Source organism: Nicotiana tabacum, chromosome 9 (assembly GCF_000715075.1).
Source record: "Nicotiana tabacum cultivar K326 chromosome 9, ASM71507v2, whole genome shotgun sequence".
Taxonomy (NCBI): Eukaryota; Viridiplantae; Streptophyta; class Magnoliopsida; order Solanales; family Solanaceae; genus Nicotiana; species Nicotiana tabacum.
Genome location: NC_134088.1, coordinates 4,751,368 through 4,823,147, shown reverse-complemented (window position 1 = coordinate 4,823,147; position 71,780 = coordinate 4,751,368). Strand labels below are relative to the sequence as shown.

Sequence of the window (71,780 nt, the reverse complement as noted above, 5' to 3'; positions counted from 1 at the left end):
AAAAGAATACTGTGATAATTGGAAGAAAGGGAAACAAGACTGTCTTATATTCCATTATTGAAGAAGGAAGACTAAATATGATAGCAGACCATCTATTTATGGTCACTTTGAGCCCATCATAGGTGGATGAAATAGCTGCCGCTATACAGAAGGCACTAAGTGACTATGAAGAAATTTTTGCAAAGCACAAAACCTTGCCCCCTGCCAGGTTATTGGACCATCAATTCCAATAAAACCTGGGCAACTCTTGTAAGTTTGAGGCCTTACAGATACAACTATAATAAGAAGGAAGAGCTAAAGAGGCAAGTAACAGAGATGTTGTTGAGCGGGATCATTCAGCCCAGCCAATCACCATTCTCATATCAAGTCCTACTAGTGAAGAAAAATGATAGAAAATGGAGATTTTGCGTGGATTATAGAGGGTTGAATGACATTACAGTCAAAGAAAAATACCATATACCCATTGTGGATGACTTGTTGGATGAATTACATGGGTTTGTGATTTTCTCTAAGATGATCTGAGGGTTGAGTACCACCAAATCAGAATGAGGGCAAAAGATGTTTTTAAGACTGCATTCATGACTCACATAGGTCACTATGAGTTTAGAATAATGCCCTTTGGGCTTACCAATGCTTCTACAAATTTTCAAGCCTTACTGAACCAGGTTTTTCAGCCTTTTCTTAGAAAATTATGTTAGTGATCTTTGATGACATATTAATCTATAGCAAATCCTTGTCTGATCATGTGAGTCATTTATCCTTGGTTTTTGATATTCTGAAAAAGAACACTCTCTATGCTAAGAGGTCTAAGTGTTCATTTGTCCAACCTCAATTTGAATACCTTGGTCATATCATCAATGCTCAAAGAGTAGCAACTGACCTTATCAAGGTGGAAGCCATGGTTAATTGGAATAGACCTGCCACCCTTAAAGCTCTTAAGAGATTCCTATGCCTAACGGGTTATTACAGATAATATGTAGCTCACTATGGTACAATTTATAGACCAATAACAGATCTCTTAAAAAAAGATGTATTCAAGTGGAATGAAGAGACAAAACAAGCTTTCATAACACTTAAGAAGTCAATAACAACTACCCAGTACTTGCCTTTCAATATTACACTCAGGAGTTTATAATGGAGACATATGCTAGCCACTCAGGAATTGGTGATGTCCTAATACAAAAGGGAAGGCCAATATCTTTTTGCAACAAGGTGTTGGAACCTAGGCACAGGGACAAATCCATTTATGAAAAGGAGTATATGGTATTTCTCAATGCCATAGAAAAATGAAGACACTATCTCCAATATAGGCCTTTTGTTATGAGGATTGATCACCATAGTCTGAAGTACCTACTTGAACAGAAAGTCACTTCAGCTATCCAATAAAAAGGATTGACCAAGTTATCGGGACTGTACTATGAGGTCCAGTACAAGAGAGTGGCTGAGAATAGAGTGGTTGATGCCCTTTCAAGACGATATGAAGGCTTGCAGGTTCCAGATGACAACTATCATCAAGCTTCACTTCATGCTATAAGCGTGACAGCCCCTAGTTGGATGCAGAAAATCGGTGATAGCTACATTGGTAATACTTTGGCTTCTGACTTGACGGCACAACTATCAGTAAATGTACAAGGACCACAAATCTAGAAATTCACTTCTTGAGTGCTGAGAAAAAAGGGAAGATATACATTGGGACAACTAGTAACTTGAGGCACCAGTTGGTCCAAGTTTTTCATGATTCTTCAATAGGTGGGTGCTCAAGGCAGTTAGGTACACTTAAAAGATTAGCTCACCTATTCTATTGGCCCTTAATGAAACAAATGGTTATAAGTTATGTGTGTGAGTGTGATGTTTGCTAGAGAAGTAAGCATGAATCTGTAGCTTACCCTGGGTTATTACAACCCCTCCCTATACCTGATCAAGATTGCAGACACATCTCGATGGATTTTGTTGAAGGATTGCCTAAATCCAAAGGTAAAGATGTCAATTTTGTGGTGGTATATAGAATGTCTAAATCAACTCATTTCATGTCACTATCTCACCCTTTCATACATTGCATGGCACTCTTGAGTCGATAGCCTCTGATAGAGATATATTCTTTCTTAGTAACTTTTGACAGGCTCTTTTCAAGTTAAAAGGTACTCAATTGATGTATAGTTCATCCTATCACCCTCAAACTGACGGTCAAACAGAGAGGGTGAATAGATGCATTGAAAACTATCTGAGATACATGACTAGCCACAGACCGACACAATGGAAGAACTGGTTATACGTTACAGAATGGTGGTATAATACAAACTTCCATACCAGTGTAGCCCATTTGAAGCATTATATGGTTATTCTCCTCCTTAAATCTCAATGGGGCCACTCTTAGACACTACTGTGCCAGCAACTGAAGATGTGGTTATGTAGAGGCAACAAATGCAGCAACTACTGAATGACAATCTCCTCAAGAAAGGATAAAATTGTTTGTTGATCAGAAAAGGACAGAAAGAGTAACCTAGTGATATGGTGTACTTAAAGCTTAACCTTATAGATAAACCTCATTGGCTATCAAGAAGAAGCTGAAGCTCAAATCCAATTACTATGGGCCATATCAGGTGCTTGACAAGATTGGCCAAGTTGCTTATAAGTTGATACTCCCTCCTAGCTCCAAGTTTCATCCGATGTTCCAAGGTTCATTGTTGAAGAAAAATATAGGCACCAAGCATGTGGTGTAAACTACCTTACCTAAAACTAGTGATGAAGGTCAATTCTTAGTCAAACCAGTCGCAATTTTACAGAGACAACTCACCAAAAAGGGCAATGTGGCTGTTGTGAAGGTGCTTATTCAGTGGTCTAATCTTCCACCTGAGGATGCAACTTGGGAGGATTATGATTTCATTAAGGCTAAGCTTCCTGATTTTGTTTCTAACCCTTGAGGACAAGGATTATTTTAAGGGGAAGGCTATGTTCTGACCCAGAAGTTATTAACTAAATAAATTTAGCTAACGGAGTTCGATCTTGAATCAGCAGGCGAGGTTTAACTAAATACATAATCGAGGGCACAGAACATTAGATACTTATTGAAGCTCAAGGGACTAGATTCTGCCAGGTGGCGAGGATATTAATCTAAATGTAATAGAATAATAGGATATCAGATCATATGTAATTAGTTAGTCTAAAGAATTAATCTAAATAGTTGTCCACTTAATTGTTTAAATTAAATATAATCGTTCATATATTATATTTATATAATCTTGTATAATCACTGTATAATTAATTTAAGCGACTATAAAAAGTAAAAGTGAACCAGTGAACCGTCCGGCTGTTTGTGTAAAAATTCAAATAAGTTTTTTGGTAGTTTTTGATAAGTTGAACTCCTTGTTAGATGAAAAAGTACATGTGGTTTATTCGTCTTATTCTTTTATGTTTCAGATGAAAAAAAAAACTGTAATACTCGAAGATTGACTCCTCAATTAGTAGAAAGTTCTATTTTCTAAAGGCAGTGATCTCAAAAAATGCCTAATTATTTCGTAGCTATTGTGTCAATTGTTCTGATGCATGGTTTATTATGACGTAATTATAAAAACTATGCGTTAGGGTTATTATCAACTTCCGGTAGAATAGTTAGGATTCCTCCATACTGTATTTAAAGTCTCGAGTTTGAATTTAGGTGACGAAAAAATTCTTAGTAGAGAGTGTCTCATCTCCTAAACTGGCTTAAGCTTCCGGATTTGTCGGGCTAGTGAGCTTCGGATTAAATATTTCTACATTAACTACGATTGCATATCTTTCCTCCCTAGGATAAGATTAGGAATGAAGATATTCAAGAGAAGGTGGGTGTGGCCCCCATGGAGGACAAAATGCGGGAAGCAAGACTTAGATGGTTCAGGCACATTCAGAGGAGAAGCACTAATGCACCGGTGAGGAGGTGTGAACGACTGACTGTGGTGGGCACAAGGAGAGGTAGAGGGAGACGTAAGAAGTATTGGGGAGAGGTGATTAGGCAGGACATGGCGCGACTTAGGATTACTGAGGACATGTCCCTTGACAGGGAATTGTGGAGGTCGAGCATTAAGGTTGTAGGTTAGGGGAAGTTGTGAATATTTCTGCAGCGCACTAGAGTGAGACTAGCCAGTTAGGAGTTAGTCTTAGGATGTTACTGGTCAGCTACTGATGCAGGGCTTTATCGGCCGGATGTTATTATACCTTCCACCTTCCATCTTTTTCGTATTTCTATATTTCCTACATTTCTTATATTAATGTTATTTTGTAGTTTATGTTATTTTATTATGAGTCAATTGATCGTACTAATATATCGTCTCTTGTCTCTTGTTGCTTTCTTGAGCCGAGGGTCTCCTGGAAACAGCTTCTCTGGCCCTCGGGGTAGGGGTAAGATCTGCATACATATTACACTCCTCGGACCCCACTTGTAGAATTATACTGGGCCGCTGTTGTTGTTGTTGCATCTCTTTCCTTCCCTAAAGTTTATTAATCGTGCGCAAGAATTGCATGGTCTACAAACTTACAAAATTAGGAACTTCCATCTTACTAAATGCGACAGGTGGTTGATCTTTATGTGTAAGTTGTACTCCTTCCGTTTACTTTTACTTGACATGTATACTAAAAATAAATCTTCATTTTTACTTGTTCCTCTACACATACTAAGAGAAGACAATTTTTTTTCCCGTTATACCCACAGTATTTATTACTCATTTCAAATTATTTCTCAAATCCAATAAATATGCATCAATTAATATGTATATCATGATAAATTATGCACTTCATTTATTACTTCTTAAGGGAAGTGAAAAAGTTAAAATATGTCAAGTAAAAGTGAACGGAAGGAATAATACCCAAATTTGCCTCGTTCCCTCTAGATGTAGCGACTATTGGTTGCACTTGCGTTATCAAGATTAGGCTCGTCTGATCTTCGTTAGGGGCATTCGAGAAGGGTAAAATAAAGGTCAAACATATTTGATAGTGAACCATACATGATGAGTGGGAGCAATAGAAAGCTTCTCTTTATAGACTTTTTGAATAAAATAATAAAATGCTTCTCTTTTTATACTTTTAATTAATGAAACATTACAATTTAAGAAAACAAATAAGGGTATTTTAATCCATCTATATCTATACTATATTAAAAACACGAAGGCCTTTAGCAAAATATCGTTTATCTTTTTTACCCTTTAAAAATAAAGTTCGCTTTAGACAAAATAATTATTTAATTATTATCTCATATTTAGTACTTTAAAATCGTCTAAAATTTCGGTTATCAATTTTTTTCCTATTTGAATTAGTAGGAGTTCCTAAATTTAGGAATTTAAAGTCAATTAAATTCTACTTTACAAAATATTTTCCTTATTTGAACTATATATATAACTTAATTATAATTCTTACATGTTACTTTTCCTGGATGTATATACTATGGAATGAATGAATAAATGAAATTAAAGTAACTAACTGATTTTATAATTTTTGTGCTAATATTTAAAGGGGGCGTAAAAAAAGTGCATGAAAAATATAATTTTGACAAAAAAAGTGGTGGAAGAATTAACAATAATTCATATTTAAGGTAAGAGGTAGGCATGAGTTTAGACTTTAAAGAGTAATTAGGACGTTCTTTTTCCTTTGAACATACTCAATTTTTTTGTCCACTTCTATTGTCTAAATATTACAAAATAATCAAACAAAAATCTTTTTTAAATGTGAAATCTATTTTAAACGGTAAAAAGATTGGTTAACATGTTGTACAAAGGAAAATGAATAGGAAAATGATGTATATATCTAATTGGTAATATAAGATAATGATCGAGCTAAAACTTTATAAGAACTGTTAATATTGATTGAGTTTGGATGTTTGTGTGATTAAAAAGGTATCAATAGAATAGCCTAGATCAAACTCTTAAATATGATAATATCTATCATTTTGAAACTTGCAATTTTTTTAAAAAAAATTTATATTAGAAGGAAAATATGTTGAATATTTTTATATTATTTTTCAAAATTTATTTTCGTTAACACGAAGGACACACGCAACGTGCGTATGCTAAGACTAGTATATAGAATAGAAGAAGAAAATGTGATGTTGAAAGTGTCACATCAAAAATTCAACAAATGTAAAATTTTAGAACAAAGTTCCAACAGATCTGATCTGGAGATTTAAAATTATTTAAAGTAGAAATAATTTTAAAAATGAAATATTATTAAAGTGGAGATTTAAAATTATTCTTACATTACCATTTAATAAAAAAAATTTAGGGTATTTTAATTATAAGTAAAATATTAAGTGGAAAAACTAATCAAATATAGCAGTAGGAAAAAAGTACGAAAAGAGGAAATAAGTATAATGCTAGGATATTTATAATTTGAATTGATTAAAAAATAATTTAAATAAATATCACTCAAAAATATTATCAATAAATTTAGAGAATTAAAAATTTGAATTGTAGACAACTATTTGATACTATTTTGATGAATTCAGTACCAAATGCCATCACTATAACATGTCCAATTTGAGTTTTTAAGACAAAACTCCAATAAAAAATTTAAAATTATTTCATAGATACACACAATGCTAGTAGGATATAAAATAAATGGTGACAATATTGGAGCAAACCATTAATATCAACTAAAATATCTCAAAATCCTGTATCACAAATGCATGAGCGTCTACTAAAGAGAGCCATAATAGTAACACAACAACTTTCTGGAATACAAGTAGTAAGATGGAGACTCTGTGGACTGCGATACATAGCATGAAATGCAGCTCACCACCAAGAAGTCCCCTCAGTAGATGCGCCTACACGCCAGGATGACTATCAAATGAACCTGTCAAATCTTGCATATATATTGCAGAAGAGTAGCATGAGTACGTAAATCAACGCGTACCCAATAAGTATCTAGCTATCACTCCCCAAACCTGGGGAGGCGTGGTTGGCACTCGGTGCAGTACTAGCCCGAGCGAACCACTCTGCAACTCATTTATTTTTCTTCTATAACTATCATGTGCCAACATAGCCACAACTCATAATGTATAACTATAAGTAGGAAAATATTGTATCAGTGAACCATCGTTCTTGAAACATGAGTACATACGGGCCATCAAGGCCTCTAACATACTTTAGAAACTGAATATTTGAAGAACCACTGTATATGCATACTTATATACTTACATATATAATGCTTCTCTTTGAGACCATTTTCCATATGTATGATGCGTGACTGCCTAACTGATCAGCGGTAACTGCCCGACCGGCCGTCGCACAGAGGTAAATGTATGACTGCCCGACCGGTGGTAAATAATGATACATAACTACACAATCAGTGGTAACTGCGCCCGACCTGCCATAGCCCGATGGTAAATGCATGTCTGCCCAACCGGCCATAGTACGGTGGTAAATGAATATGCATGACTGTTCAGCCGACTGTAGCACGGTGGTAAATGCATATGCATGAAGATGCATGTATTACTATATTATGAACATTAACATCTTTATCAAATACCTCAATAGATACTTAGGAACATACTTAGACATGCTTGAATATCACTTTACGGGAATGAATAACATAGACATCCTTAATTACTAAGAGTAGAACCACTTATGGAATAGCATACGTTTACGTATCATCACTTGGATCATGCCAAAAGAAGAAAGGGATAACATTAACATACTTGAGTCGATTCTCTTGACAATTCTGTAACACACGTTAATTGTGACAAATCACGAAACAAGTTGTATAAAAAGCTCGTTGCTTGTACAAAGACTATCTTGGTCGAAACCTCTCCTTAATTAACTATGAAATGAGAGGCTTGAACGCTTTAGAAAATGACGTTAAAAAGGTATGGAAAGTTTTGTTGAATTGTTTGAAAATTATGATTGTCATAGGAAACTCTAAGAAAAAATAATGTCAAAAAGGCAGGGATTGTTATTCTTAAGTGGCCTCACCTAATTAAGATTGGTGTCACACTTCTTTCCACATCTTTCAATCTTTAATGACTAGTCAATTAGATGGAAGGGATGATTGCCACGTTGGGGGTAGGAGTTAAATCTTATCTCACTCTTTAATTAATTATTTAATAATTAATCAATTACCCATATAATTAAGAATTATCTCAAATTATTTAATATACTATTCATTTTTAATACACTTTATATACCTTACTATCATGGTCATGTTACTATCATGGTCATGTGGTACCATATAAAATAAATACCTACACTATTATTTTTATCAAAACATCCATGTAAAATACATATATTTTCTCAACTTATAATTTTTCTAATCTCATATAAAGAGTAAAAATTCTCGTACGCTTAATTCTTAAAATGGTAAAAAGATAACCTTCTTTTCTTGTGAGAAAATAACTTCTATTTTTACAATAAAGAAAATTTCGTAAACTTACTCATATTATGTGTATAATTTAAAGCATATTCAAAAGTAGTAATATTAATAAAAATATAAAATCATATTTTTCAAACCTTTTTTTTTTTGCTCTACTCAAAATACCATATCAAATATATATATAACGGTATCAAAGTTGTTAAACTTATGTGGTCTTAATCCCTTCAAGATCATATGGATTACTACGACTTATACCAATATTAAGGTACGGGATGTAACACTAGCCTAATCTCGAAAAAGTAGTGATGAGTGGTCGACAACGACACTTGCTAATGGTCCAATAAATAAAATGCACATGAATATTAAAGTTTGGATTTTGTGATTTAAACTTTAGAATGTCGTGCCCTGAAATTTGAGCAAAATTGGCTAATCTTTAAATACATTATAAACTATGGATATATTTTAAACAACATGCTTAAAAGTAACCACCTTACGTCATTTCCACATAATAAGTAACCAAATACAATTAAAATCAATAAATAGATATTTTACTACTGCTACTACTATGAAAGCATTGCTACTAAATAAATATTTTACCACTGCTACTACTATGAAATCACTGCTGCTATTTAAAAAGTTTTTACCGCTTCTTCTAGAAGTGTTACTCTTCAATCAAACACCAAAAAACGTATTCTCTTTTAGAAGATTGTCCAAATTTTTGTTTTTAACTTTTTTACAATAGATAACTAGGGTGAGCTACCATGAATAGTGTGAAATTAGTTCATATTCCGCACTTCCTCATATTATATTTTTTGAAATGTCATAGTAGTTGTTATTGATGTCAATGTATTAATGAATTAGAATAGTGTTAGGATGTTTTTCAGATGTCATGCGGAAGCTAGCAAAGTAAACTTTGAACGGCGATAAATCATTCAACAAAGAGAAATCTACCAAAAGAGACACAAACATATAACGTGATTCGGTCAACTGACCTATATCCACGACGGAAATGAGCAATTCACTATATAAAAGAAAGTACAAAATATCGAGAAAATAATCCCACGAAGAGGCAAACACAAGTGACACACTAACACTTGTCCCGTAAAATCCCCCCCCCCCCCCCCCAAACACTACTCTCAAACCTCATATGGCTACATTGTGGATGCTACTGAATGAGAATGACGGATTTCCAATTTATTGAACTCCAAACCTTTTCCTATAAAGAAAAGGGACTAGCCAAATATGAAAGAATTATATATTCCTTCTAGGAAAAGAAAAATTTAATTATGGTAAATATATTATCATTTCTTTCATAAGATATGAAAACCTATTGTGATTAAAAAATATGGACAAACATCTAATAAATAGCACTATAACTGGGTCAAATTTTGTTGATGTTACAAGATGTAGAATCAGGTACATGAACAAAGAGGATAGACACGCTAATGTGGAATGCCGGGCCAATATCACACATGATCATTAAACTTTACCTTGGCATTGTAAAATTACAAAATTATTTTCTGTTTCGCTAATGTCATTGTAGCGACCAAAAATACTCACGCAAGTGCACTTGATCGTCAAGTAATAGAGTAGTGAGTAGAGTATCGTTCCCACGAATACATATGATTAACTGTTGACTAATTCAAACTCAATTAATTTGTCTATCCAAGAGGTCTTTTACAAAATAGAGATGTAATTGTTTTACTACCTAAACTACCAAGCAATAATCTAACTAGAGAAATTAACCAAACAAATAACAATTTCGCGTAACAAACAGTAGGAGGATATTCCAGGGTCACGGGCTATTTAACAATCGTGTTATGTTCTTGGCTTAAAATGACTAATCGATTTATCTAGATTGTTGATTGACATGTTAATGTTACTCATAAGAATCTGTCGAGTTCTTACTTGCCTATTCAAGTTAACTCAATGCCTATATGTCTATGGAATTAAGATTAACAAGAATGCATTTACAATTCATGTATTTCAACCAAGCAAGGCAATTGGGTATATGTCTATCCCAATTGCTAATCCGTTCCTCGAGGCTCGGGTTCAAGAACTTGCCTTATTTAATTCTATATGCAATCTAAGGTACCCACTTTCGAGTTCAACTAAAGATTCGTAGATAGTATTTCACTGTTAGCTACTCAGCAAAATAATTAAAAGCAGAATTAAATAAACAACCAAATATGATAAACCAACTTTGTCAAATTAAACTTCAAACAACAACATTCATGTTTCACCCATGACCCTAGAACAATGGGTAGTAGCAACTCATACTAGTGTTCATCACAAATAGGTTCAATTTCATCACAATTAGCAAAAACCAAGAGAAGAAAAGAAGAACTTGATGGTCAAATCTCCTCCTTGCCTCTCTATTTCTCTATTTCTTGCACTAGACTCTGAAAACCTCCCCTTTTCTTCCTTGGGCGAGCTTGACTTTATATAGGTTAAGTGAGTTTTCCTCCAGATTTCCAATTCTGCCCCTAAATAACTCTTCCCGGATTTTGGACTAGCGCGACCGCGCATCTGGCCGCGCTAGTTGGATGAGATTCTGTCATGGACGCGCTAAAAGGAGCGTGGTCGCGCACCTGGGCGCGCATGTCCAGTTCTGTGTTTCATCACTTCTTTTCCTCGTCTTCAAACGTACTCAGCTCTGAGGGGTCTTTCTTGCTCCAAAATGGTTCCAATCACAACTTTTTAAGGCATCACATAGGCTCCTCATCCTGCAATGTATACAATTCACAATTAGAGCCTATTTTTCATCAATTAACTATATTATGATATTGGAATATAATCAAGTGGGAGCATAAACAATCGCCAAATTACCTAGATTAACCTATTATCAACACCCCACACTTACTTCATTGCTAGTCCCCGAGCAATCAAACTATACACTCTAAAGGTTCCTTCACTCAACCATTTCCCTTAACGCCCTACACCAGAATAATTTACATGCATTACGCCTAGCAGTGAACAATCCTAGCCTCAAAAGTTGACTCTTCAAGTGCCATGCAATATTCATACTTCCTCAACGTACTCTACACAAAAGTCAAGACTTGCTTTTCCGTCACGAATCATATGCCCTCACAATCACATCAACGAAAATTGAATTCAATCCACACATTCGCATCATATGCTCACATATATAAAAGAAATCACTTACCCTCACAAAAGAAGTCACATGCATGCAATTGGTACCATAAGCTTGCCCTTAATGTAAATCTCTACTAATGTAGGCTTGCTCGACCCAAAATCAATTAGGACTTTTTCATGGTTGCAATGTGGGCTAAGGGACGGGTAGGATATACTTAGAAATATTGACTAACTCTCCTAAGCACTTTAACACATCACATGAGCAACTTTAGCGCAAATTCTTCAACCCGATTCACTTCCACTAACAATATCACCCTACAAATACTTCCTTCTTCTTTAAGCACTATATTAATTCATACTCACTAGCTGCAACAAGACACAATGTATTCCTCTCTTTTTTTCATTTTATTCTTCTTTTCACTCAATTTCCGCTAGTGGTGTATTAGTTTACAAAACAAGTGCACCTTTCTTTCTTTTATTGGTTCCACTCAAAAGTCACCCCACACTTAGTTCCTTCTTACTCCTTTTAGCGCTCATCTCACAGTTAAAGTGCTTTAAGAGGTAAAAGGATCAAAACAATGTCAATTAAGAATAAAAAGGGTATAAGCTCGTAATGCGGGTGCCAAACAAAAGTCCATAGGCTCAAAAGGGTTAACTAGGGACAAATTTTATTTGTGACAAGCAATTAAGCTCAAAAAGATCAAAGAAATCCTAAAATCATTTTTCAAACCGAGCATCACCTAAAATTTCGCTTCAACTTACCTACCGGGCAAGTTCTAGACACAAGTACAATACATGGACTACACAAAAACCTTACCACACATGGCCTAAGACTCATTCCAGATCAGCTCATCAAGACGCTCAGTTACGAGCATTCAATTCAGCAAGAAACATACAGATTAAGGCACTTTAGTGAGATTCAACAAATAAGACTAAGCGTTAGACTCTAGGGTCTATTGTGTTCAGGTGTGTCAACGCTATGGGTTCTCTTTTGATTCTCTAGCTCGTAGCACATTAACCTGATCTACAAATCGAAAAGAAAACAAAATAAAAAGAAAACTACCTATACCCGATTCAAGTTTAACCCTTGGAAAAGAACCGTGGCCTAAAAAAACCAAGGGGGAGTTGCTACACTATCTAAGAAAAGAAAAAAAATCTTTTTGGTGTTTTCTCTAGACTAACTTCCCTCAAGAAAATTGTCTACAGGATCCGTCATCAGGAAGAGTCTACGTATTTGCCTCTTTTGGTTTTCTCGACTCAGTCCCTCAAGAACCCCGTCGACAGGGATCCATCATCGGGACGAGCCATATATCTATTTTAAACTAACAATTCCTACTTAACAGCATCAAAATTATCAAAGCAAAATGAAACAAAACAAAACCAACAGTCAATTGATACAATCACATACATACAATGAAGGAATCCCCACCCCACACTTAAAAATGAAGACATGTGCCCATGGCTTAAAAATTGAAAGAGCAGTGAGGTAAAGGAACTTCCCCGAAGGCTCACTCCTGGTCGGAGACGGTGTCTAGGTTGACGTGGCACGCATGACCTAGAGCTCGCAGCCAGCCCGTGAATTTCTTTTCCGACTTCACTTGTCGGTCAGCTATCGCATCTACTCGAGTGCTCAAATCAGTTATGGAGGTTCGCAAACCATCCATCTGCGCCTCCATCGCAGTAAAACGGGACACCCAGGCAGCTCTTGAAGATGTTGTCGTACCAGATGGTCCTGCTGCTGCCACATTTTGCTCCTGAGCCTGCGGTGTTGTCCCCATGTTCTCCTCAGCATCCTCTCCGTCATGATAATCATCAGATCTACTACTCGCAAACTGTCCACCTCTCGCCTCCTCCTCTACTACTTCCGGCTCCTTGCCCGTGGTCACCTTATCATAACGGAATTGGCCTTCCTTTTTCACCAACCCATCCACAGCTAGATTTTCGGGCACCTGAGCATCCCTGCATAGTTGAGTAACTAAATAAGGGAAAAAGAACTCATACCTTTTGACTTGGTTGCGGACGAATATCTCTTCATGCATCACTTTGGGCACGTCGAAGTCGTGACTATTTACAAAGCACCAAATCAACGCAGCGCGGGGCCCATTGACCTCTGTAGTATTGTGAGACGGAATCAAAGCGGGCTTGAGCATTGGCCGAAACGAATTTGGATCTATCAAAGAAGCGTGCAGGTACAGCCCCTCGTGACCTAGATGAACCAGCCTGGCTGCTCGATGAGGCCCTTGTGGCGCATCGTTTCCTAGATGGAGTCATGATGCCTGCAAAATGGAGACACATTAGCACAGCCTAATAGAAATGTTGTGACTCAATGCGGTTACTCAGACTTCACATGCATAAGGGGTCACAAACTATGTAATCACGATCATTGGGACCTTTCCACAAACACCTTGTGGGCATTGGGCCTTCACAACCATTTTTTACACTTCTTAGAACAAGAATCACCCACTTACACTCACCAACATCACATATCAAGTGGGATTCCACCCCACACTTATCATCCACCAACACTACAAAATCTTGCACCAATTTCTCTACAAAATCTAAGTACAACTACTACAACATAGGCATAAGAATACAACCAAAGAAAATCTGAAAAATAGAGAGAGAATAAAAAAGGAGAAGAAAGAAACTAGGGCTCAAACCTGTGGTGAAGGGGAATGAGGAAGATACTAGTGAACTCGGGGGGGGGGTCGTGAGATGGGGGACGGGATGGTGTGGGATTTGGGAGTGTTGGGAGGAAGGTTTTGTTTTTGTTTGAGTTGGAATGGGGGAGACGAAGGGTAGGGGTTTTCTTTTGTTGAATTGGGGGTTCAGGTACGGGGGGCGTTTATTAGATGGGGGCAAGGGGTAATTTTAGTCTAAAGAATAAACAAAATAAAAAAACAAAAAACTTAAAATACACTTGAAAAACGCCGATTTTTTTTCTTTTTTATGAAACTAGCGCGCCCAGATGTGCGAGCGCGCTAGATTTAGCGTGTCCAATACAGAACCCAAGAGCTACTAGCACGCCCAGATATGCTAGTGCAGTTGCCGCAAGTAGCGCGTTCAACAGCACGACCAGGTGCGTGGCCAAGGCAAAAACTTTGCAGTTTAGCACGCCCAGTAGAGCGGGCACGCACCTAGGCGATTGTTTTCTTCAACTTTTCACCTGTTCTTACCCCGTTCGATGGCCTTAGCACCTGCCCTCTGTCACCTGCATTGGTTAGCCCTTCCTAAAACACAAAATTAACATTACTACTATCGTTATGTTGCCTCCCAACCAGCGCCTTATTTAACGTCGTGGCACGATGGTTACAACAATTCAATAGGTTGCCTTTCATCTAGCTCCTGATTTAACGTCGCGGCATGACTCAACACGTTCTCAAGCATCCGTCAAGTCCACCGAGGTCTTGTGACGTGCAAAGTCACCACCCCAGTAATGTTTTATCCTTTGACCATTCACCAAGAAAGTATCGGTTGAACTCATATCCAGCAACTCCACATCTCTATGAGGATTCACACTTACCACAACAAAAGGGCCTGACCAACGAGATTTAAGCTTTCTTGGAAAATGCATCAACCTCGAATTGAACAAAAGAACTTCTTGCCCTGGCTCAAACTCTCAATGTTGGATGTGCTTGTTATGCCACCTCTTAGTCTTCTTTTTATACAATTTGGCATTTTCATATGCGTGCAAACGAAACTCATCAAGTTCGTTAAGTTGCAGCAACCTCATCTCGCCAGCCATGTCCCCATCCATATTCAGCTTTTTAATTGCCCAATAGGCCTTGTGTTCAAGTTCGACGGGCAAGTGACATGCCTTCCCATAAACTAACTTATACGGAGAAGCGCCTATGGGAGTTTTGTATGCAGTTCGATATGCCCACAATGCGTCGTCTAACTTCCCTGCCCAGTCTTTTCTATTTGCACTCACTGTTTTCTCAAGAATCCGTTTTACCTCTATGTTTGACACTTCCACTTGACCACTCGTCTGGGGGTGATAGGCAGTGGAAACTTTGTGCTTGACTCTGTACTTTGCAAGAACATTATTCAGCAGTTTGTTGTAGAAATGTGTTCCTCCATCACTGATCAACACTCTGGGAGTTACAAAGCGTGTGAAGATGTGCTTCTTAACAAAGTTTACCACAACCTTTGCATCATTAGTGGGAAGAGCAATGGCCTCCACCTACTTAGAGACATAATCGACTGCCACCAAGATGTACCTATGACCATTGGAGTATGGAAACGGTCCCATGAAGTCAATTCCCAAACATCAAAAAGCTCCACTACCAGAATGTTTTGCAGCGGCATCCCATGCTTCTTTGTGATCGTTCCGGTTCTTTGGCACCTGTAACACATTTTAACAAAGGCATGTGCATCCCTAAACAATTTTGGCCAATAGACACCTAATTGTAGCACTTTCTGGGCGGTCCTGTCTCCACCATAATGACTTCCGTATGGCGAGGCGTGACAGCTATGAAGTATGGCATTCATCTCCTCCTCAGGAACACATCTCTGCACCAACTGATCTGCACAGAGCATGTATAAGAATGACTCATCCCATATGTAAAGCCTCACATCATGCAGGAACCTTCTTCTATTATCGGGTGTCAATTCGAGTGGTGTCACCCCGCTTGCAATAAAGTTCACATAATCTGCATACCACGGGGTTGTGCTTGAGGTGATTGCCAATAGTTGCTCATCAGGGAATGTTTCTTTGATTGAACCCCCTTCAGCTACATGGTTCCGATTTTCTAATCTTGACAAGTGATCAACCACTTGATTCTTTGTTCCTTTGCAATCTCAGATCTCTAAGTCAAACTCTTGCAAGAGGAGGACCAACCGAATCAGTCTCGGCTTGGCGTCTTTCTTCTCAAATAGGTATCTGATAGTTAAATGATCTGTATAGACGATGACTTTAGTCCCCACTAGATATGACCTGAACTTATCAAACGCCCACACCACGGTACGCAACTCTTTTTCAGTGATTGTGTAGTTCATCTGAGCTGGATTCAGAGTTTTGCTCGCATAGGAGATGGAGTGGAAGATTTTATTTCTCCTTTGCCCCAAAACATCTCCAATAGACAAGTCACTCGCATTGCACATCAACTCAAATGGTTGCTCCCAATTCGGAGCAATTATGATTGGTGCAGTCACCAACCTTCCCTTCAGCTCCTCGAATGCCTTCAGACAGGCAACATCAAATTTGAAGGTGACATCCTTCTCAAGCAACCTGCACAAGAGAGAGGAAATTTTCGAGAAATCTTTAATGAAACGACGATAAAAACCTGCATGGCCCAAGAAACTACGAATGCCTTTGACAGATATCGGTGGGGGCAATTTTCAATCGCTTCCACCTTTGCCTTGTCCACCTGCAAACCATCTTTGGACACATTGTGACCCAAAACTATACCTTCACGTACCATAAAATGGCACTTTTCCCAGTTTAGCACCAAGTTAGTTTCTTCACACCTAGCAAGTACTTTGTCAAGGTTCATCAAGCAGTTATCAAAAGAACATCCAAAGACAGAAAAATCATCCATGAACACTTCCACAAACCTCTCAACCATGTCAGTAAAAATGGCCATCATACACCTTTGAAAAGTCGCAGGTGCATTACAAAGACCGAAGGGCATTCTCTTGAACGCATACGTGCCATAAGGACACGTAAATGTGGTCTTATCTTGGTCCTCTGGGGCTATAGCAATCTGATTATACCCCGAGTAACCATCTAAGAAGTAGCAATACTCTTGGCCAGCTAATCTATCAAGCATTTGATCAATAAAGGGGAGGTAAAAGTGCTCCTTTCGGGTGGCATTGTTCAATTTTCTATAATCAATGCAGATTTTCCACCCGGTGACAGTTCTTGTAGGGATTAAATCATTATTCTTATTAACTACTACAGTCATCCCCCCTTTCTTGGGTACACATTGAACGAGGCTTACCCATTTGCTGTCTGAGATAGGAAATACAATACCTGCATCAAGCCACTTAATCACTTCTTTTCTTACCACCTCTTTAATGATTGGATTGAATCGGCGTTGTTGCTCTACACTAGGCTTGTGTCCTTCCTCCATGATGATTTTGTGTATGCAAAAGGCTGGACTAATGCCCTTAATGTCAGACATTGTCCACCCAAGTGCTCGCTTATGCTCACGTAGCACTCTCAACATCTTTTCTTCCTGCAATTTAGACAAGTCAGAAGAAATAATAACGGGTAAAGTGTCAGAGTCACCCAAATAAGCATATTGTAGGTGAGGTAGAAGAGGTTTAAGCTCTAATTCTGGGGCTTCCTCAATTGACGGCTTTGGAGGAGGTCCCTCTGGCATATTTAAAGGCTCAAAGGGGTTCATCCCTTGCATGTACGCACAAGATGTATCAAGGATGTGCATCATCTCCTCAACCTCCTCATCAGTCCCTAGGCTATCAAGCAACATAAGTGCTTTCTCTGGAGAATCGTCTAGATAAACACACGGATCATGAATCTGCTCATCAGCCTCAACAACAGATATCATTGAGAGCTCCTTATAGTGGCGGGGAAGTTGGATTGCTTTGTAGACATTAAAAACTGCTTCCTCATCATCTACCCTCAAAATCATTTTTCCCTCTCTCACTTTGATAATTGCAGCACCAGTAGCTAAGGGAGGTCGCCCTAATATGATTGGAACCAGTTCATCAGCCTCATAATCGAGGATAATGAAATCAGCAGGGAAGATGAATTTCCCAATCTGCAGTAACACATCTTCAATCACCCCTTCAGGGTGTGCTATCGATCTATCAGCCAGCTGCAACATCACAGTAGTGGGCCTTGGAGCTCCCAGGCCCAATTGCTTGAACAAAGATAGGGGCATCAGATTTATGCTCGCCTCCAAATCGCAAAGAGCACGACCCACATCAATATTACCAATGTGCACAGGAATCGTGAAGCTACCAGGATCCTTAAGCTTTTGAGGGAGCTTATTTTGGACCCTTGAAGTGCACTCCTCAGTAAGTGCCACTATCTCAAATTAAGTTAATCTTCTCTTGTGAGCCACTATATCTTTTACATACTTAGCATACTTTGGAATTTCACGAAGCACATCAACAAGTGGGATATTCAATTGAACCTGGCCCAACATAGAGAGAAATTTTCTAAACATGCGATCATCATTCTTTTTCTGCAATCTCTGGGGGAAAGGTGGTGGTAGCCTTGGGGCCTCCACTGGCTCTAGAATTTCAGCAGCATTCTTTGGCTCGTGAATCACTTTAGGGATCAACTCTCCCTCCGGTATGGGCTTGTCTTTCTTTTTCTTTGGCACTTCCTCTAGCTCCCTCTCGTTTCTAAGTGTAACTGCATTCACTTGAGGGTTTTTTTCTGTATCACTGGGGAGAGCACCTGCAGGTCTAGTATTTTGATTTGTTGCTAACTGCCCCATTTGCCTTTCAAGATTTCTGAAGTCGGTCCTGAGTTGTTGATTGTCAATCAACAACTTCTTTAGCAAATCATTGGTACTTTCTTCCATTTGTTAGGGTGGTCTCTGAGGCTGATTGAAACTCCCTTGGGGTCTATGCTGATTCTGATTCTGCTGATTTCCACCCCATGAGAAGTTGGGATGATTCCTCTAATTTGGATTGTAAGAATTCCCGTATTGTGCATGCTGATTCGGTGGACCTCTGTTCTGTTGCCCCACATAATAGATAGATTCTGGATTCGTGGAGCACATATCACTTATATGACTGTCGCCACAGAGTTCGCAGCAAATAGTCATTTGTTGTACATGTTGCATTGTCTGTGGCTGCTGCATTGTCATCCTAGTCATCTGATTGGCCAGTTTTGCAATATCGGCTCTCATGGCTAACACTTCGTCGAGCTCAAGTAACCCAGCTGATTTTTGCTTAACTGCCTTTCGTGAATCACCCTCACCTTGCCAGTTATTATCATTAGCAGTGAAGTTATTCAGCAAGATTTGGATTTCACTGTACGGTCTAGCCATGCAACTACCCTCACAAGCTGAATCAAGATTCATCTTTGAAGCATCATCTAACCCATCTACAAAAGTATGACCCAATACCTCGTCCGCCTGGCAATGATGAGGACAGTCTCTGAGCATCTTCTTGTACCTTTCCCATGCTTGACGAAGTGTCTCGCCAGCTCATTGTTCAGACCCAAGAATTTGACTCCTCAATATCTTTGTTTTCTTAGTGGGGAAAATTTGATTAAGAATTTCCTTGCCAAATCATCCCAAGTGCGGATTGAATTCGCTGGCTCCTTATTCAACCATTCCTTAGCTTCCCCGATCAGTGAAAAGGGGAAAAGTGTCAACCTGACATAGTTCATGGAAACATTCGGATAATTGTAAGTGTCCGTAATTTCCAAGAAATTCTGAATGTGCCTCTGCGGGTCTTCATGAGGTAAACCCACAAATAGCCTTGTGGATTGGATCAGCTGCACCATGTATTGTTTTAGCTCAAAGTGCCCAGTGATATCAGGCTTCACAATAGCCTGAGCCATATTAGTCAGACTGGGCCTTGCGGCTTCGATCACCGCGCGTTCCTCATTACCTGCCATCTCAATTGGTTGTGATTGAACTACGATGTCCAACTCTATTTCAATTCTAATTCTAGCGTCCACCTCCCTCCTCAATATGTGAAGTGTTCGTTCAATTTCGGGATCAAGAGGAAGGAGATTGTTTGCGCTTCTACTTCTTCGCATTCAAGAAAAAAAAACTGTATTAGCACAAACAAAGTGAACTGAAAATTAAAACTTGAATAAATAAATAAATAATAAAAGCTCAACTCAGTCAAGTATCTAATTTCTAAGTCCCCGGCAACGGCGCCAAAAATTTGTTGCGACCAAAAACACTCACGCAAGTGCACGTGATCGTCAAGTAATAGAGTAGTGAGTAGAGTATCGTTCCCACGAAGATTTATGATTAACTGTTGACTAATTCAAACTCGATTAATTTGTCTATCCAAGAGATTTTTTTACAAAATAGAGATGTAATTGTTTTACTACCTAAACTACCAAGCAATAATCTAACTAGAGCAATTAACCAAACAAATAACAATTTCAAGTAACAAACAGTAGGAGGGGATATTCCAGGGTCACATGCTAGTTAACAATCGTGTTATGTTCTTGGCTTAAAATGACTAATCGATTTATCTAGATTGTTGATTGACAGAGTTAATGTTATTCATAAGAATCTGTCGAGTTCTTACTCGCCTATTCAAGTTAACTCAATGCCTATATGTCTATGGAATTAAGATTAACAAGAATGCATTTACAATTCCTATATTTCAACCAAGCAAGGCAATTGGGTATATGTCTATCCCAATTGCTAATCCGTTTCCCGAGGCCCGGGTTCAAGAACTTGCTCTGTTTAATTCTATATGCAATCTAAGGTTCCCACTTTCGAGTTCAACTAAAGATTCGTAGATAGTATTTCACTGTTAGCTACTCAGCAAAATAATTAAAAGCAAAATTAAATTAACAACCCAATATGATAAACCAACTTTGTCAAATTAAACTTCAAACAACAACATTCATGTTTCACCCATGACCCTAGAACAATGGATTTTAGCCACTCATACTAGTGTTCATCACAAATAGGTTCAATTTCATCACAAATAGCAAAAACCAAGAGAAGAAAAGAAGAACTTGATGGTCAAATCTCCTCCTTGCCTCTCTATTTCTCTATTTCTTGCACTAGACTCTGAAAACCTCCCCTTTTCTTCCTTGGGCGAGCTTGACTTTATATAGGTTAAGTGAGTTTTCCTCCGGATTTTCAATTCTGCCCCTAAATAACTCTTCCTGGATTTTGGACTAGCGCGACCGCGCACCTGGACGCGCATCTGGCCGTGCTAGTTGGCTGAGATTCTATCATGGACGCGCTAAAAAGAGCGCGGACGCGCACCTGGCGCGCATGTCCAGTTCTGTGTTTCATCACTTCTTTTCCTCGTCTTCAAATTTACTCAGCTCTGAGGGGTCTTTCTTGCTCCAAAATGGTTTCAATCACAACTTTTTAAGGCATCACATAGGCTCCTCATCCTGCAATGTATACGATTCACAATTAGAACCTATTTTTCATCAATTAACCATATTATGATATTGGAATATAATTAAGTGGGAGCATAAACAATCGCCAAGTTACCTAGATTTAACCTATTATCAACATTAAACTTTAACTGTTGCATTGGTAATGTTGCGAATTATATTTATCTTATTAAAATCACTAAACTATTTAGTCGTAAAAAAATACAACCCAAGGAAAAGTCAAAATTTATGGTTTTGTAAAATAACATGTCATTGCCATATAAGATATGCTTTTATTTATTTATAGAAATCCAAGTTGTCATAACCACTTCAACAACGAAATAATTGTCTAGGAAACAATCCAAAGTGGAAAAAAGAAAAGAGTAATAACCTAAAATCATTGGAAAGTGATGAGGTAATAGCATGAATGGAATCCCTCTTTTATGGCTGAGCCTAGGTTTTTTCTTTTATTCTTCATACCATGTTTAATAGGGAAACTACATAGATGTACCACAAAAGACACTACTAACCAACAATTAGTTATTTTAATTATGCTACCAAAAATAGTCAAAAAAATTACTAATAATATATAACATTCAAAAACTTAGGCCAAAAAATAATTTTTTTTTTCCAATAGGTATTGTTAGAATTCGTTTAAAAAACATAGATGAGATAACAATTTGATGAAGATTGAAGGTAATTTAGACAAGTTTGAAGTTAAAATTCCCTACTCATATACAATATTAAAAAAATTAGGTACAAAATAATTTTTTTCAATGGGTATAGTTGGAATTTATTGAGAAGAAATACATGAGGCAATATATAAAATTTGAGGAAGATTGGAGATGATTAGGACTGGTTTTGTATCAAAATTCGTAGTTAAATTCTAGTTTATAAAAGTTCCTTCGCGGCACATGTATCTCAAATGCAGGAATACATAGGCATACAAGAGGTACATAGGAGATACACATATATATGATATATACAAATGATATACAAGTAATACAAAGAAGATACATAGTATGATATATCTCATTTTCTTCTATGTTTGTCTTTTACTTCAAATTTGGCTCAAATTTGAATTTACGCCATCTCAAATCACCATCAGTTCGTCGCAAAATTGAGTTTTAAACTCCTTGACACGTACACAATCTATTCCAATAATATCTACTCGTAATGAATTTTAATTTCGAGAGCCTGAATTATCATACCCAAGTTTAAGCCAGCTTCAATGGCTTTCAGTAGAGTTTTAATTCATCTTCTTCACTTTTCAAATTATTTTACTAAGTTACTGTACCAAAATAATTGCATTTATGATTTTCATTTATCTCTTTTCTAACTTTTTTGTACTTGGATTTCTGTCATTAGCTTGCAGATTGAAATGCTATTAGCCATACTCGAATTAAGGCTCTCTTCATGCACGAGCAAATTGAAATAATCTATAAATTGTGATCTGCCTGTAAAGAACATCCTAAAGTAAAAAAAATAAAAAGAGGGAGTGAAGAGAAACTGACATTAATTTAACTTTTTGGATTAAAATGACATTTGGGCTTTTATGGGTAGATTTTTGTTCGGAATTTTTACCTCCTATAGCAAAGGTTGATACCTTATTTATTTTAAATAAATACCATTTTAAAAAATTATATTTTATAGATACCTTTTGATTTTTATAGTCATATATCTATTTATGGTTACCTCCAACTCTTAAGCCATAAAATACTCTTTATATTATTTTTCTCTCTCATTCTTTCAGATTTTTCTCCACCCTCTCTCTCATAACGTCAGTATTTCTCCATGGTTATCTCCTCTCTCTCAACAAATGTGTATGCATTAAAGGGAAAAAAACAGATACTGATTCTGATCGGAAAACGAAGTTGGATTTGGTTCAAAATCAAGAAACGGAAAAAAGTTGAAAATTGATAAAAGACCTGCAAATAGAACTCGTATGGACATCCATCCAAACAATGGCGTTGTAAAGAGGTAGCCCTGTGGATTTGCTCCACACAACAGTGATCTCTCACTGATTTGTAAGCCCAATAGCTTTGAGGCTACTATCCACATTATGTCCATCAGCAGTAGCATTATCAAGAGCCTTTGCCATACAGATCCTCACACTCTCCACAATCTCCATTGGGTCGTGTTTTCACTACCGGCTTCCGGTGAATGGCGGATTTCCCGAAAATTAGGGTTTGTTCTTGAACAAAGATAACGGAGTTTGGGGCCGAGCAACTTGATTTTCTGTTAATATATTTTCATGTATTTCATTGTATTCATTGTAATTCAATGTATCTCGTTGTATTCCATATATTTCATTGTATTCACCGTCTTTTTTTTATTGTATTTCAATGTATCCCGTTGTATTCTATGTATTTCATTGTATTCACTGTCTCGCTATATGTCATGAATGTATTCATATATTTTTTTTAATTAATATAATTTATGTATTCAGAGTATTATATAATTTCTCTGAAGATTGCTATGTTTTTGGGGTATTTTTCGGTTGAGAATCTTTTTTATAACTGGAAATACAAAATTTATGTGTTATAATTGAGTTTGTTGAGTTATATTAGGAGTCTATTATGTTAATTGATTCACTTTCCATTTTAAAAACAGTGTAATCCCATATTTCACGCCGTGAATACAGTCAAATACAGTTGAATACAATAATCTGTCCAGCTGTAATCCCATGTTTCACTCCATGAATACAGTCGAATACACTTGAATACAACAACTGATTAGCTGGACTTCCCTGATCCACGCCTATTTTTGCTACTGTATTCATGAATACAATAGCTAAAATACATCAAATACATCTTATAATCACACAAAAGATATCTATAATCCGTAATATAGCAAATGGTATCTATTGATGGCTAATTACTATCAAAAGATAGTGCTTTATGAAAATTTCTCATTTTGTTTTGGGTTAGTCTTTTGTTTGAAATTGTTTATGGACTAACAGTTTGAGTAGTTTTCTCTTTTTATTCCCTCGAGGTTGGATGAGCAACTAATCAAACTGCTTGAAAGCGAAGCTAGATTTGGTGAAAATAGCACGGGTTAGTTAGTTTTCGAATTGATAATTGAAAAATTGTTAGCATTTGCAAAGTCATTAAAATATAATCATTATTTTGCTGCAACATAAAAAATTTCAGCATCATATACTGGAGATTGGTACACCTGTGTATAAACTTTCAGCATATTATACTGGAACTTCAACATACGGAAAGTTCCAGCATAATATACTGGAGATTGGAGCACATGCATATTTACTTCCAACATATTATGCTGGACCGGTATATTATGTTGGAACTCCAGTGTATTATGCTAGAACTCCAGTATATTATGCTAGAAGTCCAGTATGTTATGTTGGAGCTCCAGTATATTATGCTGGAAGTCTAGTATTTTATGCTGGAATATTTTTCGAATTTTGAACAGTATTTTCATTCAGATTTATCTTTACATAAAAAGTGGCTAAATTTCAATTACTTTTAAAATTATGACTATTTTTCAATTACTACTTGTAAATCTAGCTATTTTTGAATTGCATCCGTAGATTTGGCTCGAATTATGGACCTAATTTTAAATTCAACAACGATTAATAAGGCGATAGGAAAAGTTTTTTTTGCTTTCAGCAATCTCAGTTGTCAATGTCCAAAATTTTCCTAAAACATCTGAAAATTTTGGGGACGTGGATTCCACACTAATTTTAAATTAGTTTTTGTTAATGGCAAAGATAAATACGAAACATTTACTAAAAACAAGGGTATCAATGAACTTAAAGTCCAATAATGGCAAATTTGAACAATTTCGAATAATACAAAAACAAATTTAAACGCTTTTCCATTTTAAATATGCATAGAGCTGCCTATGATTCGATAAATGAACAGAACTAGACTCGAATCATATTATGTCAAAGTGAGCCATCTTCTTTAGCAACGGCTGACTTGACTCTTCTAGTGTTTCTATTCTAAACATACCCTTAATCAGTATTTTAAAAGGTGACGGTGTAATGCAAGGCGTTTTACTTAATACAGGACGGGGCGAAAGCCTCGAAACATGGAACATAAGCTCATGAATCTTTAACTTTTGAAATTTATGAATTAATAATACAACAATCCAATACAAAAAAAATAATATAAAAGATACATTAAAAGTTCAAGAACACTAAAAAGATTTAAAGAAAATCATGTAAAATATCTAGCATGTTTTACAAGTATAAATAATGCAATACTGTTAAAATTACTATGAAATATAAATTAACTACAACGTCTTAACTTTCAAGCAATTACAAAATTATAATTTCTTATAATATTATCAAATCGTATATTTCACTTCCTTAAAAACTCAATAAATTTTATCAACACAGTAATTTAAAATACTACTCCTTCATGAGTAAATATAATTTTTTTTAAATAGTAAAATAATAAATGGATAATAATTTTGAGATACATAGAACTACGACATAAAGAACTATCAAATAAAGATATAAATTGTGGTTATCGATTTTCAGAAGAAATATTCAAATGATATTGACCCTCTCGGTGTTCTCAATTAGTAAATATGCAATATTATGGTTTGTTATTTGAGTTATTCACAATTATCATATTCCTATGGATCAAAATAACTTTACTAATTTATTTCTTAAAGAACATTGAGTCATCAGTGCTAATTAGTAAATTCAACACATAATTTGTATAAGAACTATTAGGCAAGTCTCGAGTTTTGAGCATTAGGCGTGTTTAGGACGCACAATCGAGCGCTTGGGGCGTAAGCGTGGGCTTGGGGGCGTAAGCGTCACAGAACTAAGCCCCAAGCCTTAACGCGTTTTGATAGTGCCCGAGGCGAGCCCCGAGGCAAGTCCCAAAAATACCTTTTAAAACACTGTACCTATCAAGGTTACTTGCTCTCTATTTATGATTTCCAATCCCAATCTTAAGTGATCAATAGAAAAAATGTTTGTCAAATTTGTTTGTATGTAAATGAATAAATAGAAAACCTTGAGTTGAAGGAAAAGTTTAAGAACGTGCTAAAAGATGATCTTTGGGAAGTTTGCTTCTTCTCTATAACTAATTTTGAATCTTTTTCTTCCTTTGCATTTCTTTTTTTGTTGGTGATACAAAAAGTTACATTAGGATAGGGACGATAGCTTTTTGCAAGATAAGTGGAGAAGAAAAAGGAAAAAAGAATGGAATAATTCAAGATTTCCCATGATAAATTAGAAGGAAAAAAAGAATGAAATGAAAAAACCTATTACTATACAACACTAGCTAAGGCTGGAGATGTGGCATATTCTTCATTTGACGAGGAAGAGTTGGTTAGAATTGCATTTTGAGAAGCATTTGTTAAAAGCTATCTAATTCCCAAGTATCAGCTGCTCATCACTTCTCCAAGCTTGTTTCAATTGTATAAGATGAGACCTATAATGCTATATTCTTCTACCTGCATTATTGTCGAGTAATTGCTTAGATAATCAAGTTCGTCGGACATGGAACATCAAAAGGTACACGCTATTCCATCTATCGTGTAATGTATTTGGATCAGAGATGGAAAATGAAACGGGCATGACAAACCCTCCTTACATGAATTATATGTACTATCAAATAGTTACATAACCTTGGCATAGCTGGTAAAGTTATTGCTATGTGACTAGGAGGTCACGAGTTCAAACCGTAGAAATAGCCTCTTGCAGAAATCCAGGGTAAGGCTGCTGATCACGCCCAACTATGCCTTATAAAAGACAAAGCGGTCGTTGCAAATATAATCTGGTTTTCAAGTCCGGAGTCGAACGCTCAGAGAACTAACCTATCTATTGCAACTCTTAGTGCTGTTATTACAAGCTCAAACAATTTTCAGATTCAAGATTTTTGTAAATAAATATTGGGTTTTGTTTAACTAAAGTAAAATGATATTAAAACTAACAATATTCTAAATCAAAGATAATTTAATGGTAAAAAGATTTAGGGTATTGATTTCTCCAATTGCTAGCTTACTTCTTAACTCTTTTGCTATAATCTCGCGGTAATACTCCATGAGGATTATGAGCTATGGGTTACCGCAATTATCTCTCGATCAACTACGATAATTTACTAGAATTCTCTCGAACTACTCTAGCTGATAATTTATACAGCTCTGAATTATCCCACCAAAGTTTCGTTATCTCTAACACACTTTTAATTCAAGTAATGAATCTCTTCAATCACCCAAAAGTAATGTTGTTCAACAACAATCTAACCTAGTATTCTTTCTCAAGCAACACAAGGCAATTAGACACAATTAATCAAGGCCCCATTCAATTAATCACCATACAAAACATAGTTGAACAATCATATAATAAACCCGACTCGATTTATAACAAAATTGAGTCAAAACTTCATCTAACAATTGGTTCCATCAACCCTATATTAAATGTTTAGCTACTCATAGTAAAGCAAGATAAAGCCATAAAATCATTCATAATTCATAAATAATGATAACAAGAAGAAGATTGAAAAACTATAATGGTGTCTTGATCTTCTCACACTTGTTCTTACCTCCAATTCAGTCTAAAAATAAGCTTAACCTTCACTTGGGTGAGTTTGTTGAGTTTATATAGGGTTAGGATAAGTTTCACACGATTTACACTTTAGTCCTCAAACTTCTTGTCTCCCTCCAGATCGATCGCGGTCGTGGCACGACCGCGGTGATTTACAAGTATTCTGTTTTTCGCCTTCTTTCACCACGCTCCAACCGCGGTGGGCTGTTGCGTAGTTTTTCTTTGCTTTTTCTTGCTCGTTTTCATCCGGACTCTTCTCAATTTGCCTTGTATCTACATAATTGAATCCAAAACACTCTATATCCTCCTCCTAGTTCGGAGTAGTTCCTGCAAAGCATAAAAATCTCAATTAGAGCATTTTGTTATCATTTAGCACTTAAAACATCAATAAAGTATGGTTTACTTCGAGCATAAATAGCATCTATATCATATAATATAGCCTACTATCAACATCCCACACTTAAACCGTTGCTAATCCTCTAGCAACAAAACCACACTCTATAGGCCTAATCATCACTGGGTCACTTCCCTACTCCTTATACCAAGAATAGTTCACACAGATAGACTACCTTAGTGTAACCTCCTAACCTCAAGAGTGGACTCTCTCTCTAGCTACGTAATGTCCCTAATCGGCTTTGTCCCTAATCGGCTTTATTACTCTCAGTCAGAGGTCCAGATTTACCTTTCCTTCATGAATCACATACCTACTCACCACAAAAAGTTGTGTCATGTCATTATAATTCACGCATTGAGGCATTCACATACGTATGATTTCACTCACCCTCAGAAATAAATTCTTATGCCACAAACAACGCACCATAGGCTTGCCCATAGTGTAATACTCGACTAATCGAGCTCATTTGGTCTAGAATCAAGTAGAACTTTATTTGGTTGTAATGTTGGCTGCGGGACAGGTAGGATACATATGGGTATAGTGACTACACCTCCCTAAGCACTTCAATACATCTTTCACCTTTAAGCTCATACTTTTGTCAAACCATTATTCCACATTTACATCATTGAGAGTTAAACCCCCTACTTTTTTAAGCACACTTACATCAAGAGCCACCATTTAACAAGGAAAATATTATATTATTATTATTTCAATTTAAGTGACTCTTATTTTTTTACACAATCCACCTTTCTCCTTATTTCATTAGCTCCACTCAAAAGCTCAACCAACTACCCCACACTTTAACTTTTCCATATTCATTACAATTCAAGTGCTTCTAAGAGGTGATATGGTTCAAAAAGATAGACAATTCACAACTAGGGTAATACTTGTAATGTGATTACTAAAGAAACAGGATTACAGGCTCAAAGAGGTTAACTAGGATATACACAATCAGGTGGGTGAAAACATATATAGATAGGTTCAATAAGGAAACGCCTATATCACTTTCCAAACCAATGAAGACTACCATTTAGCTTCGTACACACACAGGGCAAGTTCTAGGCATCGAGTGTTAGCATAGAATACACAAAGCCTCACTCAAACATGGCACATGATTCAATTCAGTTAGGACCATCAGACACTCTGCTCAAGGTGCTTAAGGCAACTCAAGAACACATAATTTAAGGCTTTATTGCTAGAGTCAACTAATGAGCCTAGGTGTTACACTAAAGCAATCTCTATTCAAGGTATCATGGAGTTAAGGGGTTCTACTTCTATTATTCACCCAAAAATTCCTACACTAACAAAAAATAAAAATAATAAAATACTAACTACACCGGTTCAAATGGAAACTCTTGGAAAAGAACCATGGTTTAAAGAAAAACCAAGGGGGAGTTGATACACTACCTAACAGAAGAAAATCTTTTTTTTGTTCAACTTAAGTCCCTCAAGAGACCCATCGAGAGGTGTCCGTCTTCGGGCCAAGTCGAAGTTAATTAACAGCAACAAAAAATGCCAAAAAAATTTATACAATTGTATAACAACAACAACCGTCCCCCACACCCCACTTAAAGATTTGGCATGTCCCCATGTCAAGGAATTTAAAACAAAGTAAGGTAAGGGGACTTCCCTGGTACTCAGTCCTGATCGGAGACGGTACCAAGATTAAGGTGACACGCTCGTCCTAGCACCCAGAGCCAGCCTATGATCTTTTTCTCTGACCTAGCATTTTGAGTAGCCAAATTGTCAACTCAAGCACCCAGGTCATTGACCGAAGTGCGTAGGCCAGCCATATTCTGCTCCAAGGCTGTCATACGGGTACTTTGGCGGGCCTGTGATGGCCTCACCTCATCAGCAATTTGCCCAGGTGGGGAGGCAACATGCATAGCTCCCTCATCATCATCATCATCGGTATCATCATCATCTGCCACAACCTGCTCTTTCCCAACTATGATTTTGCTAGCCTTGAATGCGGCTTTTATTGGCACTTTCTCATCTACTATGGGATTTTCAGGAACTTATGAAGCGCGACACAGCTTGGTGACCAGGGAAGGGAAGTAGAACCCTTTAAGTATTTCCGGGGAGCGAATGAACATTTCATCCTGAAGGAGCTGGGTCACATCAAAATCGTGGTGGGTCATAAAATAATAAATCGCCACTGCTCTTGGCCTATTAACATCTGTAGTATTGCTGGATGGCAGCAAACGACTGTTGATGATTGTGAGCCAACACTTAGCTTCCTAAGTGAGATATTGGGAGTTCAAGGTAATTCTCTACTTTATCCATATTGGATCCCAGCCAGCCACACAGATTGTTTCAAGAATTGGTTGCCACCAGAAGTTGCAAGGCATGCCTGTCAATGTGTAATTCAGGTAGTAGCTTCTTGGATGCCTTTGCATTAAACCTATCTTGAGCCACTTTGGAAACAAACCTAGTGCGGTCAAACTGGTCTATACTATCCTAAGCTCGATCTCTGGATGAACCTCCTAGTCCACTAGCGAAGGAACCTATGGCACGTCTTTTCCTTGACTGATGTATTGTACCTGATAAAACAGAGGCTACTATTAGTACAGGTTTGAGTTGTGTGAACCTTGGGTGGTTACTCAGACTTCACCACCACCATGGTCATATTAGCCATTACAGCTCCATTGGGACAATTTCACAAGCACCTTGTGAGCATGGACTATAATTTAATACACCTATCCCATGGAAGCATAAACTCTCCCCCCAAATCAACCATTCTCACTTCACAACTCCACCCCGCCACAATTAACTTCACACAACAATACCAAGCTCTTCTCTACAACATTTTACACATTACACACTAAAAAAAGAAAAGAAAACCAAAAATCTAACTATAGATACTACAACAATTCAAGCATTAAAATTGCAAAATAGAAAAGTACAAGAAGAGAGATGGAAAACATGAAATACCTTATTCTTGTAGAAGTGGAGAGTAATGGAAGTTGGGGAGGAGGGAGTGTATGTGTGTAGGAAAGAAGTGGGATTTGAGAAATGGGAAGAAGAAGAAGAAGAGAGAGGGGAGCGTGGGTTTAGGGTTTAGAGTGAGAGTGAGGAGTGGGGAAATTGGGGGGGGGGGGGGGTAATTATGTTTAGTGAGTTTAGAAGAGAGAAAGAAAAGAAAAAAAAATATTTTAATTACACTTACCTGGGCTATAGAATGGCGCGATTCACCGCAGTCGCGGCGCGGTCCCACAATGGTCGCGGTGAAAGAAGAACACAAAACAGAATAGTCAAGAATTGTCGTGCCCGCACCGCGGTCCCATCACGGTCACGGGCTTCCAAAAAATATTTTTTTATTTTTTTATTTGTTTATAAGAGTGTTAGTTTCATACACATCTCCTACACATCTGGTACAACATCAAACAAAAGAAAACATGGTTTGCCTCCACGCAACGCCTGATTTAACGTTGTGGCGTGACGCAAGCTCATATTATCACTCTTCATTTGTGTATTGGGGTTCCTCCAACGTTATCACCATGTTGTCCCCTTTTTCTTCAGTCATTCCACGGTAATGTTTCAACCTCTGCCCATTCACTATGAATTTGTTTGTCCCATCTTCAGATTCGATCTCCACAGCTCCACTTGGGAACATTTGTACCACTCTGAATGGTCCTGATCATTGGGACTTCAACTTACCTGGAAACAACCTCAAACTTGAGTTATATAGCAGCACTAATTCTCCATGGTTGAAGTTCCGATTCAAGATGTGCTTATCATGCATCAGTTTCATCCTTTCTTTATAAAGTCTAGAACTCTCGAATGCCTGGAACCGGAATTCTTCAAGCTCATGCAACCCATCAACTCTATTGGTGCCCGCTGTCTCCATATTTAAGTTCAGCTGACGCAATGCCCATAGTGTTTTATGTTCGAGTTAAACCGGAAGGTGGCATGCCTTTACAAATACCAACTTGTATGGTGATATACCGATTGGATTTTTGAAGGTTGTGCGGTATAACCATAATGCATTATCCAGCTTCCTCGCCCAATCAGTTCTTGTTGCATTCATTGTTTTTTAGAGAACACTTTTGATTTATCTATTGGACACTTCCACCTTCCCGATTGTTTGTGGGTGGTATGGTGAGGCTATATTGTGGCGAACTCCATACTTCTCTAATAGGCATGCAGACGCTCTATTGCAAAAATGAGAGCCACTATCACTGATTATGGCTTGGGGGTGCCAAAACGTGTGAAGATGTTTTTCTTTAGGAAATTGGACACCCCTTTCGCATCATTGGTTGGGAGAGCAACTGCTTCGACCCACTTGGAGACATAGTCAACAGCAACCAGTATATACTTTTTACCGTATAAGCTGACAAAGGGCCCCATGAAGTCGATCTCCCACATGTCAAACACTTCCACCTCTTGGATTGTGGTTATTGGCATCTCATGACGACGGGATATGTTGTTCGTCCTTTGAGATTCATCACAGCTTTTGACCCAAGCATGGACATCCTTGAACAATGTAGGCCAATACAGGCCTGATTTTAGAACCTTTGCTACTGTCTGAAGTCCTCCAAAGTGTCCATCATATGGCAAAGCATGGCAAGCCTGCAAAATAGAGGGTTTATCTTGCGCGGCGATACACCGTCGGATCATGTTATCAACACATATTTTGAACAATAGAGGTTAATCCCAATAATACGCCCGACAATCACGGAATTTTTTTTTCTTTTGAATTGAGGATAGATCATGAGGTACAACACCACATACTAAGTAATTAGCAATATTAGCATACCATGGTGCCTCCTCCATTGTCACAGCAAGTAATTGCTCATCAGGGAATGTCTCAAGGATATCTTCAACCTCTATTCTCTTTTTTGCCCCTTCCAACCTCGATAGGTGGTTTGCTACTTGGTTGTCTATCCCCTTTCGGTAACGAATCTCCAGTAAAATTCTTGTAGCAACAGAACCCCGCGAATCAAGCGAGGCTTTGACTCCTTCTTTGCTATCAAGTACCTAATGACTGCATAGTCAGTGCAGATAATAAATTTTGAGCCAATCAGGTATGACCTAAATTTGTCAAAGGCAAATACTACAGCAAACATTTCTTTTTCTGTGACCGTGTAGTTCAGCGTGCACCACTAAGCGTCCTGCTTGCATAGTAAATAGGGTGCATAATTTTCTCCTTGCGCTACCCCAAAATCGTTCCTATAGCATAATCACTAGCGTCTCACATCAGCTCGAATGGTTGCTCCCAATTGGGTGCAACAATGATGGGTGCAGTCACCAGTCTCTTCTTCAGCTCCTCAAATGCTAACCTGCAATCATCAGAAAACAAAAAGTCCTGGTCTTTTTCAAGCAGCTTACATAAGGGGTTAGCAATTTTTGAAAAATCCTTGATGAACCGCTTGTAGAATCCGACGTGCCCAAGGAAACTTCTCAATGCTTTCACTGAAGTGGGTGCTGGGAGCTTCTCAATCACATCAACTTTTGCATGGTCTACTTCAATCCCCTTTTTGGACACTCTATGCCCAACATTATGCCTTCTTGTACCATAAAATGACACTTTTCCCAGTTCAGCACCAAATTTATCTCCACACATCGTTTGAGCACTCTTTTAAGGCTGTGAAGACAATTTTTGAATGAATCCCCTACCACGGAGAAATCATCCATAAACACCTCCATAATGTCTACGACCATGTCGGTGAAAATGGCTAACATGCACCGCTGGAATGTAGCCGGTTCATTGCAAAGTCCAAAGGGCATCCTCCGAAAGGTAAAGATGCCATACAGACATGTGAAGGACGTTTTTTCTCTATCTTCCGGGGCTATTGAGATCTTATTGTACCCCGAGTATCCATCCAATAAAAAAAATGGGATCGCACAGCTAACCTGTCCAACATCTGGTCAATAAAGGGTAAGGGGAAATGGACCTTTTGGGTGGCTACGTTTAATTTCCTGTAATCCATGCAAATCCGCCACCCTATGACTGTACGAGTTGAGATCAACTCATTCTTCTCATTTTATACAACTGTCATTCCACCCTTTTTTGGTACACACTCAACGAGGCTTACCCAATTGCTGTCAGAGATGGGAAAGATGATGCTCGTGTCCAACCACTTGATTACCTCCTTTTTCACTACCTCTTTCATATTCGGATTCAGCCTTCGTTGATATTCCCTGGAAGGTTTGTGCCCTTCTTCCAGACGAATCTTGTGCATATAGAAAGTCGGGCTGATACACTTTATATCTGCCATGGTCCAACCAATGGCAGTTTTGCATTCCTACAACACCTGCAATAATTGTTCTACCTACACAGCTAGCAAACTAGATGATGTAATAACAGGCAAAGTAGAATTGGACCCAAAAAACATACCTGAGGTGGGCTGGAAGCGGTTTCAGCTTCAGCTGTGGTGGTTCCTCTATTGATGGTTTTGCAGGTGGTGTAGCTCTCTTTTCTAATTCAAGGGGCTCGAACTAAGCTTCCCTCTTCCAGAATCCTTGGCCTTCAAATGCCATGACCCACTCTGTCAACCCGTCACCATCCATCTCCTCTAAATTTGTCAAACAAGCTCCCAATGGATCTTTGGCATTCAGGGTCTCATCATCTTCATGCAGGATCACATCCACCGCTTCCAATAGTGAGCAATTTGCATATTCACTGGGTCTCCTCATGGATTGTGGAACGTTAAATATTACTTATTTATCGTTCAACCTCATTTTCAATTCCCCAGTTTTACAATCAATCAATGCTCTCCCAGTGGCTAAGAATGGCCTCCCCAAAATGATGGGTATCTTCTTATCTACCTGGCAATCCAGAATAACAAAGTCTGCAGGGAAAACAAACTTTCCCACTTATATCAGCACATCATCAAGAATCCCTGTCGGCCTTTTAACCGTGCGGTCAGCAGTTGCAACATCATCGAAGTCGGTCTAGCTCTGTCAATGCCCAATTTTGTATATATTGCCAAAGGCATCAAGTTATGCTGGCTCCTAAGTCACAGAATGCTTTTACAAAGGCATAACTCCCAATAGTACATGGAATAGTGAAGCTAGTTGGGTCAGACATCTTTTGAGCCATGGGTCTTGTCACTACTACGCTGCATGTCTGTGTTAGAGTTACTATGGACAGGTCCTGAAAGTCAAATTTCTGTGACATCAGGTCCTTCATCATTTTTGCATAGCCTGGCATTTCCCTCAAAGCATCCATCAGAGGGATATTCAATTGAATCTGACGAAGCATCTCCATGAATTTCATGTATTGATCTTCTTTCTTTTGTTTTGCCAATCTCTGAGGGAATGGTGCAGGCATCACTCTTTGTCCAGTGTTTGCTGGTTGTTCTTTGTTGGAATTCTATGGCACAAGAGGTACCACATGTTCTTCAACTTGTTCCCTTTCTTTAGCCTTACCCTTATCAACCTGAGCCTGCTCAACCACCACTTCAGTGAGTTCTACTGATTCATCTATCTCTAATGGAACTGGAATGATTGGTGTAGTCTCTCTTCTGGATTGAGCAACTTCTTGCTCCCCGTCTAAACCTCTCCCATTCCGGAGACTTACTGCCATCAGCTGATTCGGGTTTTGCTCCTTGGGGTTAATGTTCATGTCAGCTGGCAATGTCCCCTAGGGGAGGTTATTTAAGCCATGGACAACTGCCCCAGTTGAGTTTCAATCCCCTTAATTACTGAGTCATACGCTGCCAACTTTTCCTGTATCTTACCATTTGTTCCAATGAGTTGTTGCAGTATACCCCTGATTTCTACCATGTTGCCGTCCTATTGCTGATGAGGTGGCTAATATGCCAATTGTTGTTGGTGCTGCTGTTGATAGCCCTGTTGTCTCTGATATGGCACCATTTGGCCTTGGGGCTGCATACTTCTAGGTTGTGGCATGTTCGGTTTGTACTGCTGGTTGGGTGTTGGTCTCCAATGTTGTCCTCCTTGCCTCTGACCCCCAAAATTGTTAACATAATTTATATCCTCTCTTAACCCTTGGTTGTCACCTTCTCTACTCCATGAACACACATAAGACTGATTAATGCAAGGTGTACACAGTCCTCCATTTGTTGTGTCAATGATATGCACTTGCTTTGTACCCATATCATCAATCTTCTTCGTCAGTCTACTCTTATGAGTCATGAGTGTGGCTATGTTCTCTGCATGTGAATTATTTGGGTCAAGAGGAACTGAATGCACTATTGGTGTCAGGGTTGTACCTCTCGTCATCCACCCCGAATTCTGGGACATCTTGTCAAGAAGGATTTTATACTATGTGAATGTCTTGCTCAGAAATGCACCCCTAGCTGAAGCATCTACATTGGCTTTTAAATTGTCTACTAACCCCATGTAGAATCTCTGGCCGAGCATCTAGTCTAGAATACCATGGTGGGGACACTTCACTAGCATCCCTTTGAATCTTTTCCAAGTTTCCTGCAAGGTCTCAGTGAGCTATTGCTTGTACTACAATATCTCATCAATCGGTCTTGCAGTCTTATTGGGCCGGTAAAACTTGTTCAGGAACTGCTTGACTAATTCCTCCCAAATGGCAATGGAATTTATTGGGAGCGAATTCAGCCAAGTCTGTGCTTCTCCAGTCACAGAGAACGGGAACAGTAACAACTTGATGGCTTCTGGGGCCACATTTGGCTGCCTTTGGGTCATACAAATTGACAGAAAATTTTTCAGGTGTTGTTGAGGGTCTTCAATGTGTGACCCGGAGAACAATCCCGTATTCTGCAGAAGATGCAGCATTTTGTTGGTGATCTGGAATATCTCCACTTGTATTGGTGGCACAGCAATGGTGGTGGCCATGTTATCAGTTGTTGGTTGTGCCCAATCATAAAATCAGCTTCTGGCACAAGAGGTGCCACCACTCTGACGTTTGGGTCATCTTGATCATTCCTAATGTTTACGTTGACGTTATCTACGTCACCCATTTCAATTTCAAGTTGGTGTATTTGTTGTCATTGTTTATTCTTCTTGCTGGCACGGTTTAATGCCCTGAATGTTTTCTCGGGGTCTGAGAGTCCTTCAACCAGTTCACCAGTCCTCGAAGAATCTCTAGGCATACACCTAAATCACATAAAAGTTCAAATGTGAGAATTTTAATGAAAATTTATTTAACACCGTAGAAAATTGATCTAAACTAATAATTCTAGCACTACTTCTAAGTTGTAATAAATAACATCGTTAGTTCCCCGGCAACGGCGCCAAAATTTGATCACGCCCAACTATGCCTTATAAAAGACGAAGCGGTCATTACAAATATAATCCAGTTTTCAAGTACGGAGTCGAATCCTCAGGGAACTAACCTATCTATTACAACTCTTAGTGATGCTATTACAAGCTCAAACAATTTCCGGATGCAAGATTTTTGTAAATTTTGGGTTTTATTTAACTAAAGTAAAATGATATTAAAACTAACAATATTCTAAATCAAAGATCGTATAGCACTTAAAACATCAATAAAGTATGGTTTACTTCGAGCATAAATAGCATCTACATCGTATAATATATGCTACTATCAGCTGCGTACAACAGACCTTTATGGTCCGGTCCTTCCCCGAACAATGCGCATAGCGGGAGCTTAGTTCACGTGGCTGCCCTAAATAATGAGCTAACCTTCTAAGACGACGTTTAAGCTAGACCAAGAGTTGCATTCCCAAAGATGTGACACAGAGCCCAAGCTTTCAGTTAGTCTTCTTTTTTGGAACTCTTCTTCCTTTGTTTATGCTTGCTTATTTAGGAGTAAATTTTGAGCTGGCTTTCTTTTTGGTCTAGGTTGCTCGGAAGTTGAAAGACGAGGAAGGATTTTATTGTCCTCACAATCTTGATTTTCGAGGACGTGCATACCCTATGCATCCTCATTTGAATCACTTGAGCTCTGATCTCTGTCGAGGAATCCTTGAATTTGCGGAAGGACGGCCACTAGGAAAGTCAGGATTGCGTTGGCTGAAAATACATTTAGCAAGTCTTTATGCAGGGGGAATAGAGAATCTCTGCTACGATGCACGCCTTGCATTTGTAGAAAACCACATTGATGACATATTAGATTCAGCAAACAATCCTCTAAATGGAAATCGATGGTGGTTAAATGCTGAGGATCCTTTTCAGTGCTTAGCAGCTTGCATTAACCTATCAGAAGCTTTAAAAAGCTCGTCATCGCATACTGTCATCTCCCATCTGCCTATTCATCAGTTAGAATTCTTACATCCTTACATTTTGTCTTCTGTTCAAATCCATTTTATCTGATTGGTTTGATGGTTAAAGGATGTAAAAAAAAAGTTAATCTGTAGATAAAATAAGATAAGTAAATTAATGTTGAAAATGTGAGATACTATACCTTGCATTCATAATTCCTAACTCATTTCCTATGTCACTGGCCGCTTTCCGCTATGTAGTTTTAGTTGGGAGGAGAAATTGGATGTCAATGCCATTGAACCCCTCCAATTTTCTAGATGCATCTTGTTCATAACGTGCTTCATCAAATTTCAGTGTCGTATTATGTGGCATGCCCACTCAATCAGTTATTTTCAAGTTCATGCTCTACCTCTGCATTCCACTAATTTAAGGATTCAATAATTGTTGATTTATTTTTTCCATCGTCTTTGTGCTGAAAGTATTTGTATTTGACGTTCTTCTTTTGTTTCTGGTGTGACTTGTTGTTTGTTTTAAATTGATTTAACTTGTCTATTCTGTTCATGTTAACAACTTTCTCTTCATTCTATATATAGGATGGTTCATGCAATGGCCTTCAACACTATGCAGCTCTGGGAAGAGATAGTGTATGTTTGCGTGAACTTTAGCTTGTTCAATGATGCAAGTCACTCATGCAACGTCTTTATTCGTGCTAATACTTTACTCCGTACATGTGCAGATCAGAACTTCTCTTCAAGTTTTGGCTTTGCAACGTGAGGGTGATGCAGTAAGTAATACTTCTTATGAATGTGTTTACTTTCTTTGTTAAGATTTCATATTTGAGTGTGATGCCTATTTTATTGCTACGTTTAACCCTAGGTTGAGGTCAGGAAACAGAGAACTGCTTTTCCTCCAAATTTCGTGCACTCACTGGATGGTTCGCATATGATGATGACTGCTGTTGCTTGTAGGGATGCTGGACTACAATTTGCAGGTTTATTGCCCTTTCTTTCTAATAATAACTAATATATAGTTGAGCTTTTGACCGCTTATATGCACATTATGCATTCCTACATACAACATACAGAAGTTGAAATTGTGCTTCCAAAACTGAATTGTGAAACAGTTTAGTGAAACGGTTTCCTAAATTTGAGTCCTTCAAGTGAAGAAAGATTTCGTTTTCAGTAAACTTCAGTGGGGTGGGACTTTTGTTTCAGAATATCTTGATGTTGAGTTTGCTTTGTCGAGACAAATGTGTAAGCTCTAGCGCTGGTTGCTTTTTTCTGGCTTCATTAGAGCTATCGCTCAAGTTTCTGAATTTGATTGGTCGGTTTGTCATATATAAACTCACAAACTATTAGGACTTTTAAAACTTGGGTTAGAGTTCATTTACTTGCTATTCCTTCAAGCATTCTTCTTGTTTGATACAATATTTTTAAATTGAGAATATTTATCAAATTCCCAATCTGTTGTAGGGGTACATGATTCCTTCTGGACTCATGCATGTGATGTCGACCAGATGAACAGGATACTCCGCGAAAAGTTTGTGGAGCTGTACAGTATGCCTATTCTTGAAGATGTAAGTATTTTGAATTGAAGTTTCCTTTCTAGCTGAACCCATCTTTCAAGAGCTCCCCGATATTACTTACGCTTCTATTTCTCAAACTGCTCTTCTGTTATAAATGATGTCTTGTTTGCAGTTGCTCGAAAGCTTCCAGAAGTCATATCCAGCATTAACATTTCCTCCTCTACCAAAAAGAGGTGATTTCAATTTAAGGGAAGTTCTCGAGTCGCCCTACTTCTTTAACTGAGGAACTGATGACGCTGAAACCCTTTGGACGAAATGATATGTTTTTTATCTGAACAAACATGAAGCTTTTATGCGAGGATGATTGCTCGGACTTGTATTCCGATGAAACATGAGAGCTTTATTTCGTTCTTGCACTGTCGCTTCCCAAGTAGTCCATGTTCGTTACAGTTTACTACGTAAGTTCTATAGGACAAAACGTCAGAAGCCTAGGAAATTTGCAGTAACATTGTTGCCTACAGCATCGGACTACACAAGTTCAAACTTCAAACGATATGAAAATCCTGAATGCGTTACATGCAATACTCGGAATGTAGAAGGACAAGTACTGAAAGGTGTGGCATACATCTCTGCTTTATAGCTGAAAAATCGCAGCTATGTACATTGGTTCAGTTTCTTTTAGATGTTAGTACAGATATCTTGGTGAATATGATTGCTGACGATTCATATAGCCGACCCAACTTTGTTGAAACTGAGATGTAGTTATTGTATATATATCTTGGAGGGGATTGTAACTTTTTTGTAGTTTAGGGTGAACCTATTTAATGGTGCTCTTGATATGTATAGGCATAGAAATTAGGGAAATGTTGTTGTATCTATTACAGGAAAAAGATACTTTTGTGCTTTTCGAATTGAATTGCAGGACTAATTAAGATTGATATATGTATTACTAACATGTTTCTTTTACTGATTTTCTGGAACTTAAAAGGACTTAAACTGCTATGTGATTTTCTGATATTTTTTGTTTCTTGGAGGTCACGGGCTCAAGTCGTGGAAATAGCCTCTTACAGAAATGCAGGGTAAGGTTGCGTACAATAAACCCTTGTGGTCCGGCCCTTCTCCGGACCCTGCGCATAGCGGAAACTTAGTGTACCGGGCTGCCCTTTTTTGACGGTTGAGAACCCTTAATATTATTTGGAGGAAATCGTTCAACATAATTTACAATTTGAATAGAAAAAAATGACTTTGCAAAGATATCTGGTCTTTTATTTTATGAGAAAATGACCTTACAAAGATTTGTTGTGTTTTTTTTTAATGTGTAAAAATAAATATCTCACTTGTAAATATGATTTTCTGTACAACCTATATACTGTTTTTATTAATATACATAAATGTTACCATTTCAAAAATAAATGAAATAAAGATCTCTTGGGACCATTTCCTTAATTTTGACCACCTTGAATATTTGCTATTATCATGTTCGCTCTATCATAGATGTAAGAAACTCCTCTTTAAAAGATAAATAAAGATGTAAGTTTTAAAAATAACTTCAAACAATTCAACTCCACTCCCACTAAAATAAATTTTGCCAACCAGAAAAATTCAAAAAAAAAAAAAAAAAAAAAATTGCCAACCCAGAGGATAAAAAAGAAGGAAGAAAAGAAACGAAGATGCTTTATGGAATCAAATAAGGAATCTAGAATATGAATGCAAGAGGAAACTTTTATTTCCATATATTAGTAATTTGCATCATTTATAGGCATTACAACTATTTAGAGAGTATATAACAAAAATCATGTTATTAAAGTGGGGAAAAGAGAACAAAAGTAGTACTAATAATTTAGAGGGTAAAATGGACATTTAAGAAGGTCAATTGAGATATAAGGGAGAAAGTGCCTATTGTTCAAATTTGTAGGGGGAATTTGACTTTTAAAATAAAGTTAGGGGGTGTAAAATATTTCATTAATCAAACTCATAACAAAATGCCATTTGTATAGAATATCTCGAGGCAGAGGCGGATCCAGGATTTGAGTGCGAAGGTGATACCACTAACCTTAAATATGCCAATAATTAATGATAAAATTTTGTGTGCAGTTCTTTAAGAAATTAATAAGTATGACAAGTCATCCGCAATATATAAACAACCAAAAATGTTTAAAGAAAGAAAAAGCACTAAGCAAAGAGTGAAAGATTACTTTGCAAAATAGGTGATAAGAAGCAATGTTGATAGAAGCGGTGTCGTCCGATACTGCTTCGTTAATTTTTCTCTCTATATATATAAGTAAGTAATATGCAAAAATAAACATTATTATCAGTATTTTGTTGTAAAACATTTTGACAAAACTGGTTTACTAGGTCTGTAATGAAGCCTTCAAGGTGTTTAAACTAGCAGCTCAACCACTTGTCGTCCAGCTTTTGTTTTTCAGGGACCCAAGTAAACTATTTAAGGGGTCCTATCTAGATATACAGTACACATAAAATTTATATATACATGGTTTTTGTCAAGCATAACGGGTTCCGGTGACCCTGCATCCTCCACTGTAGGTCTGTCTCTGTCTCAGGGAATATGATAAGTGAGGATTTATATAGCCGACCCTAACTTATTTGAAACTGAGGTGTAGTTATTGTACATATATCTTGGATGGAATTGTAACTTTTTTGTAGTTTAGGGTGGAAATGATACTCTTGATATGTATAGGCATAGAAAACTAGGGAACTGTTGTATCTAATACAAGAAAAAAGATAATTTTGTGTTTTTCAAATTGATCATTGTATTTACGAGTTATATATATTTATATATATTTACGAAAATGTTTCCTCGGCAGAATTTCTGGAACTCAATGAGAAAAACCTGATGTATGCAATTTTGTGATATTCTTTTTCTATTGTGTGACAATTCGAGAACCCTTAATTTGCTATTAAAGACATTGTTTAGTATTAAAACGAAATAAGATTCGTCGTGTTCAAGACTGAGGCAAAAATGATGGATTTATAATCATAAAAAAGTACATAATCTTGATCACATCAAATGATATTAAATATGTTACTTAAAAGATGTAATTAACTTTCGTCCTTCGTATAAAGATAAACCTCGTCAAAGATATATATATATAAAAAAAATTAGTAGAGACTAGGGGTATGCATCCGATTTATCGATTCGATTTTGACCTTTATCGATAATTACTTATCGATTATCGATTTGTACATATACTTATTGTTATCGTTTCAATAAGATTTCGATTTTTTTGATTTCGATTTGTCAACTTTGGGGGCTTATCGATTACACCAATAAGAAAATTTGCGGGATCCACGAAAAGTATATTGCTATAAACGCGCCTAACTAATATGGACAAAAGGAAGCTAAAATAAGACGAACACCGTTTATAACATAAAAATTGTGTCAACAAGCACATGCAACAAAACTAAAGTAAGGGATCAAATGTATGTCACCAACACTCCAATGGTATTAAAAAAAACAAAAACAAAAAAAAACATCATCACGGTTAATTCTGTTTTTCATTAATTTGAACTTCATTCCCTTGATCTTTAAATATGATCATTCCTTAAATATGGTAGAGGAAATAATAGGGTTAGGGACTTAGGGTAAAGGAAAGGGTATTATAGAATAAGGGTAATTTTTTTATTTTTTATTTTGTCTTTTTAGTATATCTTATCGGTGACGCATTCTATATAGATTAGGGAAAATTATATTGTATAGCCGCTTTCAAAATAATAGCGGAATATATATACATCTTGTATGTTATATTAAAAAATTATAGTATAAATTTTATACACCTTTTCTGCTATCAAATGTCTGGCGTAGGCTAAAAGTGATAATACCCCTATAGATTAGCTATAAGATATTTGTGATAAATTAATTAATCTACACAAATAGGTAATTACTCATTTTACAACTATCAACTAGGGGTGTGCATTCGATTTATCGATTCGATTTTGACTCTTATCGATAATTACTTATCGATTATCGATTTGTACATATGCTTATCGTTATCGTGTCAATAAGGTTTCGATTTTTTCGATTTCAATTTCGATAACAAATAATCGATTCGATTTATTGATAAAATGATTCGAATGCACACCCCTAATAGAGACGCTATATGTAGTTGTCTTTCTACAGGGCAATATCTATATTTTTCCTTATTGAGAAGAGAGTCTAATTTTGAATGGTGACGAACTTTAACTTTGAGAAATAATACATTTAAAGGATCCACAAGAAGTGAATGTCCCATTATTATGGAACTCAACTTAATTATTTTAATTTTCCTTTTCGCATGAATTATCCATTTTCTTTTAATGGTTTTTAGCTTGTTAAAAAGCGAAATTGGGTACTTCTCTCTGTTTTCATTTATATAAAACTCTTTAATTTCGGAATTTAAAAAAAAAATGTTTTGACACAATGATGGGGAAATGATAAGCTTAACTTATGATTGACAAAATTTTATTTGGTTTAAGAATTCTGTTTATACTAAACTTCATTAATGATTCACATAAATCAGAAAATTTAGATTTGTGATAAAATTAAAAGGTTCCATATCCTTATGGATGTCTTGCGGAAGCATAATTTAAACTTTATCGGTTGAAAATTTTAGGACAGTGATATCAAATAATATATTTGTTCCTAATTTTTTAAACAAATTGATTATTACATTATCTATTTTATAATTAAAATATTTAGTTAAAAACACGTGTATATATTAGTTGAAGTATATTATTGATTTAACTTAGCAAGGGGTTAAATCTAGCAAAAATCCTAACCAAACATTTTATTGAATTTATTTATTTTGTTTTCACATTAAGAGTTTGAAGATATAAATAAATCTTAAAGTTACATGTATTTCCAGAACTCTGTTAATACACAAACTTCACTTAAGAAGTTATGATTAACATAAATCAAAAAATCAATTATCCGATTAAGTTAATAATTCTCCTAATACTTAAAAATCTCTTCATTTACAACCCTATATAAACCCCACCATAGCTACTTTCACAATTCATCTTAGAATACAAACCCTAAATTTCTTTGTTATTATTAAAAACATGGCTAAGAAAAGTTTTCTCACTTTTCTCATTTGCATTTTCCTACTTCTCAACCTATGTATTGCTATCGAGAAGGTAGAAACTACGCAAAAATCTGATTCATCGTCATCACAAGATACAGAATTGGATTGGTTCCATCCATGGTTCCATCCACATTTTCCATGGTTTCATCATCCACATCCATGGCCATTCGTTCATCCGCCAATGCCAGCTGGCGGTTTTCATCATGCATGGCCATTTCCACATCCACCTATGCCTGCTGGTGGTCATAAATTTCCTCATCCATGGTTTCATCGTCATCCATGGCCATTCATGCATGCACCTGTTCCATCTCCACCTAAGGGAGATAAGAATTAATTGAAGATATGAAGAAAAATGTTAGATCAATATCTTATTGATCATATATTTTTCTTTAGGTTATTACGTTTAGGGTTTTGTCTTAGGTTTATTTGATAAAAATAAATAATTGTTCTAGAGTAGTTATTTTAGTTTTAAAGAATTTTCAAGTAGTTTTCGTTTGTAAGAATGTTTGCTTCGGCTTATTATGAAATAAAATTCTTTTTATTTATATTTCTATTTTTTGAACGTATTAAATCTTTTTTTTTCTTTCTCTAGAGTAACTTTTATGTTGATTGTTCTCTATTTTTATTATTTGCATGCCTTTCTGTATAAGGAAACTTTGTCATTCAAATTTCATAGTCAATATTTTTATCTAACATTCCAAGGGAAATAAAAAAATTTAATGTTAAATCCAAATAAGTAGGAAAAAATTGAAGACAAATAATACATCTAAGGATCCAAAAAGGAGGGAAATATCCCATGTTATAGAATTAACTGTCATTAATTCCTGCAAAAGTTAAAGAGAGAAATATATTTTCTTGTGGCTCAACTTCATTATTCCATTTTTCCGTTTAAACAAGAAAATAATTTCTTTAGGCCGTTTAAATAAGTCTTGGAGTGAATAATTTGATTAGCATAAATGAGCCTCTTCTGAGCCCGTGAGATTTTACATATCAACTTCAGAAGATTCGAACCGAAAAACTCAGCTTTTCGGAGCGGACCAATCTTCCGTGCCCCCCCCCCCTCCCCTCCCCAACCCTTACTCTCTCTATAAAAAAGCCGATTTAAGCCTTAGCAATCTCAGTTTGCTGCTGCCAATCCTTAGCAAACTTGTAAGAAATCTCTTTATCCCAACGATGAATGAGATTTTACAAAAGTCATTCGAGAGAAATTCTTTTGTGGACGGCAAAAAGATCGGGAGTCCCACAGTCCCTTAGTCCTGTACCGGCTGTCGGTCTATCTCATATTCGCAGAAGAAGGAACTTGCTTAATGCCGGAAGTGTAATTAAGTAGGCGGCTAGTCGTAGAAAGTCACCCCAACCCTACCGCCAAAGCTTGACTTTACTAAACAAGCAAGAAAGGCTCTTTCTATCTTATTAGTCAAGCGCTAACGAGTGTGGACAAGGAATTAAAATATCCCTGCCAATGTATTTTGACATCCCACAGCTTCGGCAGGATCGCTTAGCCCCGTTCATCTTCGGCGCAATTAGAAAGAAAAATTCACTATGAGATAGATTTTCACGCTTTTCTATAGTTTATTACTAGTAGTATTAGTGTTAGTTTTATATTTTTTTTACTCTTACATTTTTATTACTAACGGTTGTTTCTTCCGCTTTGGTTTCTTATTATCTTGTTGTTATTACTGCTTGTTGCTACTATTTTTTTTTAACATGTCCTTGAGCCGAGGGTCTGTCGGAAACAACTCCTCTACTTTCTCAAGGGTAAAATCCGCATACACGCTACTCGTATGTTATTGTTGTATATATTTTTTTTTCCTTCTCTATTTTCCATTTCCTCTTCCACCATGAGATGAAACAATTCCATGCAAGTAAAGCAATTTCTTTCTCTTCTATTAAATAGAGGATCAAGAAAGGAAAGAGAACAAAAACAGTGAGTTGTTGTGCAAAAGACTCCTAATAATATCACTACATTATAAGCCTTGATAAGTAATACAGACTCAAACTGCAAAAATTTCACATTAATAAGTTGTTTGATGGACAATTTCCAGATAGCATATATCACAAAACAATTCCCTTGTTCGATAAACAAATCGATACAAACTTTCTTTTATTGGAGGGAGAAATAAAATAACTCGTAAACATTATTTGGAATGAGAATCTCATCCGGAGGACGCCTTAGATACAATACTCGAATACTGATACAACAAATAAATTAACACGAACACGAACACGACCAAACTCCTTGTGTTCCAATGAAATAACAAGATATGTCTAGTTTTCATCGTCTGAACAATGAAACCCTTCGACGAGAATTAAACCTGCAAAAAGCTAGCATACTTGGCACCTAGGAAAAGCCTTTGGATACAGAGTAAGGCATTTTTTGTGACCTCTGCATTCTCGTGGTTCAACAGTTTCATTACGCGCTCCTTAGCTTTGAGGTCATTCACTATGATTCGCCCAGCAGAATGGCACTGAATGAACTGTGATAGATCATAGCAAGCAACAGCAAGTGTCCTTGGATCACTTGATGTGTCCAAAATTGTAATGAGCACCCTCAGGATCTGCAAACACGACACAAAAGATATCAGTCTCAATATTTTTTTATGATGAATCGAGAAATCCCCGAGACCCAGTCAGGTGTTTGATTCGAAACTCGGTGGATAATGGACTCACTCTTCTACCCTTCCGTAAATACCAGGCTTTTGTCTATGACAAAATTTGAACTTGTGACGTGCATCTAACCCACACATCACGCGCTGCACTCTTATTACTAGATCAAAGCCCTCAAGGACGATATAGATCTTAGGGGTCATTTGGTTACCAGGACAAGGATACTAATCTCGGTATAAAATTTGATATTACAGCTATCCCATGTTTGGTTGAGAGTATTAGCTAATACATTTTATACCAAAATGGTAGAGTATTAGCTTATCCCACATAGGAGGTGGGATAGATAATCCCCTGGGATATCACAGAACTGAACCAAACGACTTGTATAGTATTAGAAACGACTTTGTTGTACAGATTCGAAGATTCACTCTCTAAAGTAAAATAACATTATGTTACGATAATGACCACTTCTACAGCCACCCGCTTACCTCTTCTGATGGAAGTTATTCTTATACATGAATATTTAAAACTAGCTTTTTGATTTGAGTAGCACATAAATTTGGTAAAGGAAAGTAAAAGATCGTACACCAACAGAATCCAGCAGAAATGTCTGGTTCTTCAGATGAAAAGCATTTGTTAATGCTGCACCAAGATAGGGTTGTATTTTACGCTGATATGCAACATGAACTTCACAGCTTTTTAAAGACACGTAAGCTTGGGAATTTCTGCAATTCACAAAGTATTACCTGGAAATCATTCTCCTCAAAACTATTTATGTTTTCGCGCCAGAATATAGGATCTTTGTGCATCGGAGACCAATCAAGATGGCCTAGAAGGACTTCTTGCTTGTACTTATCAAACGAACTCAGCTTTTTGATGTTATCCTTCAATCCTTCTTCTAGTTGATTCAGAGCATCCAAAAGATCCTACAGATATGGTAATTAACTTTATGAGTCTGAAGTCAAAGAATATTTCATTCTTCAATGACACAGTAACATGTTAAACTGTCAAAATATAGCAAATCACTGAGATGAATGGAGCAAGTAGCTATAAATATAGCGAATCTCTTCATGTAATGATGATTGAAGACAGCAATAAATTTGCAGATAAATGAAACAGAAATATGATATTTAGCGACTGTTTCTCTATGTACCAAAGTGTGAGGCATTCATTTGTCTTAATTCATTTTTTGATGGAACTGCTTTATGTTTGCAAATGATGTAGAGATAAATTAAGCCATACTATCAGATTATAAACCATTAAAAAACACGGTTCATCACCTCATCACTCCAAGCCTGCGCTTTCAAGCTCTGAACAATCTGCAGCACTCCCAAGTCTACCATCAGAATACTAAATGATCCTTTGGAAAGCAAATTCCGAAGAGTCAAGATGACGACCCGTACGACCTATAGTTATAGAAACACCGCAGGCCATGAACGGAGATGAGACAAGGAAAACCAATGTAGAAAGCAAAACATCAAATTTAAGAAATAAAAATAGGGAGTAGAAACTGTTATTATGGATAAAGCAACAAAAGTAGCTCACCTTCTCCTTTGTTGAACCTTTAACAACTTCTATCAATCGAGGGAGCGCCCTTGAAGTAGCTAAGTACTCTATTGCAGGTTCATAGTAAGACAATAGCCAGACACATAGACATGTCTCGTAGAGAAGCTGTTTTAAGGAAGAAAATAAAATCAGGAAGAAAAAAAGAAAACAATTATTCTTTTATGTCTAGCTTCCGGAGTTGCATGATACATTGAATGAGATACAGAACCGTCTCAAGCACTGCTACTTACTACTACGACATGAATAGAATTTATGAAGTTAATGCAATATGTGGCATTAAAGAACCTGGATAGACTGCTGCGTTGATGCTGGTGTAATTAAAGGAACAAGCAACTTCACTCCATCGGCTCGAACAAATGAAGATCGAATCACTGGCTCCTTCAACAGAGTTGCTAGGCAGTTGATTGTCGCGGGAATGCCACGGGTAGGATGGGTAGGCTTTTTCAGCTGCATAGATACATCAAAATCATGATTGACACAGTGCTAAGTATCGGCTGTGTGATAATAAGAACAAGTGGGATTTAAATCCATACCACCACCACCACCACCACCACCACCCCCCCCCCCCCCCTGGCCCCCAAAAAAGAAACTAAAACTCCAAAAAGCTTCTTTCCCCTTTCATCAAAATTCTTTTTTTGATAACCATAATGTTTGGACCAGCTTGTGTGCACCTCGACTAATTCCATGGGATACCTGCTACTTTCCACCCGCAATAGGTACTAGGTAACTTTGTCCATCAAGGCTTAAACATATGGGAAGAAATCACCTAGAATTTTTTGTCTCGGCTAGGATTTGAACCTGATCAATTATTTACATTGAAAGTGAAGAAATAGGCCATAAACCTTGTTATGACTTGTGACGTCCAGAAACGAGCTTGATTTCCTACTCAATGGCTTTATTTCAATGCTTCATCACATTAAACTACTAATCCGCACACCTCATCGTCCTGGGCTTCTAGCACCTTTCATCCATCGACCACTTATTTTCTCTTACGACATTTATTGGGAACACTATCCCTCTGTCAAGTACTTCCAAACAATTAAAGACATTTATACTGAATCCTTCTTGAAATGTTTGCAAACCAAGTAATTGTAGGCTATGTTGCACACACTCTCCAAAATGCTGCCGCACTCATATCGGATCCTCCAAAAATGCATTACTTTTGAAGGATCCGACGTGCACCCAGTGTTATCAAAGGCGAAAAGCGCAAAAAAGTTCTAAGGTCCGTTGGGGCTTTAAGCGCAAAGCGCAAGTAAAGCGTGGGCTTTAATGAAAAAAGGCGCAACTGGAGAAAAAGTAAAAATATGTATATGTAGTCCAAGACTAATAATTATAAGCATGAATAACAAATATATGGACAAAGAAATTGAAAAAAAAAATTACGATAAAGCAAAATATCAATTGTTTAATGTCGCCTTTTCAAAATTTTATCCATTGGCAAAGACAAGTATGCCTTAGAGCCTTGATGCGACACTAAAGCGCCCACAAAGCGAGGCGAAGCACTCAACGTGTTTTGAGCCTCGCTTCAGGGCTTGAGCGCGCCTTTGACAACACTGCGTGCACCCAACAGCACTTTTGAAGTGTGCGAGCAATATAGATTGCAGGTTTGGCGGGATGGAGCGCTTTTGAAGTGTGCGAGCAATATAGATTGCAGGTTTGGCGGGATGGAGGAAGAAGAAAAAGTGGAAAATCTAGGAATACACACAAACCTGTGCACAAAGCCAATCAACCAGGCCGGTCAGAACATCTTCGATGGTAGTGAGTTTCTTCTTTGAACCTGACGCGTCTCCATTAGCATCAACACCATTCTGAACTTTTGGCCTGGCACTGGAGTTGTAATTAATAGGAACACAAAGTTATCAGTTCATATATCATTCAAATCTCCTGAGTCATTTGAAATCATTCACATGAGAGGGATTCATAATCTTATTACCTCACTATCAAAGACAGAATCTTACAGCTCTTCTCTTGTATGAACCAATTACCTTTCCAGAGCAATCTGGAAAATGAAACTCATCTTTAGCAAGAGAAAAGGAATATTATGGAAAGAACGAATACATAATCTTGGTTGATTTATAAAGATTAACAGTTGGTAAAAGACAGAAAAAGGGGAGAACAGATAATTCTGAGATACAATAAAGTAGCAACTTTTTTCAACAACTTTTATATGTGTGTGTGTGTGTGTGTGTTTGTGTTTCTATTTATCATTTCAACATCACCTGATTTACAATCTCTGCTTAGTATGACTAATAAACTCAATGCTTTCTTCAGCAGTGGAAGGGAAAGTAATAGCTGCGTGCCTGTAGTATCAATAGAGTCGAGGTAAAGGTGTCTTGACTTTGTTTTATACACCAACATTTCCATTAGGAAAAGAAATCTTAATAACAATTTCATTCAAAAAGGAAAAGCTTGTGTGCTATCGTATTTAAGTTATCTTCTAATAGTTTACCAAATCTAAAGGGAAAGTAGGGAACTTAAAAGATATTAAAGATCGAGTAGAACGGGAAAAATAAAAGAGAAAGTGGGTCGAGTGAATTAAGATATGAAAGAACACAAGTTTAAGAATTTTTCCTTGGGACTCTAAATATTGCAATTTTGCACACTTGCATATATACTACAGAACCATAAAATTAAAATACTGCTACCTGACAACAGGCGTGATCTTCTATAATTGTAGTATGACTTGATACATATATAACGTAATATACATGTAAAGAAAGAGGGAGGTAGATTTGTTAACATCTGCTGATATTTGTAGACATAGATGAAGACAGGTAAGGGGGTGCATGCAAACTGCATATCATGAGAAAGAAAAACAATTTCTACATCGCCACTGTAAATAAAGGACAGCAGATTGCATTCAAAGGATTGCAAACCAAAAATTTAATAAAAAAGGTTATGAAGAGTATTGCCTGAGGAAAGGCTCATAGGTATCTTCATCTTCAAGACTGTTATCATGGAATAGTCTTGCTCTTTTCGGGTTAGCTGCCAAGAAATAAGCGTTACATCAGTCGACTTATCAAAGGACCTTTTAAAAGTTACATTTTCTCAATTTACCTGTAAGCATTTCATCAATCAAAGCCAAAACATACTCCACGGTTTCTTCCTTGAAGACGTCATGTAATATGGTAACAAAGACGCGGACATAACCTCGACCGTCCTGTAATAATTGTGTCCATTTTATAAGAGTATCAAAACTGAGCTCATGATTAGACAATCAAAGGCTTGAGAGGTTGACCAAGGACCCAAAAATGAAATCTATAAATAGGAATGCTTAGAAATCAGCAGTTGCAAGAACTCCATTTCCCACATAGACCATATGAAAAACTTGGAAAAAGCTCGATAATGTTTAAAACTTCATTTATCCTAAAATTCGATGATGCCGATTATGAATGACTATTTCAAAGTAACAAATGAACTCCGGAAAAATGAAGGTAATAGACTATTTAGTCATTGGCATGCCAAAAAGTAAAACTTACACTACCACATCTAGACATTTTCCTAATATAATTTAGAAGAAATCTACCTAAAACTCCAAGATTAATTAGGCGGAAACAAGTAGCGTAAGTACAAGATGCAAGAATTAGACTCTGTTGTCAACCAAAATGTAACTAATAGCTAAAGACAACTCGATTTAGAAATATTACATCATCCAACAACTGGGCTTTGTAACTTTCTGCCTTTTTGTCATAGCGTCTCAACAGCTGAAAATCTGTTCCTGTGATCAGCTTTGTGGCCATGTATGTCTCCCATGGGATATCCCTGCTCAAAACCTTAGGAAATAGAAAGACATAAAAATGTTATTAAACAATCAGTAGTGCCAAAAAAGACCCGGTTGATCACTTATTTTTTCAGGTTTTTTTCTTCCCCCCACCCCCCTTTCCTCACAACCAAAAGAAATAAAGCCACAGTCCACAAAGAAACTCCTGACGGTAATGAATTCTTTCTCCTTTAAACACATGCCTTCAACTACCAAAAATCAAAATACACACCTTAGCCAATCCAACAACAACAACATCAACATCATACTATATTATAAATATGAAGACCAAACTAAAAACTTAAAAGACTGAAATAACCCTATAAAACTGAATGACTATAATAACCTTCAACATGATATTATTTCAAATACAATTTTGTACAAAAATGTAAATATACATTCTAATAAAATTAATTAAAAAGAAAATATTTAATTGAAATAAAGACAAACATGGAATTGTCAGCCCTTTAACTTTCAATATTAATAAGTAACCTCCTATTCAATATTAAATATAGTTACATGAATATTGTTAATTGAAAATCCTGCGTCTAGAATTTCTTGGGAATTCTAAGCATCGCCAACCTTTGAATTGTTTCTAATTCAATATATTTAGAACACAACCCAATGAATAAGGTGTCAATGGTAATTTTTTTATTCTCTCAAATAAATTGCTAAATGATTCATCCATTGTAGAAACCGAAAAGTCATATTTGTCATCTCATTGTTGTGATGTTGTTTCTTCTTTACTAATGACGTTATAACACTATTCATCCTTATATAGTTAGGCAATGTCAAAGCATTGCAAACTTTCAAGCATTTAATTTGTTTATATCATATTGTTTGATATTTAAAAGAAGAAGCAAAGTTTGGGGTCTACGGCAAGGCAGGGTTTCTCTGCTAAAGTAAGTAACTGGTTCATGTAACGTTTTCATCTTCTTTTTCCTTTTTTCTTTGTTTGGTGTATAATTTATGGACTGTATATGTAAAAGTTTCCGAGTCTATGTTAATTTGGATCACTCATAAATATAGTAGCAATTATGGTAGTATAATTATTCATTGAGTGTTACCTGGATAAATTATAATTTTAGTTTTTTTTTTTAATTTGGTTCTCAATTTCTATGTATGTATTCATACTGACATTTCGGAATGAAAGATTAGCTGATGATGTTTCACGTATGGCTATGTGAGCAAGATTTCGCTCTCGATTATTAATCAAAATTGGATTTTTAATAGAAGTTAGATTCTAGAGAAATATCTTGTTTTTAAGGGGCTAAACATTTGAATTAAGTAGGAGCTTCTCTAACAAAACCAACAAAGAAAGAACAAAAAGGAGTTTTAAACAAAATACATCCTTTCCTGTCAGAAAATGAACGATATGTGTCCAATTTCTTTCTTAAATAATTTTCAATGCATTTTTTGGCATTTGATAAAATTCATGGTTAAATAATTTCTAAAATATATTTTATCACTTCAATAACTATATATTATAGTATAAAAGGGATATTTTATGTTTTCTACAAAAGTTATGATAATGATAAAGCAAACCGAATGATAGGAACATATACCAACATTAAATGTTTGTATATCATCAAATAAAACTAATGTAATTATACATAAATTAATCAGTGTTCTAGTGGTAACTTCTCGTAAAGTTTAATTTATAATTCTGTTTCCAACAAAAGCTACTATTTATAATATACTTGTGATCACAATTATTTCGATACATATTTTGTGAAAATTGATACACATGTCTGGAGACTAGTAAAAGAAAAATTGGCAGCCAAATGTACATTCGTATATAATTTAATGCATGGAATTCTTTCCAATTAGCTTTTATTGATGTTGACAACTATTCTAAAATTTCTTGATAAGTAAATGGAAACAAGATAAAGCAACTAACTGCTAAGACTAAGAAACCTAAATCCTGTGATGATTGTTCAGTGTATGAATTTCTTTTTAATTGATAAGTGATGCATGTTCACTATGATGGCAGCAAAACTCATAATCCAAGCTAGTTATCGGTCCAAAACTGTTCATTATTTTTTATGTGCTTGTGTATAATGTAGCTTCTTTATTGTGCTTATGCATGAAATTATTACCTGCTCTGTAGTAAGCTCAGCATTCTCCATTGGCATTTTGACTATGCTCTTCAAATCTGAAATCCTTTAGCCTCTGACAGATTGAATTGTTTTACCTCTACCCTGTATAGATTCCAAAGAAATACCTCAAAACCTGATTATAGGTTCCACACGTTTAAAGGATGCAACTGGAAACAGGATACATTAATGTTTTCCTACGAAGAAAAATGAATATTGCTACAGATATGAAAAATGAAGCTGAAAAGATAACACCAAATTAAACTTTACTGTCAATAAATTAATGTCATCAATCTATCTTTTTTCAAGCCAATTGTGAGAAGGGAATTACTTGTAATTTGGACATTTGATCTAATACAATTCTAACCTATCAAAAGGCGGTTAACGGTACATGAAACAAAACATGACTCAAATTCACTATGATGTAACTGACTTCAATTGGTTCCACCTAGGGCTGAAATTGAAGATTCGGGTGACTGAAGCTGAAGCATCTACTTTCAAAATAACAGAAAGAAAATCAGTGATACCTATTACCATTTTCAAAAAAAACAAAGAAAGAAAAGCAATGATAGCACGTGGTAGATTCAAAGCAGAAAAGAGGATTCCTCACTTCTTGCTCTCATTCAAAACCAGACATGAGACTTTCATCTCACATGGCTTCTAAGTGATAAAAGAAAGAACCCATTACTTGGTGTTTTGATCACCTTTCTCGCGTATGTATTAGACCGAATCCGATTTTTGATAATGATTACTAATCCTTTAACTTTGAGGAATGAATGACTGATTTTATTTTGATAGTTTAGACCCATCGCTCTCTATCGAGTCCATAAAGTCCACATTACCAAAGTAATGACCAAATCTACCTCATTAGACTTGAAACTGGCTTGCACCAGCTTCATTACAGTTTTTAGGCAGTACTTTAAGTAGCAACTGCCAAAGTAAATCAACCAAATACTTGAGGATCAATTCGAGCAGAAGTGTCTCCCTATTCCCTAATGTGGTAAAAGATATAATAATAGAACGGTTATCTCATCTACAAAGTTAAAAAATAGAATACAATGGAAGAAAAGATCCATCAACAAGATACCAACTAATCACTCCGTTTCAACTTAAGTGTCTTAATTTCCATTTCAGTCTATTCCAAAAAGAATGCAAGGGCAATGATAGCCCGGTGCACTAAGCTCCCGCAATGCGCGGGTTCAGGGAAAGGGCCGGGCTACAAGGGTCTACTGTATGCTGTCTTACCCTATATTTCTCCAAGGGATTGTTTCAACGGCTCGAACCCGTGCATCAACTTACCAGTTACGCCAAGACTCTCCTTCTATTTAAAAAAGAATGCATCTTTCTATATTTAGTAAGTCTCCAATTCCAATACCCTACATGGCTTGTTTAAGACCACAAGATTCAAAGGGCATATTGGTACATTACACAAATCTCTAGTTTTAGGCTACAAAATTCAAAAGTCTCTCATATTTTCTTAAATTTTGTGCCTAGTCAAACTAAGACACTTAAATTAAAACGGAGGGAGTAGTTATGATTAAGATAGACAATTCAGCAACTGAAAGGCTTGTCTTCATCTTCTGTTCTTTTGGAGTAAATGTGATGCTGTAAGCAATGTATAAGAAAAGTTAGACTAATTGAGTTCCATACATCGTTAAAGGGCTTCTCTAAATTTCTACTATTTCTTTCCTTCCTTCCTTCCTGATCCAATGGTCTATCGGAAACAACTTTTCTATCTTTCCATGAGGGGTAAGGTCTGCGTACCCACTACCCTCCCCGGAATCCACTTGTGAAACTTCACTGGGTTTGTTGTTGTTATCTCCTTGTAGAAAACACTACGTTGGTGCTTTTATAAATAAAATACATTAACTTCTCTCCCAACAAAAGAACCTAAAAGTGATAACGCACGGCATTCCAGATTGACAGTGCACAAATCAAAAAAGTTCAAGCAGAAAATTTCTGATTCAATCATGGAGATCGTCACAGAAGTTTGAGGAACGGCTAAATATGTAAGGTTAAAGCTTAGATAAACACCACAAGATTACACAGCGACCAAGAAGGTTGACCCGAAAATCTCATTGCTACAGGTTTCAACATTCATCTCACTACTTAGTGAATAAGTAAAAGTCAACATCACTGATCCAACAAACTCAGAAAAGCATAACAATCACTGATTCAATCACTTCAAATCATGACATTCTCCACTAACTAACTTTCAAGCAAATTAAGTTCACTACTTCAAGATTCAAACTTTATTCCCATAAACAATCACCAAATAAAGAATAAGCAAATACCCAATTCCCCCACCCAAAAATCTAAGATCCAAGACTATAATAGTCAATCAAACAAAACCCCCGGAAAATTCTGCCAATTGGGGTAAGCAATACATACATTAACAAACACCATTATCAAATCACGGCTAGATTTAAACTTTATTCCCATAAACATTGATTAAAACCCAGAATAAGCAATTCCTATGAAAATCCAAGATCCAAAACTAGAATTGTTAATTAAAACATAAACCCAGAAAATTTTTGTCCATTTGGAAGAGATTTACACTGAAATTAACAGAGAAGATAGATTGGAGATACTATTACCGTATCACGTGGAAGTGGACAGTGTAGGAGATGAATTTGATTAGAACAGGAAAAGGTGATGTCAGTATAAGGGTGTGCACGTAGGCTTCAAATCTTGAGTTTGGGGGGTGGGGGGGTGGGGGGGGTGAGATCAAAATAGAGGAAAGAGGAGGACCATAGAAAAAGGGAATTATAAAAGGGAAGTAAGAGGCAATCAAGCAATTTCTAGTTTAATTTTCACGTGTAATGTAGTGACAGAGAGGAAAAGAAAAGAACATTGACAAAAATGGTCCATTATTTTTGGAATAATACATAATTGGACCCTCAAACTTGGCATCAGCTGGCATATATGCCCTTCAACTTTGGACGTACATAAATAGGCACCTTAACTTGTATAAAGTTACGTAAACACACATGCTAACGTGGCACATAAATTTTGGAGGTGCCTAGATGATCATTTTGTAAGTTGGAGTGCCCAACTGACAAAGTGAAGACAAGTTGAGCTGCTTACTTGTGCACACCTAAAATTAGAGGGCACATTTGTCAGCTAAGACTAAGTTTGAGGGCATGTTTATGTATTATGCCTTCTTTTAAAGTAGGTGTAAAATAGACCGCAAATTTTAAAAGTGAATATTTCTTGCCTCCTTTGAATAAATTTTTGATATTCTGGTTGAATGGGAGCCTTGGAGTAATGGTAAAGTCGTTTTCATGTGACATATAGGTCACGAATTCGAATCGTAGAATCAGTCACTAATACTTGTATTAGAGTAAGCTACCTCCATCATACTCTTAGAGTGCGACCTTTCCCATACCCTACGGATCGCGGGATATTTTATGAATCGAGATACCATTTAGATTTATAGGAAGTAAAAAAGTGATTTAACTAGAAATACAAGAAAGATCTTGTCAAATTTTAGAAACTGCAACATGCTAGAAGTAGACCACAATAGATATTGCACTTTAAAAAATTATACCATACTTAAAAAAAAGACTAAAAATAGCATAAATAATAAAAACTACACTTCAAGTGTGAGTTCTCATTAAATTATTATTTTTTATTTAAATTTATTTGCACAAGCTTTCACTTATCGTGAGTGGTGGGAGTTTGACATTGAATCCTACCCAGTGTTTCCATTAAATTATTTTTATTTTTACGGTTCTCATTAAATTTAATAATCGGAGTTTGTAAAATATTTAACGAAAATCAAAAGTGCATTATATTTAACAAATTTAAAGGATTAAATTTATTCATGGATATATTTAAGAAAAATCAAAAGTGCTTTATATTTAGCAAATTTAAAGGATTAAATTTATTCATGAATATATTTAAGAATTATTTTAAACCTACAGCAAAAACATAAAGGACCATTTTTCTTATTCCCCTTATGGCAATTTCAAATACTTTGCCCCTATTTTCCGAATTCCTTTTGTTCCATTATTGGATTTGAAGTTATATTAAGTTTTTAGTCCCTGTTATAAGATGGAAATTTCAATTTTGATACCAATGACTGTGGCATGAACATGAGAATATGTGACATGGTTATCTCATGTGACAGCCTAATTAAACAACATTACTTAGGTTGCTTGTTGTTACGTGAGATTAATCGATCGATTAAAAAATAAAATTTTCAAATCAATTAAACTGAGTTCAAGTTTTCAATTAATTTGGATTATTGTTTCATCGATTTTTCGAGCTTTCACTATAACCTCAAGAAAAAACATCGACTGACATGGTAGTTCTTTTCCAAGTCATGTCTCAAAGATCTTGGTGAATGTACTTTCTTACTAATGAACGTAAATATACTCGCTATTTTCTCCTAGAGTTATATGTAAACTAGTTTTAGTGTATGCGCGTTGCGCGTGTTCCCTATCTTAGTAAGTAATTTTTGGTAAGAAAATTAAATATATATTTTTAAATTATAAAATAAAGTGTAAGCTTCCGTAGTTAATTAAATACTAATCCTATATAACTAACTCAATAAAGAAAAAATTTTGTTCATAGAAGTTCTCAATCATTATCAATATATTCACTTTAAATTATGTTTTATTTTTTTTAGTTTTATCAGTTCAAATTTACCAGTTATTATACTTCCTTTTTAGTTTCAGTAAAAACACATAGCCTTGAAGATTTAAAACTTTTTCTAAAAATATTATTCAAAAGCTATTCTTAAGTTCATGCGAGAAGATACAAACATGTTTAATTAGCACTTTTATTACGATTCTTTAAAAAAAAATCATATAACAAAAATTTAAAAATTAAATCTTATGTCTCAATTTATCTCCTTTCAAAGGTTTCAATATTACCTAAGTAGTAAGGTTTTAGTTGGTGAGATGAAAAAAATATCATAATTTACATAACTTTGTCGAAACGTGCGTAGCAAAGAAAGCATTACTAAAACATAAAAATCTAATAGGATGCACAAATACTATAAAACATTATTGAAATTTAATGCGTGTGCATGTACATATTAATTTAAACATTTTATTTTTAATATATAATCTATTTTAAAGTTCTAAATATTTATACTTCCTATATAGTTTAAATAAAAAAAGATTCAATAAGTAAAAATTTAATTGATTTTAAAGTTTGAAATATTAGAAAAATATTTAAATTATATTAGTATTCAATGTGAAATTTATTTTTAAAGAATAAAAAGTCAATTATCATTTTCTATAGAGGTTTCGTGCTTTTATAATATAGATTAGCTTTTACGGTTTAGTATGATTAAAATATGCATCAAATAATTATTTTGGTTGCTTAATTGAATATGGATTAATTATATTATATGACTAAAATAAGAATATTTAAAGTGCACATTTAATTGTTCCATGTTAAAACAATTTTAATGTGGATGCTATTGTATTAAAAACATTAACTTAATATGCGATTTCATGTCCTCATATTTCAATTAAATTAGAATTCAATTCAAAGCACCGTATAAATGTTCTCATCTATTTTCAATTAGTATAATATATATAAGGTAAAATATATATGTATTTTCTTCTTACCTAATTTAATAAAGAAAGATAAGTTTTAATTGATTTTAATATCCGAAATATTAGGAAAGCACTTGAGTTACAATTTTATCCATTATGAAAGGTATTTTAGAAGGGTAAAAAAGGCGAACGACATTTCGCTAAGGATTTTTGTATTTTTAATATAGTATAGATAATAAAATCAAATAAAATAATTAAAATTCACGCCTATCATAACGAGTAGTAGTTGCAGTGGTACTTCGTTAACTTACTTTAAATAATGAATCTACCAACATCGTTTTCTTTTCCTTTTGTAATAAAACTATAAATTAACCCCAAGTGATACTAATATTTTATATGATATTGTTTCTTTTACGTTTGTCTATACACTGAAAGAAAAAATGGATTTCTGTCACAATTTCTAAAAGCAGAATTAGCCTTGTTACAGAGGCCAAAAATTTAGAAGTTCAAAGGGTAACAATATGCATAAAGTAGTTGAGCTTTTAACACGTGCAATTTCCAAAAGCTACTCCATTAAGGAGAGGAAAAGTGTAAAAATATTCATAAGGTAGTTTCAATATTAAGTACAAGTACGTCATTATTGTAAAAAGTTGAGCTTTTAACATGTCAAATTACAACTGCATATAACCAGATGTCACATGTATAAAAGTTGAGATGTCACATGTATAAAACTGAGAAAATGTTGTTTTGCATGGAGAAATTAATCCTTCTTTTCAAAGAAAAAGGATAATTTTATCGTCCAGCTTCATAGGGGTGCACGATATATGATTTAAAACTATCAAGATGCTATGGCAATATGCAAATGGGCTGGATACCCTGATCTTTTCATTACCTTTACTTACAATCCAAAGTGACCTGAGATTTGTAGATTTGTAAAGAGTAGGGGCTTAAATCCTGAGGATCGCCCAGACATTTTATCTAGAGTATTCAAAATCAAATTGGACCGTTTGATAAAGGATTTACGCGACAATCAGATTTTTAGAAAAGTAAAAGCAGGTATATTGCCATAGTCAACTTCTAAAAAATAATAATTACTTTTTATGTTACATAGGATAATAGGTTTAAAAATAAATATTTCAATTATATTTATGAAGTGTAATAAATTCTTTTTGGTGCAGTGATTTATACAGTTGAGTTCCAAAAACAAGGGTTGTCACATGCTCACATCTTGCTTTTTCTTCACGGGCATGATAAATATCCAACTGCTGCAGATATTAATCGAATCATTTCTGCTGAAATACCATATGAATTGGCCGATCTTGTTTATTATAAGGCCGTGCATAATTTTATGATGCATGGCCCATGTGATTATGCAAGAAAGTCTTCTCCTTGCATGCAGAACGGAAGATGTACCAAACATTTTCCAAAAAGGTTTGTTGAGTCAACAACAATTGATGAGGAGGGTTATCCTGTTTATAGACGAAGGGATAATGATAGAATTATCAAAAAGGATGGTATTGACTTGGATAGTAGGTATGTGGTGCCTCACAATCGGTTCTTATTATTTAAGTATGGTGCTCATATTAATGTAGAATGGTGCAATCAGTCAAGATCCATTAAGTACTTATTTAAGTATATTAACAAAGGAAATGATCGTATTACGCATGGCTTATAGTATATTCTAACAGAAGATTCATCAAATATTGATGAAATAAATATGTATATGATTTATCACCATGTGAAGCTGCTTGGAGAATATTCAAATTTCCAATTCACCATAGAGAACCTCCTGTAGAAAGACTATCATTTCATCTTCCAAATGAACAAAATGTTATATTCTCCGATGATGATCCAATTGATGATGTTGCAAATAGACCAAGTGTAAAGGAATCAATGTTTTTAAGCTGGTTTGAGACAAATAAAACATTGTCAGAAGCAAGAGAATTGACTTATGCAGAATTCTCTCTTAAGTTTGTTTGGAAGAAACAATTGAAAAGATGGGAGAAAAGAAGAACTTCTGTATTTTCCATTGGAAGAATTTTCTTTGTTCCGCCTGGAACTGGTGAATTATATTATCTCATATTATTGTTGAATGTTATTAAAGGTCCAAAATCCTATGACGATCTTAAAAGAATCAACAATCATAACCATCTCACTTTTAGAGATGCATATTATGCACTTGGGTTATTGGATGATGATAAAGAGTATGTGGATGCCATAAAGGAAGCAAGTAACTAGGGAATGCCATCATATCTTAGGCAATTATTTGTTATGTTGTTGTTATCCAATTCGATGTCTCGGCCAGAATATGTTTGGAAATCAACATGGCAATTATTATCAGAAGATATCCTCCATGAAAAAAGAGTGTTGTTGACTAATCCAGGTATAAATATAGATTTTCTATTTTCAAGTTAACAAATAATGTTTCAGCGTCTATATGAGGATATTAAGTAGTTATTTGTAGCATAATAACTAAATATAATTATAGAAAGGATAAGAGGATAAAAAATTACATGCATATATATCCTTATAGTTATTATAGTGTACATGTGAGTATATAACCAGTCTAGCTCCAAGCATATTTATAGGGTTAACATATTGAGTCTTTAATAACTCCACGACTAAATTTTGCACAAAATTTAAAACAAAATCTGCAAATTTTGAACAAAAATATAAACTCCTATATGAAACTCTTTGTATTTGATTTCTTTACTTCATTCTTTATAATTGATATTCTTTAATTTATGACCTTTATATTTAAGATAATATGGAGTTTCACGACATAGCATTCATAAGTTCTTTGTTGTGTAAATCATATAAGCAACTAACCTAACTAAAAAGCTAAATTAAATATACCTTATTTGTGTAACCATGTAATATATTTTTTATATTATTGTTATTTAAATTCTATAATTTTTTTTGTTCTTTCAGAGGCAAAGCTAACAGATGATGAATTGAAAAATCGTTGTTTACAAAAGTTGGAAAAAGTTTTGAAAAGTTGTGGAAGAAATTTTCATGATTTTCCAACAATGCCAAGACCTCTTTACAATGAGGAAGAAGTTGACAAATCCATTTTGTTCATGTTATAATTCAGGCGAAATTGCTGAAAACTGTCAGGCAAAGTCTGCAGGATCATTTCAACCTGCATGTCCTTATCAATGTTAGCTCCAAGGACCTCCAGTTCATTCAGAAGACTCATCATCTTCATAACATGGTCCCTGACCGATGAACCTTCAACCATTTTGGTATTCAGAAGGGCTTTCATGGCAGTCTGCTTAGCCGCACGATTCTGATCTCCGAACATTTCTTTGAGATTTTCCAGAATGTCATAAGCAGACTCCATCGACTGATGCTGATGTTGTAGAACATTCGACATGAATGCCAAAATGTAACACCGCGCCATCTCATCAGCCTTAATCCATTTCTGGTAAGCCTTCTGTTCATCATCTGTGGCATCATCTCCAGGTTTTCTGGACACACCTCATCGAGCACAAATTTGTACTCTTCAGCAATTAGAACAATATCCAAATTTCGTTTCCAATCAACATAATTTGGACCCTCAAGTTTGTTTTGGGTAAGAATGGCAGTAAGGGGATTAAAAGCAGTCATTGTTAATCTGGGAGACATTAAATATTTAAATAGATCAAATCAGTTTGTATTATGAACATTAAAATTCAAAACACATTATATATATACAATCTATGCACCTTGAACAACAAATTTCGATGGGAAAGAAGCTATTCTTGCAATATACATATATAATGACAGATTTTCACTCCATAAACTTAAACATGTCATACTCAGATGGAGAGTAAACTGTTAATTTAAGCCAAGTGAATATCAACATTCAACATATATTAGTCCCATTGAACCAACATGCATACTCAGATGGAGAGTAAATACAAATAATCACTGACTAGTATAACATAATGATTATTCATAATATTTTTATCCGATATGGAAGAAGACCTACGTCAACGTGTAAAAACATTATATCACTGATTTTTTAAGCCCGGGGACCAAGGGAATTTATCCCCACAATTTCTGGAATTAAAAACAACTAAAAAATTCAGAATTTTAGAAAAACAGCAAAAACACCATCTAAACGACCTCGAACGCCCAAAAAACGACTTCAATCATGATAAAATCCATGAGTATTGCTCACTGGGCCGTTTCGCATGGACCTACCAAGTTTCAGGTCAATCGGAGTCCGTCAACTTTTTTACCTCCGATTTTCTGCCCTAATTCAGCAGAACGTGTTTTTCCGTTTTACATGATAAAATTCAATTTTCAGACTATTCTAACTCAACATCACCAATATTAAAAGGATACATCAAGTTTCCAGAATAATCAACACAACCCATAACAGATAATCACACCAAAAAAACAGTGCAGGTTTTCAAAAAAACAAACTTTGCATGTAATTCAAAACTTGCATATAGAACATGATATTAATCCTTATGGTTTATCCTAATTATTTAATTAGACGTGAGTAAGCTCTGATACCAATTGATGGAATATATACCACAGCGGAAGCAATAACAGAATCTTATTCACGTGTAATCTAAACAACTAGCATGTATGGAGATTTTAGGATTACCTCTTGAAGCGTAAACACAACAAATCTAGGTCGTTCTCCAGTTCCTCAGTTGAAAACACACTAGCAGATTTCCACAGTCTTCTACTGTGTTACCCAAACAATAACCGAAAAAAAAGAATTTTGGGTGGGCAAAATTCTAGTAGAAACCGCAGTCAGAATCATCTAAAAAACGTCCAGCCCTTATATCCATATATATAGCTGCGTTTTTTAGGTCAAAACCGTTTTCAAAACCTGTTAGGTTTCCTTCTCCCACTAAGGGACGGTTTCCACGTTTTCTTTCCCACTAAGTAACAGTTTCCACTATTTTCTATTATTTAGGCACAGTAGGGACCACAGAATTTAATTAACAAGGCTTCCTATTATGATATTAATTTCGAAATTCTGAAACTAATTTCCATCATAATAAATTACGAATTATTCCACTAAAAATTCGTAATTGCACTCCTTAGTTCAATTTCGAAATTCTTCCATAAACCTTATTTAACTCCCCATGTTGAGATTCAGATACTAATCAATCAAATTAAATTACTGACTATTTAATTTATTGATTACTTCCTTTAGACTTACACTTAACTTATTTCATGTGTCGGATACAAAATCCACCGGCCGGGTTTACACATGAAAACTTATAAGCTTTCATAAAGGAGTATCATCAATCTCAAAATTGAGACATGGATTCCATCAACTAATTATTACTTCGCCAATGTATATCATTGTTATCCAATTTACCAGGCTTATTGACTCGCGAAAGAATCTCGCCTTTTAATAAATCAAAACAACAAGTGACATACACAGCTAATAATAATTATATCAGGATTAAGAGTATAAGTACATTAAATGGACTAGAGAAATTATTTTATAAAGTCAGTATAAAATACTCATCTCTACTTGATCCGTTTAATACATACAAAATGTACTAGCACAAGAAGTTGGAATTAAACCATTCCCATAATCAAGATAAATTATATTTAATCTTGTGCTACAATCATTCCGATGATTTGTCCAATTCCATCATTAGATTGTGAACATTAACTTTTATGTCTTACAAGAACCGATGATTTAATCTTCCGTGTATAAGCTAAACTCTATACACTAAATCATCTACAATGTAAGCAATGGACGCACAAACCAACACATGATCTATTTAAAATGAAACTTTATTGAATTTAAACAAGTAAATAAATAATTGTTCATAAAGAATACTATAACAATACGCATGGCTTATAGTATATTCTAACAGTAATAAAGTACAACTCAACTATAAATAAATATGTATATGATTTATCACCATGTGAAGCTGCTTGGAGAATATTCAAATTTCCAATTCACCATAGAGAACCTCCTGTAGAAAAACTATCATTTTATCTTCCAAATGAACAAAATGTTATATTCTCTAATGATGATCCAATTGATGATGTTGCAAATAGATCAAGTGTAAAGGAATCAATGCTTTTAAGCTGGTTTGAGACAAATAAAACATTGCCAGAAGCAAGAGAATTGACTTATGCAGAATTCCCTCTTAAGTTTGTTTGGAAGAAACAATTGAAAAGATGGGAGAAAAGAAGAACTTCTGTATTTTCCAATGGAAGAATTTTCTTTGTTCCGCCTGGAACTGGTGAATTATATTATCTCAGATTGTTGTTGAATGTTATTAAAGGTCCAAAATCCTATGACGATCTTAAAAGAATCAACAATCATAACTATCTCACTTTTAGAGATGCATGTTATGCACTTGGGTTATTGGATGATTGTAAAGAGTATGTGGATGCCATAAAGGAAGCAAGTAACTAGGGAATGCCATCATATCTTAGGCAATTATTTGCTATGTTGTTGTTATCCAATTCGATGTCTCGGCCAGAATATGTTTGGAAATCAACATGGCAATTATTATCAGAAGATATCCTCCATGAAGAAAGAGTGTTGTTGACTAATCCAGGTATAAATATAGATTTTCTATTTTCAAGTTAACAAATAATGTTTCGGCGTCTATATGAGGATATTAAGTAGTTATTTGTAGCATAATAACTAAATATAATTATAGAGAGGATAAGAGGATAAAAAGTTACATGCATATATATCCTTATAGTTATTATAGTGTACATGTGAGTATATAACCAGTCTAGCTCCAAGCATATTTAAAGGGTTAACATATTGAGTCTTTAATAACTCCACGATTAAATTTTGCACAAAATTTAAAACAAAATCTGCAAATTTTGAACGAAAATATAAACTCCTATATGAAACTCTTTGTATTTGATTTCTTTACTTAATTCTTTATAATTGATATTCTTTAATTTATGACCTTTATGTTTAAGATAATATGGAGTTTTACGACATAGCATTCATAAGTTCTTTGTTGTGTAAATCATTATTACAAGCAACTAACCTAACTAAAAAGTTAAATTAAATATACCTTATTTGTGTAATCATGTAATATATTTTTTATATTATTGTTATTTAAATTCTATAATTTTTTTTGTTCTTTCAGAGGCAGAGCTAACAAATGATGAATTGAAAAATCATTGTTTACAAAAGTTGGAAAAAGTTTTGAAAAGTTGTGGAAGAAGTTTTCATGATTTTCCAACAATGACAATACCTCTTTACAATGAGGAAGAAGTTGATCATAGCAATAGGTTAATCTATGATGAATTGCGTTATAATCGTCATTCTCTGTTAGAGGAACATCAACAATTATTAATGAATTCGACAGTTGAACAAAAGTCAGTTTATGACAAAATTATGAGGGCAGAGAATGACGCCAAAGGTCAATTCTTCTTTTTGTATGGTTATGGAGGAACTGGAAAGACTTTTATTTGGAAGACTCAGTCTTCTGGCATACGATCTAGAGGAGACATCGTGTTAACTATTGTATCAAGTGGAATTGCATCTCTTTTGTTACCAGGTGGTAGAACAACTCATTCGTGATTTGCAATCCCTCTCAATCCAACTGAAGATTCAACATGCAATATAAAGCAAGGTAGTCCTCTAGCAAATTTGATTATAAAGACAAAGTTGATTATTTGGGATGAGGCACCGATGATGCATAAATATTGTTTTAAAGCTCTTGATCAAACTCTTAGAGATATTCTTAGATTTAAAAACGTATCCAGTGTTGATAAACCTTTTGGAGGTAAAACAGTTGTTCTTGGTGGCTACTTCAGACAAATTTTGTCTGTCATTGCAAAAGGATCTAGGCAAGATATTGTTAAAGCTACTTTTAATTCTTCATATTTGTGGCCCCACTGTGAAGTCTTAAATCTAACAAAGAATATGAGGTTACAAAGAGATCAGTTAGATGCACATTTGGATGAGTTAAAAAAAATTTCTGAATGGATTTTAGCAATCGGTGATGGAAGGATTGGGAGTTCCATTGATGGCATTGAGAAAGTCCAAATCCCCGATGATCTTCTCATAAATAATTGTGATGATCCAATATCGAAAATTATTGAAAGTACATATCCAGATTTCTTTAACCATTTCAGTGACATTGATTACCTCCAGCAAAGGGCAATTCTTGCTCCGATTCTTGATATGGTGGAGTCGATCAATAAATATATGGTATCACTCAATCATAGTCCTGAGAAGACATATTTGAGTTCTGATACAGTTTGTATGTCTGATCATTCTTTTTCAGATTTGGAGCACGTACATACACCCGAATTTCTAAACAGTATTAAATGTTCTGGAATTCCAAATCACTTTATTACTTTGAAGGTTGGTGTTCCTGTGATGTTGCTGAGAAGTATAGACCAGTCATCAAGATTGTGTAATGGCACGAGGTTGATCATCACAAGACTTGGAAATCGGGTTATTGAAGTTAAGGTTTTAATGGGTAATATGGCTGGACAAAAAATGTTTATCCCGAGAATGACGTTGACGCCATCAGATGCAAGAATACCTTTTAAGTTCCAGTGAAGACAATTTTCAATTGTTGTATCTTTTGCCATGACAATTAATAAAAGTCAAGGTCAATCATTGTCTCATATGGGATTATTTTTGAAGAAGTCAGTATTTACTCATGGACAACTGTATATTGCTCTTTCAAGCGTGGCGAGTAGAAAAGAATTGAAGATTTTAGTTTATGATGATGATGGCCAAATAACGAATGAAGCTAGAAATATGGTGTATAAAGAAGTTTTCCGTAATTTGGTTTGAGATGAATATAGACATGATGGAATTATCAGGTATTTACAATATATTTTTCTGATTTCTATAATTGCTTTAACTTTTGAGTAAATATTACTGTTGATTATATTTTCACTGTATAGTAGTTGTAAATGAATTAATAATAATCATATAAAATATGAGAATTTCCTATAACAAGTGAACCCAGGTACTTATCTAAAAAAGTAGAAGAAAATAAACAAGTGCGGCCTGATTTTAGCTTTGGAAGTAGTAAATGCATCTATATGTCTAGGGTGATATAAAACATCACCATTTCAGGAGAAATAGCTTTGGATATCTCTGTTATTCTTTCTTATACTGAAAATTACAAGAAAAAAAAAGACGTTCTTCCAGTCTAAGTGATGGATTTCGTGGAAATAAATAAAAATTAGGGGATATTTTAGGATTTTTGATTCTTAATTTCATCTTGGTTACCCACATAAGTGATGTTGGTTGCAAGATTGTATTTTTTTTCTCCTTTCTGCTGCGAATTTACTATTTTAATTTGTTGTAAAACTTTATCTTTCTGCTTATAATTTGCAATTTCAGTTTTCTGCAGGTAATGAGGTGGACTTGATGTTCAGGAAATAATAGAATTTTTTTTTTGTATATTTGTTTAGGAAGAAGTTGCTCTGAAGGCCCAATCTTTAAGCAATTGATATGTTCAATACTCTCAAATTAGACATTCAACCTTTTTGTGGTTTCTTTTAGTTTGGTAGAACTGTGGTTCATAAGCCATAAGCCTCCCCATATTTTCTTTGCCGATTTTGTAGAAGTTGCGACACAATTGAGAAGTTCTCTTCATTTTCATCTAAAAATGGTAATGAATGGCTCAAGAAGAATAGCTTATAATTGTATATGTATAAATTTAATTTTTTGGACCTATGCTTTAGAACATGTTATATTGATCTACCCGTTGATTAAAATAACCTCAATTTTTTTGTTTATTAAACAGAGAAAGATGAAGATAAATCATAAAGTCTTGATGATAGCCTATGCACCTACAATTGATGGGTATACTAGGAATGCTCTCGCAATTAAGGCCTTAGAGTTATTTTTGGAGATGAGTTGAAGAAGTAAAAGCACATGAGGTAGGACAATTATCCATAAAATATCTCTTATTTTTAATGCCAGTAGTATTTGATTTCCTATGTATAAGGTTCTAGAACTGATTCATAATTGTGTTATCTGTTCTGGTTTGGTGTTGCTTTTCTTTCATTGCACTCTATGATGTATGTCATTTAGCGTTTATTAAACTTACGTGATTCCAAGCTTACTCTTGCTTTTTATTTTAAATCGCATTCTTTTCTTGAAAAATATTATGTTATATATAGTCAAATGTCTTGAGTAAGAGAATCTAGTTTAGCTCAAGTAAGAGAAATAATAAAAAGATGGGTGAAAAAAGATTGCTATTTGTTTGAATAAAGCGAAAAATTACAATTTATTGCATATGAGTGATCACATGATAAACTTTACATGATTATGAATGACCTTGCCAATCAACCTACAACACAAATAAATAAATTTCCAAATCTAAAGCAATTTAAAATAGAGTCTTGATTTTATGGATTATTTTAGAAATTTAAAGTAGATGGCTTTTTTTTTAGAGAGAGAGAGAGACACTGTTGTGATTGTTTTTTATTGTTCCAAATCTTGGCTTTGTGAGATTGTCGCGAAAAAAAGATAATCAACTATAAGGGCTAGGGAAAAATTTTGCTCTGCTAAAATTAAGAAATCCTCAATAAAATTCAAATGAGCAAATAATTAAGAGCAATATTATCATACTAATATTTTTTTATAATCTGCGCATCGCGCGGGTATGTATACTAGTTGTATCTAAAGAGAAAAGAAGTTTAAAAAATATTTCTGGCAATCGTATAAAACTAACAGGTATTGAGAAAAAAACTCAAATATATATAGCTTAATATTAAACTTCAAGAAATGATTACGAATAAATATGATGGTTCTAAACTTTAATCATATTATACCATTAAGTATGAGGTATAATATCATGATATTGACTTTTGGCGTAGGCGATTTTGAACTCTAAACTTGCATTACGTACAAGTGCTAGGTTTATATAAGCGCAAAAATCTACTCGCACCTGATGTTTACATCAATCCAATAAATGCATGACATATGTTTGTATATATAGATCTCGCACGATACTCCCTTCCTTCCACAGGAGGCGACCCACAGGAGTATACAATGACAATATCGGAGCATGAGTGCCCGGTCGTAAGACTACATGTTGAATGTTTGATGGCATCTTGCTCCGACAACATAAAACCAAGAGCATGTGAAAGCTAACGAAAAAGAAAATCTAATTAGTATAAGGAAAACTATAACAGGAGGTTTCAGTTTCTATACAACAAATAATAATCACCAAAAGATGTAGCGGG

General features: G+C 35.5%; 7 protein-coding genes across 9 annotated transcripts; 4 read left to right on the top strand and 3 right to left on the bottom strand.

Moving 5' to 3' along the window:
* Positions 1-32,547: 32,547 nt before the first annotated feature.
* Positions 32,548-33,928, bottom strand: LOC107828021 (uncharacterized). Its single transcript, XM_016655272.1, has 3 exons — positions 33,645-33,928; positions 33,097-33,331; positions 32,548-32,934 (listed from the first exon to the last, which is right to left on the bottom strand). The coding sequence occupies exons 1-3, from the start codon at positions 33,926-33,928 to the stop codon at positions 32,548-32,550; spliced, it is 906 nt and encodes a 301-aa protein (XP_016510758.1).
* A 2,940-nt stretch (positions 33,929-36,868) lies between these two features.
* Positions 36,869-39,292, top strand: LOC142163772 (DNA-directed RNA polymerase 3, chloroplastic-like). The gene is made up of 4 exons (XM_075220907.1): positions 36,869-36,982; positions 38,107-38,556; positions 39,060-39,110; positions 39,203-39,292. The coding sequence occupies exons 1-4, from the start codon at positions 36,869-36,871 to the stop codon at positions 39,290-39,292; spliced, it is 705 nt and encodes a 234-aa protein (XP_075077008.1).
* A 107-nt stretch (positions 39,293-39,399) lies between these two features.
* LOC107828023 (DNA-directed RNA polymerase 1A-like) lies at positions 39,400-40,909 on the top strand. The gene is made up of 3 exons (XM_016655274.2): positions 39,400-39,457; positions 39,939-40,042; positions 40,164-40,909. The coding sequence occupies exons 1-3, from the start codon at positions 39,409-39,411 to the stop codon at positions 40,272-40,274; spliced, it is 264 nt and encodes an 87-aa protein (XP_016510760.1). The 5' UTR covers positions 39,400-39,408; the 3' UTR covers positions 40,275-40,909.
* A 6,189-nt stretch (positions 40,910-47,098) lies between these two features.
* Positions 47,099-57,903, bottom strand: LOC107828022 (V-type proton ATPase subunit H-like). 3 transcript variants are annotated; one of them, XM_075221375.1, is made up of 12 exons: positions 57,699-57,903; positions 55,105-55,206; positions 52,893-53,018; positions 52,303-52,405; positions 52,158-52,230; positions 51,179-51,244; positions 50,955-51,072; positions 49,531-49,692; positions 49,225-49,350; positions 48,960-49,085; positions 48,426-48,605; positions 47,099-47,630 (listed from the first exon to the last, which is right to left on the bottom strand). In XM_075221375.1, exons 2-12 carry the CDS (start codon positions 55,138-55,140, stop codon positions 47,382-47,384), a joined length of 1,365 nt encoding a protein of 454 aa, XP_075077476.1. In that variant the 5' UTR covers positions 55,141-55,206; positions 57,699-57,903; the 3' UTR covers positions 47,099-47,381. The 3 variants fall into 3 exon arrangements, with proteins under 3 accessions (XP_075077476.1, XP_075077478.1, XP_075077477.1); XM_075221377.1 differs by having other exon boundaries at positions 57,493-57,706; XM_075221376.1 differs by having other exon boundaries at positions 57,659-57,701.
* Positions 57,904-63,657: 5,754 nt separating this feature from the next.
* Positions 63,658-64,223, bottom strand: LOC107828020 (uncharacterized). The gene is made up of 2 exons (XM_075220906.1): positions 64,095-64,223; positions 63,658-63,966 (listed from the first exon to the last, which is right to left on the bottom strand). The coding sequence occupies exons 1-2, from the start codon at positions 64,221-64,223 to the stop codon at positions 63,658-63,660; spliced, it is 438 nt and encodes a 145-aa protein (XP_075077007.1).
* A 2,437-nt stretch (positions 64,224-66,660) lies between these two features.
* LOC107818680 (uncharacterized) lies at positions 66,661-68,139 on the top strand. Its single transcript, XM_016644717.1, has 2 exons — positions 66,661-66,997; positions 67,703-68,139. Exons 1-2 carry the CDS (start codon positions 66,661-66,663, stop codon positions 68,137-68,139), a joined length of 774 nt encoding a protein of 257 aa, XP_016500203.1.
* Positions 68,140-68,250: 111 nt separating this feature from the next.
* LOC107818681 (uncharacterized) lies at positions 68,251-69,129 on the top strand. Its single transcript, XM_016644718.1, has one exon. The coding sequence runs from the start codon at positions 68,251-68,253 to the stop codon at positions 69,127-69,129; it is 879 nt and encodes a 292-aa protein (XP_016500204.1).
* The last annotated feature ends 2,651 nt before the right edge of the window (positions 69,130-71,780 follow it).

What these genes read in the sequence shown, in the direction of transcription:
- LOC107828021 (XM_016655272.1), bottom strand. Translation starts at nt 33,928, where the DNA reads ATGTGTGGAGATAAATTTGGTGCTGAACTGGGAAAAGTGTCATTTTAT. An exon ending in TTGTTTTCTGATGATTGCAG is followed by an intron (nt 33,332 to 33,644) that starts GTTAGCATTTGA and finishes GGTACTTGATAG; the next exon opens with CAAAGAAGGAGTCAAAGCCT. An exon ending in CTAATATTGCTAATTACTTA is followed by an intron (nt 32,935 to 33,096) that starts GTATGTGGTGTT and finishes TCTATTTTGCAG; the next exon opens with GCTTGCCATGCTTTGCCATA.
- LOC142163772 (XM_075220907.1), top strand. Translation starts at nt 36,869, where the DNA reads ATGGCAATGGAATTTATTGGGAGCGAATTCAGCCAAGTCTGTGCTTCT. An exon ending in CCACATTTGGCTGCCTTTGG is followed by an intron (nt 36,983 to 38,106) that starts GTCATACAAATT and finishes TTTTTGGTCTAG; the next exon opens with GTTGCTCGGAAGTTGAAAGA. An exon ending in ATCCTTACATTTTGTCTTCT is followed by an intron (nt 38,557 to 39,059) that starts GTTCAAATCCAT and finishes TTCTATATATAG; the next exon opens with GATGGTTCATGCAATGGCCT.
- LOC107828023 (XM_016655274.2), top strand. Translation starts at nt 39,409, where the DNA reads ATGATGATGACTGCTGTTGCTTGTAGGGATGCTGGACTACAATTTGCA. An exon ending in TGCTGGACTACAATTTGCAG is followed by an intron (nt 39,458 to 39,938) that starts GTTTATTGCCCT and finishes AATCTGTTGTAG; the next exon opens with GGGTACATGATTCCTTCTGG. An exon ending in GTATGCCTATTCTTGAAGAT is followed by an intron (nt 40,043 to 40,163) that starts GTAAGTATTTTG and finishes TCTTGTTTGCAG; the next exon opens with TTGCTCGAAAGCTTCCAGAA.
- LOC107828022 (XM_075221375.1), bottom strand. Translation starts at nt 55,140, where the DNA reads ATGCCAATGGAGAATGCTGAGCTTACTACAGAGCAG. An exon ending in TTGATTGGCTTTGTGCACAG is followed by an intron (nt 49,693 to 50,954) that starts GTTTGTGTGTAT and finishes GTATCTATGCAG; the next exon opens with CTGAAAAAGCCTACCCATCC. An exon ending in TTGAGGAGAATGATTTCCAG is followed by an intron (nt 47,631 to 48,425) that starts GTAATACTTTGT and finishes TCGTGTTTGCAG; the next exon opens with ATCCTGAGGGTGCTCATTAC.
- LOC107828020 (XM_075220906.1), bottom strand. Translation starts at nt 64,223, where the DNA reads ATGACTGCTTTTAATCCCCTTACTGCCATTCTTACCCAAAACAAACTT. An exon ending in ACAAATTTGTGCTCGATGAG is followed by an intron (nt 63,967 to 64,094) that starts GTGTGTCCAGAA and finishes CTACAACATCAG; the next exon opens with CATCAGTCGATGGAGTCTGC.
- LOC107818680 (XM_016644717.1), top strand. Translation starts at nt 66,661, where the DNA reads ATGCTTTTAAGCTGGTTTGAGACAAATAAAACATTGCCAGAAGCAAGA. An exon ending in GGATGCCATAAAGGAAGCAA is followed by an intron (nt 66,998 to 67,702) that starts GTAACTAGGGAA and finishes TTGTTCTTTCAG; the next exon opens with AGGCAGAGCTAACAAATGAT.
- LOC107818681 (XM_016644718.1), top strand. Translation starts at nt 68,251, where the DNA reads ATGATGCATAAATATTGTTTTAAAGCTCTTGATCAAACTCTTAGAGAT.